The sequence below is a fragment of the Carettochelys insculpta genome, chromosome 1 (genome assembly GCF_033958435.1).
Source record: "Carettochelys insculpta isolate YL-2023 chromosome 1, ASM3395843v1, whole genome shotgun sequence".
Classification (NCBI taxonomy): Eukaryota; Metazoa; Chordata; order Testudines; family Carettochelyidae; genus Carettochelys; species Carettochelys insculpta.
This window is the reverse complement of record NC_134137.1, coordinates 208,044,791-208,116,879: the sequence shown is the minus strand read 5'-3', so window position 1 is coordinate 208,116,879 and position 72,089 is coordinate 208,044,791.

Genomic DNA, 72,089 nt, shown 5'->3' with positions numbered 1-72,089 from the left:
TTCACGCGCTGCTCTGTATGGATTCCTTATTTCTTCCTCACCTAGCATTGCCACATCTCTTCTTTTCTTAAACTATGTCTTACACTCTTTTTTTGAGTTTTATCTCGCTGTTTGTGATCACTTGACTGTGGTCCAAGTCTATATCCTTTCCTTGGAAAGTTTGGCACTGCTGTACTGATGTTACCCATCTTTTTATCAAAATCATATTTATCATGTTCTTGGACTTCCTGTCATTCAATCACCCATGTCCACTTCCTACAGTCCTTTTGTTGGAATCTCATGTTGCAGGTCACCATCTCATGCTCTGTAGCAAATTCTGGTAGTTTCTCACCTCGTTCGTTTTTTTCTCCATATCCAAACCTTCCCATGACTCACTCCCAACCTTCATTATTTGTTCCAACCTTCATGTTCCAATTTTGTCCAATGATCAACACATCTTTCTTTGGTATCTCCTCTAGTGTCTTTGTCAAGTCTTTATGGAATAGCTCAATCTATTCCTCCTTATTGTTTGACATGGATGCCTACACTTGAATGACTTAGAGGTTGAATAGTTTTGCTTCAAATCTCGCTACCATCGTTCTTGCACTCACCATTTTGTGTCCTAATAATGCTCCTCTAGCTCTTTTGCTAAGAAGGAATCTGACTGCTGCCTAATGCTTCATTTCATTCCCTGACCAAATGATTTCACAACCACACATCTCTACTGATGCTATCTAACACATCTCTGCCAGTCCAAGTATATCACATCACTATCTCTCCATCTCCTTTTGAAGCAGCTCTCATTTTCCAGTCACCCACAGTGTTCAGATGTTCCATGTTCCAAATGATAACATGTGTGTTAGTTGTAATTTTCTTTCGGTAGCCAACTTATCAACATAACTCTGATCGCTTGATTGGTGTAGCAGACCTTGTTTACCCAGGTAATATCCGATCACGCATCTTTTATCATTTAGTCATAAGGGCATCAGATTTCATTCCTAGGCTGCATCTACACATGCACGCTACTTCGAAGTAGCGGTGCCAACTTCGAAATAGCGCCCGTCACGGCTACATAGCTGCGTCTACACGTGCACGCTACTTCGAAGTAGCGGCAGTAACTTCGAAATAGCGCCCGTCACGTCTACACGTGTTGGGCGCTATTTCGAAGTTGAAATCGACGTTAGGCGGCGAAACGTCGAAGTCGCTAACCCCATGAGGGGATGGGAATAGCGCCCTACTTCGACGTTCAACATCGAAGTAGGGACGTGTAGACGATCCGCGTCCCGCAACATCGAAATAGCGGGGTCCTCCATGGCGGCCATCAGCTGGGGGGTTGAGAGATACTCTCTCTCCAGCCCTTGCGGGGCTCTGTGGTCACCGTGGGCAGCAGCCCTTAGCCCAGGGCTTCTGGCTGCTGCTGCTGCAGCTGGGGGTCCGTGCTGCATATACAGGGTCTGCAACTAGTTGTTGGCTCTGTGTATCTTGCACTGTTTAATGAAAGTGTGTCTGGGAGGGGCCCTTTAAGGGAGCGACTTGCTGTTGAGTCCGCCCCGTGACCCTGTCTGCAGCTGTGCCTGGCTCCCTTATTTCGATGTGTGCTACTTTGGCATGTAGACGTTCCCTCGCTGTGCCTATTTCGATGTTGGGCTGAGCAACGTCGAAGTTGAACATCGACGTTGCCAGCCCTGGAGGACGTGTAGACGTTATTCATCGAAATAGACTATTTTGATGTCACTACATCGAAATAAGCTATTTCGATGTAGCGTGCACGTGTAGACGTAGCCCTATTGTTGTGTCACGGCCAGCGCATCGTCACTCATCTGACCAACCCTTTTCATTTGTCCAGGCTTGGAACTGGCATGGAAACCCCAGAGGTTTCATGGTAGAGTTACAGAACAATCAGTGGAGTGAAACTCCGTTCTGTACATAACCTCCACTGTGACAGCCTTTGACAGCATTGATAGAGACACTTTGTGGTAACTGCTGCAACACCACGGCATCCCGTCCAAAATTATTAACTTGATTCATTCAAGGTATGAACCCCCAACATGCCAAGTTGTTCACAATGGTGTCTTGACAGAATCCTTCAGCATGTTCTTGGTCACAATGCACTAGATTATGAGCAGGACGACAGATGACCATCAAGAAGGCATTCAATGGACACTTTTCAAACAGCTAGGTGACACTGAGTTTGCTGATTATGTTGCCCTCCTTTCACACCAACATGAAAGCATGTAAGAAAAGGTCATGATACTAGACAAAACTGCCTCACTGGCTGGACAGAGAATTAACAAGGGAAAGATGAAGACAATGAAGATCAACCAGTTCAGCACCACCTTCATCACACTGGGAGGGGATGACCAGGAAGATGTGGAACAGTTTATTTACGTGAGGAGTATTATGGGCATAGATGGAGAAACCGATCGATGCCAGGATAGGGAAAGCAACAGCTGCATTCAAGAATCTCTATCCCATATGGAGTTCAAAAACAGTATCTGTGAAGACAAAACTGTGGATCTTCAGCACAAATGTGAAGAGTGTGCTGTTGTATGGCTGTGAGACCTGGCATACTAAAAAGTCTTCAAATCACAAGTTATAGACATTCTTAAACAGATGCCTGAGGTACATCCTTCATCACAAATGAAGAGCTATACAGAAAACACAAAAGAGGAAGACCTCAGACAATGTGGACAATGTCTATTGAGATTGAAGGACAACAACTGGGGTACTCCTGGAGCCACTTATAAGTTTTGTCCCAAGATAGGGTGAAGAAGAGGAGATTTGTAGATGATCTATGCTCCACGTGGAGTACAAGGTTAAGTAGTAGTTGTAGTATATTGTATCCTGCCAGTTAGCAAAAAGATGTGCCAAATGTAGTGTAAAGGCTCTATTTAATTGTAGATCAACAAGTTTTAATGGTTATAACAACTAATGAGAATGCCTCTGTTTTAGAAAATAAAGTACACATGGAAAATATTAAAATCAATTATTTAAATTGAGATTTTTGCCTTTTGTGATTTAAATCACAGTTTCACTGGCCTTGATTTAAATCAATCCATCCTGCAGTGAATTTTCCTCTGGCTTTCTTTTCTTTTCAGGCACTTAGAAACTCAACAGCCAACACTCATTAAGTGTAGCAAGTTACTTGGTACTCCTTCTCCCAGTCACTTCACACCTTCCAATTATAAACAGCACCAGTCCACATTTGCTCTAATCAAGGTCACACGGATAATGTCATCAGTGAGCTTAAATCACAAGTGGGTGTGATGCAAAAACAGGTAAGAAATCAAGTTTAATCAGTTGCTCTAGGTTTTAGGCAGAAATTTGTTGTTACCTGATCACATGCATAAGATTAAGTACGTAAGTAGTCCCATAGAAATATTGGGCCTAATTATGTGCTTAAAGTTTGCATGAGATATGTACCTCTCTGAAACAGGACTCTCAATCCTCATCATTGTCAGTTGACCAAATACCAGGAGGAAATAGCCGTTGTATCAACTGATAGAAAGTTTCACTCATTCAATCAAGGGCTTTCAATGAGTCCCTGTAACACAAGATAACTTCTTCAGTCAATAAAGCTACCTCATTGTTCCCAAATCGCTCCACAAAGCTCCCTGCCTCTGACACCTGCAAAGGCCTGCTATGTTGACCAACATTGCACTTTGTTTACTTGTACTTCCCTCTCTGTCAAGCTCTTATCTTATGCCCCTGGGAGAGATGGGGAAATGGATTTTTCATTCAGTGTTTGTACAGAGCCTAGCACAGTGGGCATAATTGCTCTTAGATGCTATGGCAATATGCATAATACAAATCTATTCAAACACTTTAAAACAAAGATTATTATTCTTATAAATGTACACATGTATATGTATACACTTTGTAGTTCCAGTAGCTGTAATTCCATCTAATCTTTGTAATTCATTTGTACCAGCTCACAGTGTGAGAATAATAAACCTGAAACACTGGAATCACTCTCCTTACACTTGTTTGGATTTGTTTACCGAGTCTGCTTTGTCTCATACCCAGAAGGAAAAATAAGCCACCAAGATGCAAAAGTTATCTTCTTTATTATGCCCCTACAGCAAAAGGTGTAACTTTATGACATTTTAGAAAATAAGAAGCGATGTGTGCAAAACAATCCTTTCCATAATGAGTTTTAATATAAATGCCTGAATAAGGGGAAAAAAATCCAATGTTTTAAAGGATTACTTAACTAGAACATACTGGAAAGTTACACACCACTGAAGAACAAGATCAGGCAGCTATGGAAAGTACCAGTACAAATGAAACTGGAATATTCATAAACGGGAGGTAAAATGCAGTAATTTTGTGTATCACATGGTTGTTTTTCCATTTTCTTTCAAACTAGCCATTATCCAGGAAATCATTCACAAAGCCATCACTTTCTTGTCCTTCAATTACCCCTTAAAACTGGCTTCTTCAGTGACATGTACAAGAAATTGGTCAACCAATAATGGCTAAACTGAGGGGGAGTGTAGCAGGATGCTGATGCAAGAGAACCTAATAAACCCCACCCCATCCCATCAGCCCCAATTTTAAGGGGTCCATGTAGGAATCATCGAATCACAGAGGTAAATGCGTGGTTGCGTAGGTAGTGTAGCAGGGAAGGATTTGGTTTCTTTGACCATGGGATTCTTCTTCGTGAATAGGGATTGCTGGGAAGAGATGGGATCCACCTCACAAAGAGAGGAAAGAGCATCTTTGCGGGCAGGCTTGCAAACCTAAGCTACGTCTACACGTGAAGCCTACTTCGAAGTAGCCTATTTCGATGTGGAGACATCGAAATAGGCTATTTCAAAGAATAACGTCTACACGTCCTCCACGGCTGGCAACGTCGATGTTCAACATCGACGTTGCGCAGCACCACATTGAAATAGGCGCTGCGAGGGAACGTCTACACGCCAAAGTAGCACACATCAAAATAGGGATGCCAGGCACAGCTGCAGACAGGGTCACAGGGTGGACTAGCGCTTCCGGGGCAACAGCTAGCTGCTCCCTTAAAGGGCCCCTCCCAGACACACTCAGCCTGCACAGCACGTGGTCTGAAGAGCCATAGGCACACAGACGTCGGGCGACGCAGACATGGACCCCTAGCAGCAGCAGCAGCAGCAGCAGCAGCAGCCAGAGGTACACCCAGCCCTCCCTGCAGGAGCAGGGCTCGCCCTGATCCATGCCATGCGGGAGGCAGCTGAGCACGTCCTTGCCACACTGGAGGAGGAGTGGCTTGCAGGGGAGCAGGACTCAACCCCCAACCGTGCAGCACCCCGACCCCCTCCGCCTCATATGCCGCTGCCTGTGGAGCTACCCCACCAGCACCGACTGGTGGGAGTGGCTGGTGCTTGAGGAGTGCGATGACGACCGCTGGCTCAGGAACTTTAGGATGAGCCGGCAGACATTTATGGAGCTGTGCCAGTGGCTCACCCCCACACTCAGGCACCAGGACACCGCCATGCGGCGTGCCCTCCCAGTGGAGAAATGGGTCGGCATCGCTGTCTGGAAGCTGGCCACTCCAGACAGCTACCGATCTGTGGGACAGCAGTTTGGCGTCGGCAAGGCCACCGTCGGGGCTGTCCTCATGGAGGTAAGAGGACCCATGTGGGGGGGCAGGGCAGGGGGGCCCGGGCAGGGCAGGGCCACGCACACCCTGCTCACCCCTCATTGGTGCTCTCCCATGTGCTTTCCCTGCAGGTCGTGCGTGCCATCAACGCCATGCTCCTTACAGGCTCATGAGGCTGGGGGACCCAGATGCCACCATCGTGGACTTTGCCACGCTGGGCTTCCCCAGTTGCTTCGGGGCTCTGGATGGGACTCACATCCCCATCCACGCCCCACATCACAGTGGAGGACGCTACAAAAACAGGAAGGGCTACCACTCAGTGGTCCTCCAGGCCTTGGTGGACAGCCAGGGCCGTTTCCAGGACGTTTATGTGAGCTGGCCTGGCAGCACCCATGACGCCTGAGTTTTCCGGAACTCGGGCCGGTGCCTCTGGCTGGAGGCGGGGACCTACATCCCCCAGTGGGAGATCCCTGTGGGAGACACCACCATGCCCCTCTGCGTCATCGCAGATGAGGCATACCCCGTTCGGCCCTGGCTCATGCACCCGTACACGGGCCATCTCTCTGCCAGCCAGGAGTGCTTCAACCAGCGCCTGAACCACACGCGCCAGGTGGTGGAGCGCTCATTTGGCCGCCTCAAAGGGCGCTGGAGGTGTCTCCTCACCCGCCTGGATGCGGGCCCCACCAACATCCCCCAAATTGTGGGTGCCTGCTGCGCCCTACACAATCTGTTGGCGAGCAAGGGAGAGGCCTTTTTTCAGGGCTGGGCTGTGGAGGCCGGCAGGGCCGACGTGCAGCCACCCGCTGCCCCAAGTCACCAGTTGGACCCCGAAGGGACCTGGGTCCGGGAGGCCCTGCGGGCCCACTTCAATGAGGCCACAGGGTGAATTCTGCCAGGCCCCCCACTGCCCACCCCCCTTCCTCCACAACACTCCCTGCCCCTACGCCCACACCACGGAGCACCCAACAGCACACCCCCCCCACACACTTTTCCTGGACAAATAAAAGCACGCACTTGTTGGTAAAATGAAACTGGTTTTCTCTGAACTGTTTTTTTAACTAATAACAACAAACTATATACTAGACCTTCTAACTAAACTATTATATAAGTGAATAATAAAAAAGTTTGCATATATTATATGTACAAAAAACAGCAAACCAGGGATTAGAAGGAAGGGGAGAACTATTTACATGGGGGGGGGGGACGGGGCAAACGGTGGGCACAAATAAATAAGTCCCAAAACTATATACGGGGGGGGCATGTCCTGGGCCCCACGCCCCTATAGTCCGGCACTGGGGGTGGGCGGCCGGGAGCCCCGCCTTGGCTGCAGCCCTGTCCCCAGGTCTCCCTCGGCGGTCCGGCCCTTGGTGGCAGGTGGCGGGGTGATGGTGGATGGTGCGGTGACAAGCAGAGCAGCGGGTGGCGCGGTGGGTGGAGCACTCAGGGCGGGCGCAGTGGCAGCTGGCGCGGCATGGGGGGCCAGGTAGTCCACGAGGCGGTTGAACGTATCCATGTAGGCCCCCCATGCATCTTGGCGCCAACCTAGCGCCCGCTCCTGGAGGTGGAGGCGGCGTTGCTCCACCCACAGAGGCTGCTCCACGACCTCCAGCTGCTGATGATGGATGGCCAGCAGCTGGGGGTCCGTCGCCGGCATGTGTTGTTGCTGGGTCCGCCGTCTTGCCTGCCGTGGGGCTGGTTGGTCCTCCGCCAAGGGGCTTGCCTGGACCGATGGCCCCGGAGGGGTTTCCGGGACCACTGAAGCCTCACCGGTGCTCTCCGGTCCTTCCGATGGTGCAGCTGCGGAACACAGGAGGGGGGGAAGAAGAGTGGAGACAGGCGTTAGTGTGGGCCCCGAGCCGTGGCACTTGTCCCCCCACCCCTGTGCTTCAGGTTCCCCATCCCTGTCCCCGGAATATGCTGCTGTGATGGGGTTCATGGGTCCCCCTGCACTGCACCCCGTCCCCTGGCGGGAGTGACTCTCACTTCACTCAGCAGGGTCTGACAGGAGAGGTTTCTTAGGCCACAGATGCCCAGTTTCTCCCAGGAGTGACAGTACAATAGTCAGAGACAGTCCTTCCAACCTGTCCTGGGGAGAAGACCCCAAGGGGTGCCCCTCTGGGATGTAGCTTTCCCCCTCCTCAGGCTGGCTGCCTTCCAGCTCTCCCTTCCCCTAGCCTCTACCCGCAGCCCCCCCCCCGATTCAAAGCCAGCTCGGCTCCTCCCTCCTCTTTGTTCACGGCAGAGGTGTCACCTGCCAGCTGTAGCCCCAGGATCATCCTTTGCCCCTGGGAGCTATTCAGCTTGTTGCTCATAGCTAGCCTGAGTCTCGCATTTGCACTCACCCCACTCCATCACATGCTGCTGTGGCTGCTGCTGCGGGGTGTCCCACCCCCTCCTCCTGGGGGACCCTAGAGGTTCCGCTCCCCCCTGCCCTGGGGATGGGTCATGGCACTGTCGTGCTGGGGTGGGGGGCAGGGACTGATGTACTCCTGTGAGGGACATGGCACTGCTGTCCTTGGGGCCATGGCCATCTGGGGATGTGGAGGGCCCTGGCCACATATCTATTACCCCTGCCCCTCAACCCCGGGGGTGTACACCGGGGGGTACATACCTGTAGGTCCACTCCCACGGTCCGGGGACACCCGGGGGGCGGATGCCCAGCTGCTGCTCTGGGATGGAAGGAGGATGTGCAGCCCCATCTCAGCGGAGGAGGAGTCCTCCCCCTCCTCCTCCTCCTCCTCCTGCTCCTGCTCCGGTGCCCCAGGGGTGGGCTCCTGGGGGGGGCCCCGGGGTGTGGGGCTTGCCTCCGGGGCAGACTCCAGCTCCGGGGCCTGCTGGGGCTCCTCAGCCGAGGTGTCAAGAGTGGCCGGAGGGGAGGAGGTGTGCCAGGGGCCCAGGATGGCCCTGAGCTCCCTGTAAAAGGGGTAAGTGACGGGGGCGGCCCCAGATTGGCCGGCTGCATCCCAGGCCCGGGCATAACCCTGCCACAGCTCTTTGACTTTACTCCGGACATGGTCCGGAGTGCGGGCAGGGTGACCCCGGGCAGCCAGGCCCTCGGCCAGCCGAGCAAACCCATTCGCGTTCCGCCTCTTGATCCCCATTACCTGGAGCACCTCCTCCTCGCTCCAGAGCCCCAGCAGGTCCCGAAGCTCGGCCACCATCCAGGAGGGGCCCCGCTGCCGCTTGCCGGCCTGGCTGCCAGCCTGGTTGCCCTGGCTCCCCTTGGAGCCCCCCAGTCCTCTGGGGGCACTGGGGGGGCTGCTGGGTGGCCATCGGTGCGCTGGGGTGTTCTTGGGGCTGCTGCAGAGCGTGCAGGCTGGCCTCGTGTTATTGCTGCTGCCTGCACGCTCTCTCAGCTTCCTGCGCAGAAAGGGAGGGAGAGGGGACCTTTAAGGGGCCGCTCCACGCGGCCACCATTGAGCTGAGGGGCTGTAGAGAGCGTCTCTCAACCCCTCAGATGATGTCCGCCATGGAGGACCCCGCAATTTCGATGTTGCGGGACGCACATTGACTACACGGTCCCTACTTCGACGTTGAATGTCGAAGTAGGGCGCTATTCCCATCTCCTGATGAGGATAGCGGCTTCAACGTCTCGCCGCCTAATGTCGATGTTAGCATCGAAATAGCGCCCAACACGTGTAGCTGTGATGGGCGCTATTTCGAAGTTAGTGCCGCTACTTCGAAGCAGCGTGCACGTGTAGACATGGCTCTAGTGAGGAGGGCTTTAAACTAGGTTCGTTGGGGGAAGGTGTTGCAAGCCCTGAGGTAAATGGGGAAGGAGGAGGGAACAATTGAGTGAGTTTCCTGGGTGAAGAGAAGCACGTGGGCCAAACGGCCCCTTCTCTAAGGTGCTTGTACACTAATGCCAGAAGCCTGGGGAACAAACAGGAAGAATTAGAGGCCCTGGCACAGTCGAAGAAATATGAGGTGTTTGGAATAACAGAGGTTTGGTGGGACAAGTCGCATAACTGGAGCACGGTCATGGAAGGTTATAAACTGTTGAGGAAGGACAGACAGGGTAGAAAAGAAGGAGGAGTTGCACTCTATGTGAGGGAGCAGTATGATTACTCAGAGCCCCAGTATGAGGAAGGAGAAAATCCAGTTGAGTGTCTTTGGGTTAAACTTAGAGGCAGAAGTAACAGAGATGATGTTGTAGTTGGTGTCTGCTATAGACCGCTAGATCAGGGAGATGAGATAGATGAGGCTTTTTTCAGGCAGCTAAGTGAAGCTTCCAAGTCACATGCCCTGGTTCTCATGAGAGACTTTAATCATCCAGACATTTGTTGGGAGACCAATACATCAGCACACAGACAATCCAGGAAGTTTTGGAGAATGTTGGAGATAACTTCTTGGTACAAGTGCTGAAGGAACCGACCAGGGGTTCTTTCACAAACAGGGAAGAACTAGTAAAAGGAGTAGAAGTGGGAGACTTCGTAGATTTCAGGATCCAGACAAAAGGAAGAAAGGTGAGAGTAACATAAAGACCCTTGATTTCAGGACAGCAGACTTTGGCTCCCTGAGAGAATGGATGAGCAGGATCCCTTGGGAAGCAAAGTTGAAATGGAAAAGAGTTGAAGAAAACTGGCGGTATTTTAAAGAAGTCTTATTGAAGGCACAGGAACAAACCATCTTGCTGCATAGTAAGAAATGCAAACCTGGTAGGCAACCAGCTTGGCTTAACGGGGAAATCCTTAGCTTAAATTAAAATAGGATGCATACAAGAAATGGAAATGGGGACAGTTGACTAAGGAGGAGTATAAACATATCCCTGGAGAATGCCAGGCAGTAATCAGGAAAGCAAAAGCACAATTGGAACTGCAACTGGCAAGGGATGTGAAGAGTAACAAGAAGGGTTTCTGTAGGCATGTTAACAATAAACAGGTTATAAGAGAAGGTGTGGGGCCATTACTGGATGAAGGAGGTAACCTAGTGAGGGATGATGCAGGAAAGGCTGAAGTACTCAATGTTTTTTTGCTTCAGTCTTCACAGACAAATTCAACTTCCAAATGATAGCCCGAGACAATGAATTATGGGAAGGTGGAGGGCAGCCATCTGTAGGGAAGGAACAAATTCTGAGCTATCTAGAAAAACTAGATGTGCACAAGTCCATGGGACTGAATTTAATGCACCCGAGGGTACTAAGGGAATTGGCAGAGGTCATTGCTGAACCTTTGGCCATTATCCTTGAAGACTCTTGCAAATCAGGAGAGATACCAGATGACAGGAAAAAGGCAAACATAGTACCCATCTTTAAAAAAGGAAAGAAGGACAAACCAGGGAACTATAGACCGGTCAGCCTTACCTCAATCCCTGGGAAAATAATGGAGGGAATCCTCAAGGAATCCATTTTGGAGAACTTGGAAGAGGGGAAAGTGATCAAAAGTAGCCAGCATGGGTTCACCAGGGGCAAATTCTGCCTCACCAATCTGATTAGCTTCAAGCTCTGTGGACATGGGGAAGTCAGTGGAGCTGTGTCTACACGTGCATGCTACTTCGAAGTAGCGGCACTAACTTCGAAATAGCGCCCGTCGCGGCTACACGCGTCGGGCGCTATTTCGAAGTTAACTTTGACGTTAGGCAGTGAGACGTCGAAGTCGCTAACCTCATGAGGGGATCGGAATAGCGCCCTACTTCGACGTTCAACGTCGAAGTAGGGACCGTGTAGACAATCCGCGTCCCGCAACATCGAAATTGCTGGGTCCTCCATGGCGGCCATCAGCTGGGGGGTTGAGAGATGCTCTCTCTCCAGCCCCTGCGGGGCTCTATGGTCACTGTGGGCAGCAGCCCTTAGCCCAGGGCTTCTGGCTGCTGCTGCTGCAGCTGGGGATCCATGCTGCAGGCACAGGGTCTGCAACCAGTTGTCAGCTCTGTGTATCTTGTGTTGTTTAGTGCAACTGTGTCTGGGAGGGGCCCTTTAAGGGAGCGGCTGGCTGTTGAGTCTGCCCTGTGACCCTGTCTGCAGCTGTGCCTGGCACCCTTATTTCAATGTGTGCTACTTTGGCGTGTAGACGTTCCTTCGCAGTGCCTATTTCGATGTGGTGCCGTGCAACGTCGAAGTTGAACATTGACGTTGCCAGCCCTGGAGGACGTGTAGACGTTATTCATCGAAATAGCCTATTTCGATGTTGGCTTCACGTGTAGACGTAGCCTGGATGTGATATAATTTGACTTCAGCAAGAGCTTTTGATACGGTCTCCCACAACATTCTTGTCCATAAGTTAAGGAAATATGGATTGGATCCTTGGACTATAAGATGGATGGCTTGAGGGTCAGGCCCAACAGATAGTGGTCAATGACTCAATATCTGGATGGCGGCCAGTTTCAAGCAGAGTGCCACAAGGCTCGGTTCTGGGGCCGGTGTTGTTCAACATCTTTATTAATGATCTGGATGAGGGACTGGATTGCATCCTCAGGACGTTTGCGAACGACACAAAACTAGTGGGAGAGGTAGATACATTGGAGGGTAGAGAGAGAATGCAGAGTGACCTGGATAAATTGGAGGACTGGGCCAAAAGAAATCTGATGTGGTTCAACAAGGAGAAGTGTAGAGTCCTGCACCTGGGGCAGACGAATCCCAAGCACTGTTACAGGCTAGAGACTGACTGGCTCAGCAGCAGTACGATGGAAAGGGGCCTACGGGTTATGGTGAAAGGCTGGATATGAGTAAACAGTGTGCCCTTGTAGCCAAGAAGGCTAATGGCATAATAGGGTGCATTAGGAGGAGCATTTTGAGCAGATCTAGAGAAGTAGTTATTCCCCTCTATTTAGCACTGGTGAGGCCACATCTGGAATATTGTGTCCAGTTTTGGGCACCCCCATATAGAAAGGATGTGGATTTGCTGGAGGAGGTTCAGTGGAGGGCAACAAAAATTATTAAGGAGCTGGAGCACAAGACCTATGAGGATAGGCTGAGGCATCTGTGCTTTTTTGGTTTACAGAAGAGAAGATTTAGGGGTGATTTAATAGCAGCCTTTAACTTCAGAAGAGGAGCACTAAAGAGGAGGGTGAAAGACTGTTCTCAGTGGTGTGAGATGGCAGAACAAGGAGTAATGGTCTGAAGTTGAAGAGGGAGAGGTGTAGGTCAGATATTAGGAAAAACTACTTCACTAGAGAGGTGGTGGACTCCATCCCTTGAGGTTTTTAAGTCCCAGCTGGACAAGGTCCTGGCTGTAATGACTTAGTGGGGGTTGATCCTGATTGAAGCAGGGGGCTGGACTAGATGACCTCCTGAGGTCCCTTCCAGCTCTATGATCTGTGATTCTGTGGGCTGATGAAAAAGGGTCTTATGCTGGCATGAGGATTGACAACACCTTCCAGCCAAACTAGCCAAGTTCTACAGAGGTTGGGGAGGTACCAGAAGTGGGGGCAGGAAGTGAGGGAGAGGTCAGTCAGGGAGGGAGCTGGAAGTCTCCTAGTTGAAGACTGACCCAGCCTATAAGAAGAGAAAACCTGTATATACTGTAGAGAGTTTTGCACTGGTGGTGGGGCATGCTAAGGTGAAGAAAACAACCCTGAGGCCTCTCTGAGCCTGCTTTGGTGGACACCTGGCACACAGAAAGTGGGGAGCTGTTGGTGCACCCCAACCTACATGGAAGTTTGTCTGGATCAACTGCCTGAGATACAGTTTGGCAGCCCAGAGATGAAGTGCACTCTGTGGAGGCTGAGTCAACCACAAGAGGAGATGTAGTCAATATGCTGTCGGCATTTCATCAGTCATCAAGAGGAGAGGCAGGCTGTACAGGCTTGATGGGCAAACAACGATGGATTTTGCAGGTCTCTCTTAAAGAACAGGTGGCAGAGCAGCAGCAGCAACTCCTTCAGAAACTGGTGAGCCCTGCAGAAGGAGAGATGGCACTTGCCCTCCAGGACTCAGCTAGTGCAAAATGGCACCTACTGCTGACACTGATGCTTTTCTGAGCACATGTGAGGCCGTGACTCTGGGTGCTGAGTGGGACTAGACAACCTGAGCTCTGCAACTAGCCCCATAACTTTCAGGGGAAAAACAAGCAGCGTATAAGACACTGACAGATGTTCAGGCTACAGAACATGATGCAGTGAAGGCAGCCATCTTGGACTGGGCCTTGGGCTATGTTGCAGTTGAGGCCCAATACCCAAAAACCAGGGCAAATTATGGATCGAGTGATTCTTGAGCAGTTTGTGCATGCCTCTCAGATAGCTTGTGGGTTTAGGTGCACTGACATCAGCCTGTCACAGTAGAAGCCGTAGCCAAATGACTGAGGAATATGCAGATAGAATTCCACTCTAGGGAGCATCAGACCCCAGCAGACCCAGACAGAGGGAAGAAATACCACCACCAACTCCCTGGGAAGCCAAGGAACAAACAATGTAAATACCACAAGGGAACCTCTGGCTGGCAGGGACACCTTATGCTGTGAGCAACTGGGGTATAAGATCCAGTGATGTGCTGCAGAGTTTTGTGGCTGGATGGAGGTTTGAGGGAAGCTAAAGACGCATTTTTAAGAATCAAAGAAATGTGTGTAATCTGATATCCATCGAAGTATTGATAAAGCACAATCCTTCAGAGCTAGAGATCTGTGACAGAAACTGCAAAGTGTCAAAATAAAAACCCAGCAGCTTCATCCATCATCAAAAACAGCCACCAACATCCCAAATATCAGACTCACATTTCCAAAATCCAAAGTAACTGTAAGCCTTACTGAATGCACGAAGTCACTGAATGTGAGCTTTTTACTGGAATGAGGGTCAGCGGGAAAGGCAGAAAGCCCCTCACAAAGGACATGAACTGCCAGACCCTTATTTTTCCCTCCAAATTAAGAGGAGTATCATATTGCTGCACTGTTTTATGAGAGAGACGATCTCTTTCAAGTAGGTAAGCCCCTAGCCAAAGGGCATGTGCCTGACACATGTGCGTATGTTTTCACATGAAGATAGAAATAATGAATGAAGAATGCAGAAATAAAAATGTAAGGACTTGCCCAATCTTGGTAAGCCCATTAGCTTTTCTGGCAGTAAATAAGAATTCTCCTCATGTTGTCCCCTCAGTACACCCATTCACCCTAAGGTGAAAGAATGACAAAATATCCCTGAACATTGAGACCCTGATTATAGCAATCAAAATGGGTGAACTCTTCCTATGTTGCCTGACTTGAAGCACTATGTATTTCTATTATACCACAGTTAGATTTGGTCATAAAATAGAATAGCTTATCTGTGAAAATTCAGCTAATTTCTCAACCATTTCTCAAAACAAATAATAATGCCAGCAGAGAGCATCAATAATGTACTCTGGGTAACTCCTTAATGTCGATATATTAATCTCCTGACCATTACACTTTACAATACAGTTTGACAAAGGTTTGGCATACTACAGTCCCTATGCCACTTGTTTTATAGTAGGATCTTCAGGTCCTATAAATCAACACAGTCTCATTGAAGCTAGTGGGGCAAAAACTATTCACCCCATCTCAGAATATGGCCCACTGCTTTTTAGAAATATGCATTTTCTATGACATTTTTATCTATTACTTTTTATAGACAGGATGATTTTTATACTGTGTGACACCGCATACTTGTTTCCTAGTTCCCCGGGCTTTTTTTTTTTTTTTATTTACTTCTATTCAAGAGACTCAAAGCAAATAAACACCCAAAAGATTTTTCTTATTTGAATTAAATGGCAATGTACGTATTTACTCTCTCCTATTCTTTGGAAAAGAGCATCCATGACACAATTCCAAAGCCCAACTATTCTAATCACGCTGTAAGCCTAGATAGTATTTTACCCTCTTTATTTACTCAGCTACCATTCACGCTATCGTCTGACTTCTATAAATGCCTATTGCTAATTGAGCAGATGCATTACTGATTCTTTCTCGGTCTCATACATTGTGATTTTAGAGTTCACTGTGCTTGTCTAAGTGAAACGAATCTATCATAGTATGAAAGTGCAGCGTAAGGGGAAAGCCCAATCTAGCACAGCTACTAAATATGCTTTAGCATGTGCTTAAAGCTAAGCACAGGAATAAGTCCCTTTAATTTAGGGTTGTATTTTGGAAATGACAGCTTGCTGAGGGAGGAGCCCTTCAGTGAATATTTTATATTTAATTTCTTACCTGTTCTGATTGAACCTTAGAAATAATTTGGGTAGACAAACGATCCCAGGTTTGCTGCTCCTGGCTCGGCCATCTTTAGGATTCCTTTTTGTTGTGCGGCTACAGCATACTTACATGGGCTTCAGACAGATGAGAAAGAACTGAGGGCAAGTTTGTTTTCAACAGATGACACCCAGTTTACATCTAAACTATGAGGTAAATTTGAATTTAAGGCAGTTAGCTCAATATTACCATGACGCTGTTGTCACTGTAAATTCCATTAGCTCAAATTAGAGAGTGTTAATATTGATACCACAATATTGTCAGAACTGGCTGGGTTTAGCATCAAGTTCAAATGTAAAAGTTTGAATAGAGGTCAGTGTGGAAACACCACACTTTTGAATCAGATTCATTAGCCTCCAGAGGTGCCACGTATGTATGCCACAATGCTCCACAGTACTCCATTCTGTCTGCTTCCACCTCTGCTGTTCTCCGGGTGCACAGGAATCAGGTACTAGGAGTCTGCAGATTTGGGTTCAGCACTAGGAAGCCCGTGGCTGTGGGGTTATATTTGTGTGAGAGGCTGAGAAACTTCTTTCTTTCTTTGCTATCAGCAGTGCCGTGGGGTCATGCTTGTAGGAGAGGCTGAGAAACTTCTATCTGTGCTCTCAGTTCAGCCCTGGTTCTGTCTCTACCTCTGTTAGCTGAGCACTTTCTTTTATTTTTCTCCTGCACTCTCACCAGGCCCTGCCCTGCCATGCCATGGAACAGCTAGGCTGTTGGGGAAGTTGAGCTTATATGAGAGGCTGAGAAACTTCTTTTCTGCGCTCTACAGTTGTGCAGACACCCCACCCCGCACAGGCACCATGCAGTCTGGGTCTTTCCTGTGCACAACAACATCACATGGCTAGCCCCTGACCCAATAAAAGGATGTGCCTGCTGTTCAGTGTGGACCATGCTGCTAGGCAGCACAATGTCCTGGCCTGTGCACAATGAGATCTCCAAGTGGGGGAAAGATTTTTGGGGACTTGCTGCTGCCAGGGGGGGAAGCCTTCCCTGGTGACTAAGATAATCAGAGACTTTCCACCCAGAGGACCTCTTGCAACTCAACTGTCTCTGCAGCCTCAGACACCCCCTCCCACCTCCAAAATATACATTCAGGAGCTTGGTGCTACTTGGGGGAAGTCTCCCCCAGAGGCTAAGGTTTTCATTGATGCGAGAACATTTCAACTGGCTCTGCAGCCACAGACCCCAGACCCCCATGGCCAAAAATATATTCGGGTGCTTGCTGCCCATTGGTGACACCTGCTGCTTTTTGCAAAATCTTTGACATTTCAAATATAAAATCTTTTTCCTAATCTTTCCTATCATCCTTCCTCATGATTCGGCCCCCCGAAAACACAGAGAACAGTGGGTGGAGGGCCAGCTGAGGAGACTACAGAAACTTTGCTGCCTATTGCAGACACCTGCTGATTTTTGTAAAATCTTTGATAATTCAAAACAAAAAGCAGCCGAGTAGCACTTTAAAGACTAGCAAAATAATTCATTAGGTGAGCTTTCGTGGGACAGACCCACGAGATTCAGTTACAGCTACAATTTTATGTGTCATAGAACTGGAAGAGACCTTGGGAGGTTATCAAGTCCAGTCTCCTGCACTCACAGCAGGACCTAGCACCACCCCATACAGATTTTTTTTTAAATCTATTGGCCCCTGATTCATACATGTCCCCCTCAAGGATTGAGCCCACAAACCAGGATTTAGCAGGCCAATGCTCAAACCACCGAGTTGTCCCTCCTCCCCAGCTATAAAAAGCAGTTCACCTACAAAATCAACCAGCATCCGATGAAGTGAGTCTGTGCTCACGAAAGCTCATGCTCAAAACTTTTCTGTTAGTCTACAAGGTGCCACAGGACCCTTCATTGCTGCTACAAAATCAAGACATTTCAGTTAATTAGGAGATCTTTGCTGATGCCACGTCCTAATTATTCTTCTGTCCTCCGGGAAAAAAAAGGCTGTTTGTTTTCCATGGGAGGAGAATGAGGGCAAAACAATGTGAGAAGATATCACATACTCACAACTGCTTGCGAGGCATTTTTTCCCATGCTGCACCTGTGAAAATACCCAGAATGCAATGGGGCTGAGGGAACAGTGGGATAGGTTCCCACAATGCACGGCTGCAATAGTCGATGTTTGGTGACTGAGTGTGGCAGCAATAAGTCGAATTTGTGGGGAACCTGTGGGAAGCTGACGATACTCAAATTCGAATTTATAAAGCCCAGCATTATAAAATCGATTTTAATAAATTCAAATTTATCTCATAGTGTAGGTGTGGCCATAGTCTGACTTCAAAGCTGTTGTACAAGAACACATCTCACAGCACCAGAGGATATGGAATGAATAATGTCCTGGCTTGCTTCTTCTACATTTGAAAGAACTGGTAGCCAATAACGGAGCTCCTAACTGAGCCAGAGCTCTCATCCCTTCATTTAAAATGGATTAATTGAGAGATAGTAGGAAATGGAGGCACAAAGCTGATTACTTGTTTCACTGATCAGGACCTTGACCTGGTCATGCACCAACTGCAGCCTAGTGAGGCGCCTGGGGTAGACATAATCCATCGTTAATTTGTCTTGCACTCTGGATCAACCATTGAAATCCAGAAGCTTTGGGTGCTGATTTATTGTGCCGAGTTATTATATCATCCCAAATGATCAGCGTAGAGGAAAAGTCATAGCTGGTCCTAAATCACAAGAATCATTAGGGCTTCCAGCCAATTTCTCTGCTGTGTGACATATAAATCGATGGAAACTGAGACTATGTGTTACTATGTATTTTGTCACTCAGGGATGCAAATAACCACGCACCAAGCAACATAAATTATATGGACCTAAGCGCTGCTATCATCATCTTCATTAATAACCATGGGATCAGCGCCCGTTGGTGTCTGATGCCTCTCTCACTATTTCCTTCCAACTTTCCTTGTCCGGTGCAGAGTGGCTTAGTTTCTGTAGACTAGCTCCGCACCAATCTAATACATCATCTACCCATTCTTTGTGGGGTCTGCCTCTCCTATTCAAACCATTCATTATGCCGAATACCAAGGTGTTGATTTTTTGTTATCATTCTGCAAATATGCCCAAATAGTTGTAGCTTCCGTTTTATAACCTTCTGCAGCAGGTTCTCTTTTGGCTGTATCTTCCTATATAATTCCTCTTTGGTGACCTTCTGCATCCATCCTATTCTCAGACTCTTTCTATACCAACCCCTTTTGAACACCAATATTCTTCTTTTCAAATCTTTCATTATCATCTATGTCTCACACACGTTTTCAAGATGCCCAGCTTCATTCTTAAGCTAATTGCTTTGCTTTTCCAGATCCTACCCATTGCCTTCAAACTCGCTCTTGCTTCCACTATTCTAGTTGCTATTTCCTTCTCTCAGTCTAGATCATACATTATGTTGCTCCCCAGATATGTGAAATTCTCTACATTTTCTAGTTCAATACCATCAGCATTGATCTTCCTTCCTATTAACTTATCTCCCAATACCATTTTTTCTTTGCTATAGATAGTGTTATGTTGGCAGGAGAGCTTCTTCTGCTGGTACAGCTACTGCCTCTCAAAAAGCCAGGAGTTATTTAACTCTCTCCTGTTGGCTAAGGCCAGGCAAAATATGTTCTGTGGGCTGGATCCAGCCGGACATGCTGCTGGATCCAGCTCATGATTTAGTAGGCACCTATACATCTCTGAGCACCTCCCTGGGCAGGGAAGAGGTGAGAGAGAGGCTGTGTGCATTGCCCCCTCCCCAGCCAATGGGAGCTGTCTATCTGCAGGGCAGACAGTGTGCAAAATCCTCCTCCTCACCCCAGGCTTGATGCACTCAGAGTAGCACATGGGTGTGCCAGCTGGCTGCTCTGAGCAGCATGCCGCGCTGTGGCAGGTAGGGAGTCTGCCTGAGACACCTGTGAGGTTGCTGGCCAGGAGCTACCTAGGTAAGAAGCTCCTGACCATAACCTACTCCTGGCACCCCAGCCCCTCTCTCTCCCAACCTCCTGCCCTCCCCTTCCCCACCACCACATCACTCATCTGTGTAACCCAATTCCTTTTCACCTCCACTCCTGCACCCATACCCCCTCTGAGACCATGCTCCCAAATTCCCTGCCCCAGGTCTGAACCCAAATCCAGGCATCACCCTCCTGCATCCCTGCCACAGGTCACAATTCCCTCCCATACTCTGAACTCCCGTCTGCACCCCTCTTCCAGGTCACAATCCTCTCTTGTATGCAAAGCCCCTTCCAGACTCTGCACCTCTAACCTCTGCTCCAGGTCACAACCCCTTCCTGCCTTAGGTCATATCCTAACCCACTGCATGGTTTCCTATACCCCTCCTCAGAATACTGTCCTGCACCCATACCCATTCCCTTGCCACCTAAGGTCACAAACCCCTCCTTCATCCAACCTTCCTCTCAGATCCCGCACCCTCTCATGTACCCCAATCCCTTAACCTGAGCTCCCATCAGCACCCAGCCTCCATCCTAGAATCTGCATCCCCTCCATCAATGTCATAGAAGAGTGCAGCCCTTGACCACTAACCAAATTCCCCACCTTCAAATATTATTTCCCACTGCTCGCTTAAAGTGTCTCCACCATAAGCATTACAGAAGTTCAGCTGCAGTTGTGCATCTAGAAGTGTTGTGGTGTAGATGTAGCCTAATCCCGAAGCAGATTAATGAGGAGTTTCAACCTCACATTTAGGCTAGATTTAGGAAAGGACAATGTACTTAAGATCATGTTCTTCATCTGACTCAAGATACAGAAGATGCATGTAAGGAAGGAAAGAATGTTGGTGGAGTTGTTGATTTGTTAGCAGCTTACCATGCTGTGCCACGTCCGTGTAACTGCCAACATTCTGCAAGTTATTCCCTGTAGACAGATGGCACAGTTCATCCAAGAAAGAGTAGCAACCAAACTTTTATCCTTTAAGTTGGGGAGAAAATCAGTAACCTTAAATGTCTCCTCAGAGGCTTTTCACAAGATATAATTCCTGTTTTGTACAATACATACACATACAGCCTTCTCGAAATGCAGGCAGAGAAGGTTATGTATGCAGATAACACCACTGCTGCTGACACTGCAAATGACTCCCGACAGGATTAAAGGGAATCCCAGCCAAGACTTGAATACTTTGACCACTTTTTTCCAGCAATGGAGACTAATTCTCAATGAAAGCAACTATTTTCCACTTAATAACTGTCTTGCCAATCATCCCATCTTGATCCATGGTTGAAGATGGACACTGGCATTCCAACCAGTTGTCAGGCTAGTGAATAAAATGTGATTGCTGTCTGTGTGTACTATTTTACACAGTTCTGTTAAGCCCACAGAGATATGCCATTATTGTTAAACTGACTTACAGAACTGTGCTAGATGAAACTAACCTATTACCAACTCCAGTTGTCCAGTTGCCCATTGTCAAACAGGACAATAACACGCTGAATCTATGTGAAGGTTGGATTTTAATCTGAGAAAAAATGCCACCTCTGCAGTTTTGCAACTGATTGATAAACTTAACAGTAACAAGTCATCGGGACCACATGGCACTTACCCAAGAATTCTGAAAGAACTCAAATGTGAAATTGCAGAACTGTTAACTGTGGTTTGTAATCTGTCCTTTAAATCAGTTTCTGTACCCAATGACTGGAACATAGCTAATGTAACACCAGTGTTTGAAAAGGGCTCTAGAGGAGATCCTGGCAATTACAGACCAGTTAATTGAAACCATAGTCAAGAATAAAATTGTCAGAAGAGCATACTTTTTTGGGCGAAAGTCAGCATGGTTCCTGTAAAGGGACATCATGTCTTACTAATCTATTAGAATTCTTTGAAGGGATTAAACAAACATGTGGATAAGGGGGATCCAGTAGATATAGTGTACTTGGATTTCCAGAAAGCATTTGACAAGGTCCCTCAGCAAAGGCTCTTACATAAATTAAATTGTCATGCGATAAGAGGGAAGATCCATTCATGGATTGAGAACTGGTCAAAAGGTGGGAAAAAGAGGGTAGGAATAAATGGACAGCTCAGTTATTTCAAAATAATAGCTATTTGAGAATAGCTAATTAGCATAACCATAGCCCCAGAGCGCTGAAGAATACAGCCTTACAACAGGAAGCATTGGTGGGAAAGGGAGCCTAATACACAAAGAAAAATACACTGTGGCACCTACCTCCATGTCCTTCCTTGACAGGCTCAACATGCTATTCTCTGGCTCAAGCAGCATTACTGAAGCCACAAATCAGTTTAGCCTGGCTTCTTCCTACTCTGACTTGAGTGCTGCATCACAGACAATAACTCACATGGGTGAAATGTGCCCAATCTGGCATCTGGAAGGCAGTTCACAAAGTCGTTTTCCTTGTTACAGAGGCCATCCTCTGGTTACTTAAGCAAGACATCGTGCTCTGATATCTGCATACGAGAGAGTTCTGTTGCTTTACCATTCATAACTACAGGAGACATCCAGGAGCAGATGACAAAGTTTCCATGGCCCTCTATGGTCATTATGAGCTGCTCAGGAAGGACTCACTTTTCACAAGTAAAGAGAACAATTTGAAATTCAAGTAAGTGTCAGCAAGGTCCTACAAAGAGTATCAGGCAGTTAGCCAGCCTTATATGCATTATTGCATTGCTTGATGTCATGAAGAATTTTTGCTTTGGTGGCTCACATTTATTTTCCCACCCCTTTCCCACACCACAAATAAGAGAAAACAACCTTTATATTTTTCCTTTATACATTTGAAATTTCTGTGGGTGAAAGGTTGGGAAAAATGAACTAAAACAAGAGGAAAAATTCAGCAGTTTTGTCTTCTACAGATCTTCTAAATACTTAGATTTTTAGCACTTGTGAAAGAAATTATTTAGTAGGGCATGACTTGGGAACAAACCAAAAGCCAAGCCAGATTTTCCTTCAAGAGAACAAAGATGTAAACACAAGTGTATGATGAGCTTTGGCCACATTATATTGAAAGCCTGGCCTGTGTGTTTAGTGACTTTAGAACTTGCAATTTCCTCAGGTTCTCAAACTAAGAAGCAGCTGAAATTATGGTTTATTGCACAGTAATATTTTTAACTGTGTGTTATTCTGCTGCTGTTAGAATGTTTTGCACGAAGCTTTAGACCTTGGATGACAGAAAAGATTTCTGCTTTACAGAATTTTTCTTTATGATCACTGATCTCAACAGCTTGCTCTTTTAATATCATTTGTGTCAGCACAGTTATTGGCATAGACAAACTACATGAAAAAGATGAGAAAGGTGTCATCTTTGTACATGTGAGATTGGATGACAAACTTCATGACCAGCATTCTGGGTATAGTGTAGAGATGGATTAGTGTTAAACATTTCTGAGATTACTTGGCGCCACATGAGCTAATCTTTGGGGATTTAACTGAGCCTGTCATCATTCAATCTGGTATCAATTGAGTTTAGTACTGTGATGCTTAAAGTGGTTGTGATGGTCAAAGGGTGTGCAGGTCCACGCCCATAGTTAGGTTTCCATATGTAACCACTAGTGGACCAATTTTCAGAAGTGCTAAAATTCCAGGTACAAAAAAGTCCATGAAAGTTGTGCATACTTACTGCCTCTGAAAAAACAGAACACATACATGTCTGTGAAAAATATACATTTGCGGTCGTAACTTTGGAGCAATTAGAACTGCAGTTAGCAAGGAATGTGAAAGGTAACAAGAAGGGGTTCTAAAGGCATGTTAACAATAAGGTGATCAGAGAAGGTGTGGGGCCATTACTGGAGGCAGAAGATAACCTAGTGACAGATGACGTAGGAAAAGCTGAAGCACTCTATACCATTATCTTTGAAAACTTGTGGACATCAAGAGAGATCCTGGATGACTGGAAAAAGGCAAATGTATTGAACTTCTTTAAAAAAAGGAAAGAAGGACAATCCAGGGAACTAAATACCACTCAGCCATACCTCAATCCCTGGAAAAATCATGGGGGTGGGGGGGACAGGATCCTTAAGAAATCCATTCTGGAGCACTTAGGAGAGGGGAAAGTAATCAAGAGTAGTCAACATGGATTCATCAAGGGCAAGTCATGCCTGACCAATCTGATTAACTTCTATGATGAGATAACTGGCTCTGTAGACATGGGGAAGTCAGTGGATTTGACATACCTTGACTCTGGCAAAGCTTTTAATACAGTCTCCCACAGCATTCTTGCCTATAAGTTAAGGAAGTATGAATTGGATCCATGGACTATAAGATGGATAGAAAGTTGCCTTGATGGACAGGCCCAACAGGTAGTGGTCAATGTCTGGTTGGTGGTCAGTTTCAAAAGGAGTGCCCTAAGGATAGGTTCTAGGGCTAGTACTGTTCAACATCTTTATTAATGATCTGGACGAGGGCATGGATTGCACCCTCAGCATATTTGCAGATGACACTAAAGTAGGGGGTCAGGTAAATGCACTGGAGGGTAGGGATAGGGTCCAGAGTGACCTAGACAAATTGGAAGATGGGGCCAAAAGAAATTTGATGACGTTTAACAAGGAGAAATGCAGAGTCCTGAATGTGGGACAAAAGAACCCCAAGTATTGTTACAGGCTGGGGACCAACTGGATAAGTAGCAGTATAGCAGAAAAGGACCAGTGGATGAGAGGCTGGATATGAGTCAACAGTGTGCCCTTGTAGCCAAGAAGGCTAAGGGCATACTGGGGTGCTTAGGAGAAGCATTTCCAGCAGATATAGAGAAGTTATTATTCCCTTCTACTCAGCACTGGTAAGGCTGCACCTGGGGTATTGTGTCCAGTTCTGGATCGCCCCCAGTATAGAAAGGATGGTTTTGGTTTCTGGAAGAAGGGGCTTTTGAAATCAAGGAGGTCCTTTTGAAAGGCCCCGTCTACATGACCAGCATGCGTTTCAAAAGTGGCACCTTCTAAATGTGCACGACCGCCATTATGCCAATGAGGCGCTGGATATTCATGGCAGCACTTCACTAACATCTGCCGAGGTGAATCATTAGCATCCCCCTTTTGAAAGCAGGGGCTAGTGTAGCTGCAGCCACTCAGAAAAGAAAGCTCTCAGACAACTATAACCTTTAGAAGGTAATGCTATAATTTTGAGCTTACCCATGGCAAGAGATACTTCTCTGTCATTTGTATGTAGTGACGCACGTCTCACAAAAACACATTCTTCTAACTTGCTTCAGAACTCAAGTTTTGTTAATGTGCATCATATTAAGAAGTCCATTTGCTGTAGTTTGTCAATCATTCTTTTCTCTCTCCCCTGTTGTTTTGACCTACAGCCAGATTCCACAAACACCAACTACCAAGCACAGTGCTTTGTACTGAGAACAGCACTCTGAAAGACAAAGGGACCACTCAAGTAGCATCAAACTGAGCAGCAAATGACTGATTAACTTGGTGCATTTATTGAACAGCCAGCTGTCAGCTATATGACTAGTGCATAGCTTCTATTCTGACATCTCTTTGAGCCTTTGAAACATTTACCTAGTCCAGTGATTAGCTAAAAGAGCTGATTAGACACAAAACACTAAAAGTCAGTACCTGACCGATTGTCCCCATAACCCGCGCCCCATCTCCCTCTTCACTTGAGTAAAAGGAAAATAGTCCCACATACCACATTCTAATTAGTGTTAGTACATGATATTTTAATAGGGACCACTGTAAACTAAATCTGAAGATCAATTAGTACATGGCTCATTCTTTGGCATGAGCCCGATAACAAGGGTAGCATAATGTCACATTGCCCTAGCTTTACAATTTCCCACTTTGTCCCCACATGACTGTGGGGCAGGAATAACTGTACTGGATCTGTGCTTGGCAAAGTGTATGTTGTCTCTGGTGTGTGGAAAGACAAGGCTACACCCTTTCCTTTTCCTGTTCTGTCCCCTTCCACCCGCCTGCATGAAGGGGCCCAACTCTGAGGGATCTGCATGCCTTACCATGCTGCCACACAGGTGATGCAGGTAGCAGGTCCCCTACTTTGGGCTTGCACCCCTTATACAACACCTGGTAACCCTTGTGTAATACTGCCACACTAGGCTGGACACAATTTATCCCACACTTTAAATTACAATCTGGTTATCTTCCTAAACACAGAAGGCCAATTGCTCCCAGATAGTAATGAGTAAATAAAAATATCTTGCATTGTGGCCACTTAGTTCAGTGTCCTGCACCCTTCCTCTATTGAACTTGTCAAGGTCAGCTAAAAACCAGCTCACTTTTCCCAGGAATATCAGATAGCATAATCCCTCTAAAGCCGTGTCTACACGTGCACGCTACTTCAAAGTAGCGGCACTAACATGTGTCGGGCGCTATTTCGAAGTTAACTTCGACGTTAGGCGGCGAGACGTCGAAGCCGCTATCCTCATCAGGGCTACGTCTACACATGAAGCCTACATCGAAGTAGCCTATTTTGATGTGGCGACATTGAAATAGGCTATTTCGATGAATAACGTCTACACGTCCTCCAGGGCTGGCAACGTCAATGTTCAACATCGACGTTTCTCAGCACCACATCGAAATAGGCGCTGCGAGGGAACGTCTACACGCCAAAGTAGCACACATCGAAATAAGGGTGCCAGGCACAGCCGCAGACAGGGTCACAGGGCGGACTCAACAGCAAGCCGCTCCCTTAAAGGGCCCCTCCCAGACACAGTTGCACAAAACAACACAAGATCCACAGAGCCGACAACTGGTTGCAGACCCTGTGCCTGCAGCATGGATCCCCAGCTGCAGCAGCAGCAGCCAGAAGCCCTGCGCTAAGGGCTGCTGCCCACGGTGACCATAGAGCCCCGCAGGGGCTGGAGAGAGAGCGTCTCTCAACCCCCCAGCTGATGGCTGCCATGGCGGACCCCGCTATTTCGAAGTTGCGGGACGCGCAACGACTACACGGTCCCTACTTCGACGTTGAACGTCGAAGTAGGGCGCTATTCCCATCCCCTCATGGGGTTAGCGGCTTTAACGTCTCACCGCCTAACGTTGATGTTAACATCGAAATAGCGCCCAACACGTGTAGCCGTGACGGGAGCTATTTCAAACTTAGTGCTGCTACTTCGAAGTAGCGTGCACGTGTAGACACAGCTCAGGAATAGCACCCTACTTCAACGTTCAACGTCGAAGTAGGGACCGTGTAGTCGTTGCGCGTCCCGCAACGTCGAAATTGCGGGGTCCTCCATGGCGGCCATCAGCTGAGGGGTTGAGAGACGCTGTCTCCAGTCCCTCAGCTCAATGGTGGCCACGTGGAGTGGCCCCTTAAAGGTCCCCTCCCCCTCCCTTCCTGTGCAGGAAGCTGAGGGAACGTGCAGGCGGCAGCCTAGACACGCGGCCAGCCTGCACGTCCCTCAGCCACCCAGAACAGGGCCAGCACCTGCCATGGCTGCCCGGCAGCCCCCCCAGCGCCCCCAGGGGAGCCCCCCCCCCAGGGGAGCCAGAGCAGCCAGCCCAGCCAGCCCGGCAGCCAGGCTGGGAAGCGGCAGTGGGGCCCCTCCTGGACAGAGGCCGAGCTGCAGGACCTGCTGGGGCTCTGGAGCGAGGAGGAGGTGCTCCAGGTAATGGAGAGCTCAGCTGTCCGAGGGCCTGGCCGCCCGGGGTCACCCTGCCTGCACTCTGAGCTGCGGCAGGGTTACGCCCGGGCCCGGGATGTGGCCAGCCGATCTGGGGCCACCCCCGTCACTTGCCCCTTTTACAGGGAGCTCAGGGACATCCTGGGCCCCCGGCACACCTCCTCCCCTCCGGCCACCCTTGATACCTTGGCTGACGAGCCCCAGCAGGCCCTGCAGCTGGAGTCTGTCCCGGATGTAAGCCCTGCACCAGGGGGCCCCCCCCGGAGCCCACCCCCGGGCCATCGCGGCAGGAGGAGGAGGAGGAGGAGGAGGGGGGCTCCTTCTCTGCAGAGTATGGGCTGCAGATCCTCCTCCCGCCCTCCCAGAGCAGCGGCTGGGTGTCCGCCCCCCAGGGATCTCCGGACCGTGGGAGTGGACCGACAGGTATGTATATCCCTCTGGTGTACACCCCCAGGGTTGAGGGGCGGGAGTAATAGATATGTGCCCAGGGCCCCCTACATGGCCACATGGCCATGGCCCCAAGGACAGCAGGGCCACGTCCCTCACAGCAGTGCATCAGCCCCTGCCCCCGCCCCCCCCCCGCACGACAGTGCCATGGCCCATCCCCGGGGCAGCGGGAAGCGGAACCTCGAGGGTCCCCCGGGAGGAGGGGGTGGGACACCCCGCAGCAGCAGCATGTGATGGAGTGGAGGGAGTGCAAAAGGGAGACTCAGGCTAGATATAAGCAACCAGCTGAATAGCTCCCAGGGGCAAAGGATGATCCTGGGGCTACAGCTGGCAGGTGACACCTCTGCCCTGAACAAAGAGGAGGGAGGAGCCGAGCTGGCTTTGAATCGGGGCGGGGGCCACAGGTAGAGGCTAGGAGAGGGAGAGCTGGAAGGCAGCCAGCCTGAGGAGGGGGAAAGCCACACCCCAGAGGGGCACCCCTTGGGGTCTTCTCCCCAGGATGGGTTGGAAGGACTGTCTCTGACTGCTGTGCTGTCACTCCTGAGAGAAACCGGGCATCTGTGGCCTAAGAATCCTCTCCTGTCAGACCTTGCGGAGTGAAGTGAGAGTCACTCCCGCAAGGGGACGGGGTGCAGTGCAGGGGGACCCCTGAACCCCATCCATCCCAGTAGCATCTCCCGGGGACGGGGATGGGGAACCTGCAGCACAGGGGTGGGGGGACAAGGATCACGGCTCGGGGCCCACACTAACGCCTGTCTCCATTCTTCTTCCCCCGCTCCTCCTGTGTTCCGCAGCTGCACCATCGGAAGGACCGGAAGAGAGCGCCGGCGAGGCATCAGTGGTCCTGGAATCCCCTCCGGGGCCATCGCTCCAGGCAAGCCCCTCGGCGGAGGACCGACCGGCCCCACGGCGGGCTAGACGGTGGACCCCGCAACAGCACCCGACGGCGATGGACCCCCAGCTGCTGGCCATCCATCGTCGGCAGCTGGAGGTCGCGGAGCAGCGCCTGTGGGTGGACCAACGCAGCCTGGACCTGCAGGAGTGGGCGCTGGCCTGGCACCAAGAGGCATGGGGGGCCTACATGGAGACATTCAACCGTCTTGTGGACTACCTGGCCCCCCATGCCGCGCCGGCTGCCGCAGCGGCTGCCCTGCCTGCTCCACCTGCCGCACCACCTGCTGCTCCGCACGTCGCCGTCCCATCCGCCGTCGCCCCACCATCCACCACCGAGGGCCGGACCGCCGAGGGACACCTGGGGCCAGCTGAGACTCGCCGGTCATATCTTCCGGTCTGCCCATCCCCCAGCCAGCCCCAGACAGGGCTGTGGCCGAGGCGGGGCTCCTGGCCACCCACCCCCAGTGCCGGACTATAGGGGCGTGGGGCCCAGGATGTGGCCCCCCCCTTGTATATAGTTTATAAGACTGTTGCGACATTTATTTGTGCCCCCCCTTTGCCCCGTCCCCCCAATGTAAATAGTTCTCCCCTTCCTTATAATCCCTGGATTTCTTTTTATTGAAGAACATATCCATTCTATGCAATCTTTTTTATTATTGTTTTATTTGTACAGAATACTTTTGTTAGAAGAAGTCTTGTATATAGTTTGTTCTTGTTTTAATTATAGTTAAAAAAAAAAGTTCTAAAAGAAAAACCAGTTTAAGTTCAGCCACACGTGCGTGCTGTCATTTGTCCAGGAAAAGTGTGGGGGGGCACAGTTGGGTGCTCCGTGGTGTGGGCGTAGGGACAGGGAGTGTTGTGGAGGAAGGGGTGGGCAGTGGGGGGCCTGGCAGAGTTCACCCTGCGGCTTCATCATCGAAGTGGGCCCGCAGGGCCTCCCGGACCCAGGTCCCTTCGGGGTCCACCTGGCGACTGGGGGCAGCGAGTGGCTGCAGGTCGGCCCTGCCGGCCTCCACAGCCCAGCCCTGATAAAAGGTCTCCCCCTTGCTCTCCACCAAATTGTGCAGGGCGCAGGAGGCACCCACAATCTGGGGGATGTTGGTGGGGCCCGCATCCAGGCGGGTGAGGAGACATCTCCAGCATCCTTTCAGGCAGCCAAATGAGCGCTCCACCACCTGGCGCGCGTGGTTCAGGCGCTGGTTGAAGTGCTCCTGACTGGCGGAGAGATGGCCCATGTACGGGTGCATGAGCCAGGGCCGGAGTGGGTACGCCGCATCTGCGATGATGCAGAGGGGCATGGTGGTGTCCCCCAGAGGGATCTCCCACTGGGTCCCCGCCTCCAGCCGGCGGCACAGGCCCGAGTTCCGGAAAACCCGGGTGTCGTGGGTGCTGCCAGGCCAGCCCACATAAATGTCCTGGAAATGGCCCCGGCTGTCCACCAAGGCCTGGAGGACCACAGAACGGTAGCCCTTGCGATTGATGTAGCGTCCTCCACTGTGATGCGGGCGCGGATGGGGATGTGAGTCCCATCAAGAGCCCTGAAGCAACTGGGAAGCCCAGGGTGGCAAAGGCTGCGATGGTGGCATCTGGGTCCCCCAGCCTCATGAGCCTGTGCAGGAGCATGGCGTTGATGGCACGCACAACCTGCAGGGAAAGCACATGGGAGACCACCAATGAGGCGTAAGCAGGGTGTGCGTGGCCCTGCCCTGCCCTGCCCTGCCCTCCTCTGCCCGGGCCCCCCTCCCCTGCCCTGCCCTGCCCTCCCCCCGTGGGTCCTCTTACCTCCATGAGGACAGCCCCGACGGTGGCCTTGCCGACACCAAACTGCTGTCCCACAGATCGGTAGCTGTCTGGAGTGGCCAGCTTCCAGACAGCGATGCCGACCCGTTTCTCCACTGGGAGGGCACGCTGCATGGCAGTGTCCTGGTGCCTGAGTGCGGGAGTGAGCCACTGGCACAGCTCCATAAATGTCTTCCGGCTCATCCTGAAGTTCCTGAGCCAGCAGTCGTCGTCCCACTCCTCAAGCACCAGCCGCTCCCACCAGTCGGTGATGGTGGGGTAGCTCCACAGGCGGCGGCGTGTGAGGCAGGGGGGGCGGGGTGCTGCAGGGTTGGGGGTTGAGCCCTGCTGCCCTGGGGGCAGCTCCTTCTCCGGTGTAGCAAGGAGGTGTTCAGCTGCCTCCCGCATGGCATGGATCAGGGCGAGCCCTGCTCCTGCCAGGAGGGCTGGGTGGACCTCTGGCTGCTGCTGCTGCTGCTGCTGCTTCTGGGGGTCCATGCCTGCGTCGCCTGGGGGTCTGTGTGCCTATGGCTCCTCAGACCGCGTGCTGTGCAGGCTGAGTGTGTCTGGGAGGGGCCCTTTAAGGGAGCGGCTAGCTGTTGCCCCGGAAGCGCTAGTCTGCCCTGTGACCCTGTCTGCAGCTGTGCCTGGCATCCCTATTTCGATGTGTGCTACTTTGGCGTGTAGACGTTCCCTCGCAGCGCCTATTTCGATGTGGTGCTTCGCAACCTAGAAGTTGAACGTCGACCTTGCCAGCCCTGGAGGACGTGTAGATGTTATTCATCGAAATAGCCTACCAAATCGAAATAAGCTACTTCGATGTAGGCTTCACGTGCAGATGTAGCTTAAATGTGCAATTTTGGGTTGTGCTTAACTTAAATTAACATGTTAAGCACAACTCAAAATCCTGCTCCTCACAGCCCTAGTTCTACCCCACCACCAGCCCTGCACAGCCCAATTCAATACCCGCTTCCCTGTTTCAACCCCCCCGTCCTCTGGCCCTGGTGCACCCCTCCACCTTGCATGGCCCTGGCTCACCACCTCCTGCACCTGGCTCCAGAGCAATTCCACCCCCTCCCCCTTGCAGCCCTAACGCACCCCAGGCTAACCTCCCCCACCCCTCTCTCATGGCCCCAACCCACCACCAGGCTCAACCGTCCCCAACTGCCCCCCGCAGCCCCAGGATTTACCTTTCAAAAGGAGCTTCAGGTGTTCCTGCTCTTTCACTGACCACAGAACGTGCATTCCACTGGGGGAAAAAGCCTCCCACCAACTTATGCAAAATTTGAGTTATGTGAGGGTTCATGGAAACACAACTCTCATGTAACTCAAGGGTCTACTATACTACAAGAGCGATTTATGTTGAATATTTAACCACCTGACTTATATAGATCTTGATTCAGTGATTTGCTGACAAGTTTCCTTTAATTCTCATCTTTAATCACTTAAAGTGTGTAACAGGCTAGGTAAATTTTGGGAAAGAAGGCAGGCCAGAATACATTAAAAAGTCTATAGGAATATAAACTGCAAGAACAAGCAAGATATATAAATAAGTATGTTAAATATGTAAGCCTGGAGCCGGAGTCCAGCATGAGAAAATTCTGGGGAATGAATAGTAGAATAGGAACGGGAAAGCAACTGAAAGTGAATGACTGAAAGGGGGTCTCTATCTGATCTGCCCTTGTGCAAGCTCCCATGTTGTGTTGTTGTTGTCATGAAACACCATTTTAACATAGTAGCTCCTGAATGCACAACAAATATTGTCATATATTGTTGACTTTCACTTCTCCAGTTTCTTCATGGACTTTCTGCATATAAATTCTGCCAAGGGATAATACTAAAAACGTGCACACGGGTATCTGCATACACAAAAATGCATATAACGAAAAGGTTAAGTTTAACCTACATCAAAACTGGAGATGGTGGAATTTGTTCAGGGGATAAGCTGAGAGTCAAGAAACCCATGTTCTACTCTGGTTTTGCTCTTGATTTTGGCAAGACACTCTATGAGTTGGTTTCCCATTTGGAAAATTGGGATAATATTTGCCTCGCTTGAGACATACCAGTGCAAAATACTCATATGGGAATATATTATATTGCTTCTTACAATTTTGGCTGCTGTTGTTGCACAAAGGATATCAGCCAGAACTCTCTTGGAGATACCACTGAATGGGGAAGCTGTCCTCCACCACTCCCTGAGCTGGTTTAGAATCAGCAGTTTGCTAGGTGCTATGCCACATCTCCCTGCTTGAGCGCTCTGGCAACTTCCTGCTGGCAGATGGCCCTGTGAAACAGTTACAAACCAGGATACATCGGAACATCACAGAGGCTGCACTCATGTACACCAAAGCAGGAAGAGTACTGGCTTCATAATGAGGCAAGGACAAATGGTTACTTTCATCTCCTCCCTGGCATCTCAACTGGTTACTGAACACAGTTCCTCAAAGACTTCTTCAGCAGCTTTCACGAAGTGGTAACACTAGGCCCACATTTATTTATGTAACTCCATAGCCTCTGCATGGATTACGACATTTTTGAAGTGAACTTTGCATTCCTGGGCTCCTCTGTCCATCTGCCTTGGGAGCATCTAATATGGCCCTTAGCAATTTTCTGTGATAAGAGTGATACTGTAAGTACTACAGTGAATGAGAGAATTGTTAATCCTTGCTTGCTTTAAAGTACTTTACCTGAGGTATTTAGAGAACAGAATCACCAATTTTAATAAAATTATAATAATAAAGTATATTAATCACAGTAATTCATTTATAGCAAGAATCACACATTTTAATAAAATTATTGAGTTTCAAATGATTTGTAACTTTCCACTAATTCAGTAGTGTCTAAAATGCCATCCTAATATTTCTTGCTTTGAGATACTGTACAAATCATAGAAACATAGAATCATAGAACAATAGAGCTGGAAGAGACCTAAAAAAGCCATCAAGTCCAGCCCCCTGCTCTAAGCAGGACCAAACCCCACAGATCAGCCCCACCAGGGCTTTGTTGAGGCGAGACTTGAACACCTCCAGGGACGGAGACTCCACTCTTTCCCTGGGTAGACCATTCCAACGCTTCACCACCATCCTAGTGAAAAAGTTTTTTCCTAATGTTCAACCCAAACCTTCCCAACCACAACTTTAGACCATTGTTCCGTGTTCTGCCATCCGTGATCACTGTGAACAGCCTCTCTCCAGCCTCTTTGCAGCCTCCCTTCGGTAAGTTGAAGGCTGTTATCAAGTCCCCCCTCAGTCTTCTCTTCTGCAGACTAAACAGTCCCAATTCCCTCAACCTTTCTTCATAAGTCATATGCTCCAGCCCCCTAATTTATATTTTTATAGAAACTTTGTCCCTACTTCAAATAAAAATAAAATACATCATTTGTTCCCATCTGTCTCATAGAACTGGAAGAGACCTTCAGATGTTATCAGGTCCAGTCCCCTGCCTTCTCAGCAGGACCAAACACCATTGCTGACTTTTTTTTTAATCTATTTGCCCCAAATCACTAAATGGCAATCCTCAAGGAGTCAGCTCACAACCTTGGGTTTAGCAGGCCAATGCTCAAACCACTGAGCTCTCTCTCCCCCTGTAGGCACTAGCCTTTGACAATAAAGATTTACAGTCGTGTCTCAATTGTTGCATGGTTTTAGCTGCAAACCACCCAGGAAAAGGGCATGAGGGTCATTGAGGACAGCTCAGTGAAAATCATGTGCTCAGTGCGTAACACCTATTAAAAAAGCTAAGCAAAATCATAGGCTATATAAAGAACTGGATGGAAAATCATACTGAAAATATGTTAACATCATTACACAGGTCAATGGTGCACCTGAACCTGGAATACTGTGTTCACTTCTAATCATACTATCTCCAAAAGAGATGTGGCAGTGGTCTTAAAGGTTTCATATAGGACTTTCAAACACATTAACCTTGGGTAAAAACAACATTATCAAGGGGCATGCTTTAAAGCCTTCTCCAATTGCACAGCTACAGAATGTGCCTCTTTTTAGTTAGTGAAATTAAAGACACCATTTAAAGATAACATATTTTACATCTTAATTAGAAAATCAGTGTTATGTATTCCCTACTCTATCAATTAACTAATGTCTCTATGCATTCCCATTTGGACTGCCTCCCCCCTTCATCTCCTAACACGCTAATCTCAGTCACAAGGCTGAAGAATCACAGGGCCATTACTTTCCTACACCAATCTATCAAAAGTTATATTTATAACTGATAGTAAAGATTACAAGTAGACTTTCTGAAACTACAAATTTTAATTATTGTCCATAGAAATATCTTGTCATCAGTTTTGGTGTGTAGAGTGGGGGCTGTTTACTGAGGTTTGCCAATAAAAATCCACTCATGCCTAGCCTACACATAAACTGGCAAATGCTCTCCTTTTCCAGGGGCATGAAATAGTTCTGCATGTTAATACCTCATTGTTGGGACACTGTTGTTCTGAAGGTGGAATAGTTAATTTAGGCACCATTCTGCCTTTAAGTACCAGTAGATATACAAGACAAAATGTACTAGAACTGCCAAAAAATCCAAAGATCCTTTTTCAAACAAATTAAAATCTTCAAACATATTTTCCTATAGAAATGTTGGAAGAAAAATCATTTCTTTCTGAAATTTTCTTACTTTTTTATTTCCTCCCCCCCAAAAAAATCTGAATTGACAAAGTATGAAAAAGTTATTGAAATGGCTGATGATATTTATTTGCCAAAGCCAGTTTCAGTAAATGATTATTTACCGTATACAAAAAACTGTTCTGATAAATTTTTGAATAATTTTGCCAGAGTTTAGAAAAAAATCGAATAATATAATGGTTTTTATATAAAAAAAGAAAATGTTGAAAACATCAAGGACAAAACTTGAAAAAATATATTGAAAAAGGCACGCATTCATAAAATACCCTTTCAGACATGTTACTTTTCTCTAAAATCTACACTGCCATATTAATGGGATAGCATGATTTCCCTTCTGCTGCACTGGAGGGAAAGGTGGATCATAGCCAAAAGGCTAAGAGATTAAGATTAAGACACTGTCAAATTACATTGTGTTTCTTGAAGAGGTGTGACAAGGAAGCCATGGTTGATATTCACATAAATGCTCCAAGATGGATCCAGATATTTGTGCGCTATAAGATTTACATAATATGGTCGCTGCCCCTTTTGCAAGCCAGTAAACACTCATCACATTCCAGGAAGTCAACATGAGGTGGGAATATGCTGATGTGATGATGGTTGCCCTCTTGCTTCCTTTCATGGGCATTTTCATATCCTGAAAGGTTGCTCTTATTAAATGAATTAGGAGCACTACGTTTTCACTTACCTTTTTAGGAAAAAATGATAATATAAATGAGTTCCATACAGATTCTTTTTAAATTCCCTCCCTCCCTGTAGAACAAGAAATAAAGTCCAAAACAATATGGCTGTGTCTAAATGAGAAGCATCTGTTTACAGAAGTGACTGTTGGAAGGGATTTCCTGGCAAAACGTCTGTTGACAGATTGCATCTACACATAAAAGCAGATCAAAAGAGGAATCTGCTCTATCAACAGGGCTGCCCAATGAATCAGAAGCCCTGTCTGTTGACAAAAGGGCCCCAGAGCATCTACACGGCGGTTTTTTTAGACAGGAAACTGTCAAGAAAGGCGTTATACCTGATCGCAGAGAGGTATAATTCTGCCAGTGGATGTGCTGAGTTTTGTCATCAGACTGCTGACAAAGCTCATTTTGCATGTAGCTGCTTCATGGGCTTTTCCAACAAAAGCCCAGTTTTGCCAGAAAAACCCTCTCATGTAGACATAGCCTGTAGACATAGCAGCAGAACAAGCAATCCACAACAAGTTTGCAGGGCAAAATGAGCAGCTGGCAGCTGCATTCTTTGTTATTCATTTGAAAGACAGGAAGAAATACATAATTACTGACAGTTTCCTGTCCTGTCCTTCCTTCTTTCTTTCCCTCCTTCCTCTCGAACAGAGCTCTGATGGAACCCATAATCCCCTCAGTTTTAAAACGTGGTTCATAAGAAAAGCCAAAAAGGGGACCAGATTCCCAGAGGGTGTAAATCAGCATAACATTATTGATTGTACCAAACTGAAGTCAACTTTATGGCAGCTCAGGATCTAGTTACCAATATTTCTAAGTCCTGATAATGAAGTGATGGAACATGTTCTGAAAAGGGAGAATGTATTACCATGCCATACTGTGCGCAAATTCCTCAAGGGGTCATCCTGAAAAATGGTAACTGAGCTATAGCAAGCACTCATGCAATTTATAAACACCCAGCACTATAAAGAAAATCTTTGTCTGGAATGAAACCTACAGCTGAATTTCTGTATCAGGGAATAATATTACTCTGCACTGGTTAGAACAGAAAACATTGTCTAAAGTTTACTGTTCCTCCCTGCATGCCCATTAGAGAAATGTCATTTCTGAGGGTAGGCTAAAGTAAAAGTAAAAGCTCAAGCTCTTCAGTTATTAATTATTATACTATAGAAGTGAATGAGTGTGAGATTAGAATACTAACAACTCTCAAATACAACCGTCTGACATAGATCATATCATTTTTAATATAAAATTGATGTTCTCTTTTTCTCATTCTTAGAGTAAGTAAATTGTTACATACCAGCTCTGTGTTTTTGGGGAACCAAAGCATGACCACTGGTCAGCCCTGTCTTCTTGGGGAGCCAGTGAGTGATGCTTATGACGGACAACCCCTACTCCACCTGGAGCCACTGTGGGAACCAAAAGATAAAACAGTGAAAGAGATAGGGATAGACACACCTCAATCCTACCAACAAGGGAGACTGGATTAAGGAAACACCCCTAGCCTCCTTTGCATTGAAGATAGAGCAGAGAGACATCTCCACTGGCATACAGAATGGGGAACACATTTCCCAAGCAGGAACCAAATTGAACTATGGGATACCAAAAGCAGAGAAGCACTGCCTGATGGGACATCTCTGTTCCAGATGCTAATGAACCCAGGCCTGCTCACACCCAGGTTAGTCATTATCAGACCAAGTCTAGCAATGGATCCTATCAATAGCCAAAATACTGAAACTGCCTGGTTGCTTTGTGAGCTCCTTCAAGGAACATCACCCATTGCCAGGCATGATCAGTCTCTATTGTCTTGCCTCTGTTTACACATAATCAAATCTGGTGTTCTTCTTGAACTATTGTCCTGTCCCTCCAAAAACACCTCCCCTTGCTCAAGAAACTGTTCTGATACCTGGATGTAAAACTCTTCATCAGTTCCATTGAGAGTTCATCATCTCCTGCCTGATCATGCTGGGGGCTCTTGCTTCTGGACCCCCAAGCTACAATCACCATCTGGGACCCCTACCAGTGCAAGCTTTATGCTGTCATGAGATCTCTCTCTCTCTCTCTCTCCTCGAGCATAGCCTCCTAACCCTGACTTATGTAATCACTTATATGGTTTTCCAGCCCTATCATTTATAATCAGTTTGTTTACTATTGTAACTGTTAAATATATATCCACTACCCAAAAATACATTACTTTCGTTGATAACTGGCTGCTTCTCTCTCTTTTTCTTCTCTCTTGCTCACTCTTCCTCAGGGGTGTTGTTTTGGCTTCCCCATGCACTCTGAAACAACTCTTCTTGTACCTATGCGAAATACCCCTGCAGTCCCTGAAAATCCTGTTTTTTGCCCATCAATTGGGTTACTAGTAGAACGATTGTGCTGTGAAAGTGAGGATTGGGGAGGGGGTGCAGAGCTGGGGTGGCATATAAGGGTGGCAACTGAAAGTGCTCTTTAACCCAGCCACTGAGTCCAGAGACATATAAGGGGTCAGCTTGTAAGTGCTGATTAACCAGTCCTCTCAGATGAGCTCTGGAAGTGTGTGTGTGTGTTTGTGTGTGTTTGCCTGAGTCCAGGGTGAGAAGAACCTGATCCTGTGGACCCTGGATCAGGCAAAATAACTCCACTGGAGGTAATTAACAAAAGGGAGAAGAGAAGCTCCTTAGGCACACTCGTAACACGTGCAGCACACAGACAGAATTATTTACCCCCGTGGCCCCCGTAAATCCAAATAAATGAGCATACACTGGATTAATGGGAAAATCTGGTAGCAAAATGGAAGGAAAGGAATGCAAAACAAGAGTGGTTTGCCAAAAATATTCAGGCCTGGGTGTAGGAGAGAAGTGAAAACGAGTCAGATTAACACTTCACAAACTATTTGAGTGCCAAAGGATCTCAAGAGTCTTCAAATCCTTAGAACGTGAAGAACAGTCACTTCATCAATCACAACAATGCATCCACCTCTGTGGGAAAAGGGAAGGTAACTGTCTGTAAGTAGCAAAAAACAAACAACAAAAAGCAGCAAAAGTGAGGAGCAAAAACACCTCTGATTATCGTTTTGTATCAACCTCTACGTTTTCAATTAAGAAGACAAAAAAAAAAAAGCAGATCCCCGCCTGAGAGTGTGGTATGCAATGTAAGTAGAAACATGTGGTAAGGGGCTTTACGTTGAACAAAGTCTAGGTTGTTCAATTTAAAAAGCATTTTGTCTTTATTTTTCTTGCAACTGTTTCAGACTTTGGTGTCTATAACTTGCATTTTCTTAAAACCTGTCTTCTTTTATATGTTGAACCTCTTGTCCTGCACCCTTGGAACGTGACCAGTGCTGGACAAGAGAATTTGCCAGATCCTGGGAGATCACTATCATCTATCCCCTTACCAACACTTCCGTTGCTTACCAAAATACTGGCTGTGTCTACACTACCTCCGTACTTCGAAGGGAGGATGGTAAGTAGGGTGATGGGAGTTTATTAGTGAAGTGCTGTGGTGCATATGCAGCACTTCACTAAGCAAATTTCCCCCCATGGCAACTTCGAAGTTTTAAACTTTGAAGTGCCGGCTCACATCTAGCCGTGGCTCACCCACCGGTACTTCAAAGTGCCTGGGGTACTTCAAAGTCCCTTTACGCCTCAAAATTTTGAGAAGTGAGGGATCATGAGATCCCTGCAGCCTAAAGTTAAGCAGTGTTTAGAAACAGGTGTCCAGCTAAAGTGTGTTACTGTGACAACATGGAAGGCAAAGATAATAATCATGAATAATGTGTTTGTTAAAATAATACTGCAGAGATAAAAAACTAACTTTTGGATTGTGTAGCTCTTGAGACGGAAGTTTGATTAACCAATGGTGTGAAAATGAATGGTAAATCAAACAGATTGAAGGAGTGGTTTTAGAAAGCTGATAGTGAACTACAGCGAGAAACTGGTGTTTGAGTCATTAACATAAGAGGGAATTCTCTTGATGCTATAAAAAGATAATAACATATGGATATCAATGGGAGAACACCATAACATTCTCATACGCAACAAGAAATATCGTAAAGTATGCCACTTTTGTTATAGATGAATGACAAAGGTAAAATAGTCATTTTTATTACCACACCAAGAGTGAAATGAATGGGGCTAGCTTGGACTCGAACAGTATGTCTACACAGCAGCATTAGTTAGAAATAAGCTATTCTGGAAGAGCTTTTCTGGAATAGTTTTTTTTTTCAAAATAACACCACTATACACAAAAGCTACTTCTACACAAGAGTGTGTGTTTGAAATGGCACCTTTCAAAGAAAAGGAATCGAAAGATGCCCTTTCTAAAGGGAGCGTCTACATATAGCCCAGAGCTCGTGCCGTCAATTCACACTGTCCAAAGGGCCACCCACCCTTTCAAAAGTGGCCATTCAGCCCTTCAAAAGAGAGCATCTACACTTAGACATTCTCTCTTTTGAAAGAAACGACCAGGAAATGCCACGGAAGGGGTCGCATGGAGGCAAAACCCTTCCAGGGTGGCAACCAGCTGCTCCTTTAAAGGGCCGCTTCCCAACACACTCGCCCTGCACAGCATGAGGCCTGCAGAGCTGCCACAAGCCCTGCAGACACAGTGTCCACAGGGACAACCATGGATCAGCAGCAGCAGCTGGAATCCCGCCTATCTGCCACCAGCAAAGTGGTCGCCCTGCTGGCTACAAAGTGGTGGCCAACCTTCACCTCCTGTTGGACCCTCGGCTCCTCCAGCACCCCTCCTCCCCAGGTTCTCTGCCTCCTCTAGAGCTCAGAGTGGTGGGAAAACCTGGTCATGGGGGAGTGGGATGATGACCGATGGCTCCAGAATTTCCAGAAGAGGTGGCAGACCTTCCTCAAGCTCTGCCAGTGGCTGTCCCCCATGCTGAAACATCAGGATACACAGACGCAGTGCACCCTCCCCATAGAGAAAAAGGTCACAATAACTGTCTGGAAACTGGCCACTCCAGACAGCTACCACGCCGTGCGACACCAATTTGGTGTGGGCAAGGCCACAGTCAGGGCTGTTGAGATGGTGCCATGGGTGATTCCATCCAGTTGCCATCCCTTGCCTCTGGGAGGCTGTCTGGGATGACACACAATGTGAGGTTCTCTCAAGCCTTGGATGGCATAGCTGAGGAAACAGGAGGGAACAGAGGGACAGACCATGAGTCCTGCCCCCTGCCCCCTGCCCCCGGCCCATGCCCACTGTCCCCTCGTGGGCAGTGGGGTCCCTATCCCCTGTCCCTCGTATGACAGCAGGGTGGCTCTGGAGGCCTATGGTGGTGGGGGTTCCCCAGGCCTCTGTGAGAAACCCCCTTGTGCAGTCTAGCCCCGCCAACCTCCCTTCCCAGGGCAGGGCATGGCACTGTCTGTGGGAATGGGTGCTGAAAGGCACTGGCAGCCCTGCTGCCATCCCGAGGGCCACAGCCCAGCTGGGCCATGGTGGGCCAGGGTCTGCTGGGGATGTGGGGGGCCTTCAGGATGGTGTGGAACTCCCGCCTGTGATCCAGGGTCAGGTACGTACCTGAGGGTCAACCGCTGAGGTCGGGGGATGCCCAACTGGCTGATGCATAGCTGCAGGTGCAGGAGGGAGGTCTATTATGAGGCCCCCTCCTTGCTGGACCACTCCCTCACTGTGGCTGGCTCCAGTCCAGTTCTGACCCAGATGGTGTGGGGCTGGCTGATGTTCCCGGCTCCTTATCACCTCCAGGCTGGGGCTCCTCAGCTGAGGTGTCCAGGATGGCTGGTGGGGAAGAGGTGTCCTGGGGGCCCAGGAGGCTCCGGAGCTCCTGATAGTATGAGCATGAAGCCAGGGTGGCTCCCTGACCATTTGGCCAAGTCTCAAGCCAGGCTTAACCCTGCTTGCAACACATTCACCTTGTGCATGACTTGGTAAGAAGTGTGGGCAGAGTGACCCCAGGAGCTCAGGCCCTTGGCCAGCTGGGAAAAAGTGGCCACATTACTCCACTCCATGCCTATGTCCCAGAGCACCTCCTCCTCATACCATAGGACTAGCAGGTCCCAGAGCTCATGCTCAGTTTAGGAGAGGGCTCACTTCCCCCCCTCAGTGGGATGCCTGCAAGCCCTGGACATGCTCGGGGCGGGGGGGGGTCAGACTCCTGACCAGTGTGAGTGCTGGCCATGGTGCTCTGGGAGCTGCTCAGGGTGTCACTAAGGTGTGCAGGGGCAGCATGTGTAGCTGCTGCTGCTGCCTGCACACTCTCAGCTTCCTGCATTGGGGTTTGTGGGTCTATGCAGCTTTAAGGGCTGTAGCACACACAAACCATAGACTCCACAGGTTGTGGGCAGCATGTCTCTGCCTAACAGCTGATTGCTGCCATGGCGGACCCCACTGTTTCAAAAGACCAGGGCGTGGAGTGTTCACACACGTCCTCGTTCATAAAACGCTTTCTAAAGGTGTGGGGAGGGCTTCTTCCTATTTCATGATTGGAAGAGAGCTTTCGATTGCTGTGGCATGTCCCATCTATTTATTTTTGAAAGAGTGTGTGGCATGTGTAGATGGGTTTTTGAAATAATTGACTAGTGTAGATGCAGCTAAAGGCTGTGTCTACACCTGCATTCCTCTTCCGAAAGAGGCATGCAAACAAGAGAAATTGAAAATGCAAATGAGGTGTAGATTTACATATCTGGTGCCTCATTTGCATATTCTTTTCAAAATAAGAAAAGCAGCACAGACACAGATCTTTTGAAAGCAAACCCCATCTTTGAAAGAACCCTTCTTCCCACCGACACGGCTTTTTTTCTTTCAAAAGAAGCTGTTTTGAAAGAATATGCAAATGAGGCACCATATATATAAATCTGCACCTCATTTGCATTTTCAATTTCCCTCGTTTGCATGCCTCTTTCGAAAGAGGAATACTAGTTTAGATACAGCCCAAATTCATTTCAAAATACCTAAGCGCTATTTTGAAATAGAGTGTCCAGACACAATAGAGCCTTTGGATGCACTATGGCTTATTTTGAAATAGCCCCTAAACCCTGTCTACACACCTCCTATTTTGAAATACCTTCTTCAAAAGAGTCACTATTCCTTACATAGGCCGTGTCTACGCTAGCTCCTACCTTTTGGAAGGGGCATGGTAATAAGACACATCAGCAGATGCTAATGAGGTGCTGCCATGAATATAAAGCACCTCCTTAGCATAATACCAGCTGTGCACAGTTCAAAAGTGCTGCTCGTAAATCATGTGCTGCCCATATAGATGGGGGCCTTTCGAAAGCACCCCTGGGACTTTGAAAGCCCACACTTCCTAAAACCAAATAGGAAGAAGGGGCTTTCAAAGTCCAGGGGGTCCTTTTGAAAGGCCCCTGGCTAGATGGGAGGTTCACGATTCAAAACTGGCACTTTCAAAGTGCATGTGGCCAGCATCATGTTAATGATGCACTGCATATTCATGGAAGTACCTCATTAGCATATGCTGATGTAGCTCATTACCATGCCCCTTCCAAAAGGAAGGGGCTAGTGTAGATGTAGCCATAATGAGGTTTACCAATTTTGAAATAAGCTGTCTGCTATTTCAAATTTTTTTTTAAATCGCTTTTGGGTTGTGTAGACACTCACAAAGTTATTTCAAAATAATGGCTACAATTAAAGTCAGCTTAAATTTTTTCTAAATTTTCCCACACACGCTAATGAGAATTGAAGTGGTTTAGAAGTTAGATAGCTTTTCTCACTCTCTAGCTACGTCTACACAGGGATGCTACATTGAAATAAGCTATTTCGATGAATAGCATCTACACGTCCTCCAGGGCTGGTGCCATCAATGTTCAGCGTTGACGTTGGGCAGCACTACATCAAAGTAGGTGCTGCAGGGGAGCGTCTACACGCCAAAGCGGCCCACATCGAAATAAGGGTGTCAGGAACAGCTGCAGACAGGGTCACAGGGAGGACTAGCACTTCCGAGGCGACAGCCAGCCGCTCCCTTAAAGGGCCCCTCCCATACACACTCAGCCTGCACAGCACGCGGTCTGCAGAGCCACAGGCACACACACCCCGTCAAAACAGTATGGACCCCCAGCAACAGCAGTGCTCGCCCTTCTCAGTGCTATGCAGGAGGCAGCTGACCACCTTTTATTCGTGGAAGATGAGCTGCCCCCAGGGGAGGAGGAAGCAGCCCCAGACCTTGCTGCCCTCTGGCCCCCCCCACCCCCGTCGCACATGCCGCCGGCTGTGGAGCTACCGCACGAACACAGACTGGTGGGAGTGGCTGGTGCTCGGAGAGTGGGACAACGACCGCTGGCTCCAGAATTTCCTCATGAGCCGGCAGACATTCCTGGAGCTCTGCCAGTGGCTCACCCCTGCCTTATGGCACCAGGACACCTCCATGAGACGTGCCCTCATTGCAGAGAAACAGGTCAGCATCGCTGTCTGGAAGCTGGCCACTCCAGACAGCTACCGATCCGTAGGGCAGCAGTTCGGCATGGGCAAGGCCACCGTCAGGGCTGTCCTCATGGAGGTAACAGGACCCAGGGGGGGAGCCCTGGAGGGGGAGCCCGGGGGTGGAGGGCCAGGCACACCCTGCACACCCCTCACTGGTGCTCTCTCATGTCCTTCCCCTGCAGGTTGTCCGTGCAATCAATGCCCTGCTGCTCCACAGGCTCGTGCGGCTTGGGGACCCGGATCCTGCCATAGCGGGGTTTGCCAGCCTGGGCTTCCCAAATTGCTTTGGGGCTCTGGATGGGACCCATATCCCCATCTGTGCCCCGGAGCACAGTGGAGGACGCTTCCTGAACAGGAAAGGCTACCATTCTGTGGTCCTCCAGGCCCTTGGTGGACAGCCGGGGCCGCTTCCTAGACATTTATGTTGTGTGGCCTGGCAGCACCCACGACGCCCAGGTGTTCAGAAATTCGGGCTTGTGCCGCCAGCTGGAGGCAGGGACCTACATCCCCCAGCAGGAGATCCCTGTGGGGGACACCACCATGCCCCTCTGCAGATGCGGCATACCCCTCCGGCCCTGGCTCATGCACCCTTACACGGGCCATCTGTCAGCCAGCCAGGAGCGCTTCAACCAGCGCCTGAACCACGTGCGCCAGATGGTGGAGCGCTCATTTGACCACCTCAAAGGGCGCTGGAGGTGTCTCCTCACCCGCCTGGATGTGGGCCCCACCAGCATCCCCCAGATTGTGGGTGTGCAGCACCCTACACAACCTCATGGAGAGCAAGGGGGAGGCCTTCTTTCAGGGCTGGGCTGTGGAGGCCGGCAAGGCCGATGTGCAGCCACCCGCTGCCCCCAGTCGCCAGGTTGTCCCTGAAGGGACCCGGGTCCAGGAGGCCCTGCAGGCCCAGTTCGACAAGGCCACGGGGTGAACGCTGGCAGGCCCCCCACTGACCCCACCCCCCATCCTCCACAACACTCCCTGCCCCTACGCCCACACCACAGAGCACCCAAGAGCACCCCCCCACACACTTTTCTTGTAAAAATAAAAGCAGACAGTTGTTTGTCAAATCAAACATCTTTTGAACTCTTATTATAACGGAAATTCTAACTTATATATGTATATATTATAAAAACAGGGATAACATGAAAGGGGAAGACAAGGAAGGGCAGAACCATTTACATGGGGGGGTAATGATCAGCATTGGATAATGGGGGTCACAAATACAAACTATTTACAGCAAAAAAATAACTTAAAAGTGGCGGGGATATATACAAAGGGGGGGCATTTCCTGGGCCCCAAGCCCCTACAGTCCAGTGCTGGGGGTGGGCGGCTGGGATCCCCGCCTCGGCCACAGCCCTGGCCAGGGCTGGCTGGGGGCCGGGTGGACCGGAAGATACGGCTGGCAAGTGTCAGCTGGCCCCAGGTCCCCCTCGGCGGAATGGCCCTCGGTGGCGGGTGGCGGTGCGACGGCGGCCGGCGTGGAGGCCGGCGCAGTGGGTGGCGCAGCGGGTGGAACAGGCAGGGTGGGCGCAGTGGCAGCTGGCGTGGCATGGGGGCCAGGTAGTCTGCAATGCAGTTGAAAGTCTGCATGTAGGCCCCCCATGCCTCCTGGAGCCAGGCCAGCGCCCGCTCCTGCAGGTGGAGGCGGCGTTGCTCCACCCGCAGCTGCTGCTCGGCGACCTCCATCTGCTGGCGGTGGAGGGCCAGCAGCTGGGGGTCCGTCGCCGGCAGCTGCTGGTGCTGGGTCTGCCGTCTTGCTCGCTGTGGGGACGGTCGGTCCTCTGCCAAGGGGCTGGCCTGGAGTGATGGCCCGGAGGGCTTTCCGGGACCACTGATGCCTCGCCAGCGTTCTCCAGTCCTTCCGATGGTGCAGCTGTGGAACACAGGAGGGGGGGAAGAAGAGTGGAGACAGCTGTTAGTGTTGGCCCCGAGCCGTGGCCCTTGTCCCCCCACCCCTCTGCTGCAGGAGATGCTGCTGTGATGGGGTTCAGGGGTCCCCCTGCACTGCACTCCATCCACTGGCAGGAGTGACTATCACTCAGCAGGTATGACAGGAGAGGTTTATTAGGCAACAGATGCCCAGTTTCTCACAGAAGCGACAGTACAGCAGTCAGAGACGGTCCTTCCAACCCGTCCTGGGGAGAAGACCCCGAGGGGTGCCCCTCTGGGGTGTAGCTTTCCCCCTCCTCAGGCTGTCTGCCTTCTAGCTCTCTCTTCCCCTAGCCTCTAACTGCCGCCCCCAATTCAAACCCAGCTCGGCTCCTCCCTCCTCTTTGATCAGGGCAGAGGTGTAACCTGCCAGTTGTAGCCCCAGGATCATCCTTAGCCACTGGGAGCTATTCAGCTTGTTTCTCATATGTAGCCTGAGTCTCGCATTTGCACTCCCCCCACTCCATCACATGCTGCTGCTGCTGCTGCTGCTGCTGGGTGTCCCACCCCCACCCCCCAGGGGACCCTAGAGGTTCCGCTCCCACCAGCCCCGGGGATGGGGCATGGCACTATCGTGCTGGGGGGGGCAGGAGTTGATGGACTCTTCTGAGGGACATGCCACTGCTGTCCTTGGGGCCATGGTCATCTGGGCATGTGGTGGGCCCTGGTCATATCTATTACCCCCGCCCCTCAACCCCAGGGGTGTGCACCGGGGGGGTACATACCTGACGATCCACTCCCATGCTCGGGGGACACCCGGGGGGCGGACGCCCGGCTGGAGTTCCGGGACGGCATCATTATTTGGAGCCCGATGTCGCTGGAGGAGGAGTCCCCCTCCTCCTCCTCCTCCTCCTCCTGCTCCGGTGCCCCGGGGCTGGGCTCCTGGGGGTCCCCCGGGGTGCGGGGCTTGCCTCTGGGGCGGACTCCGCCTCCGGGGTCTGCTGGGGCTCCTCAGCCAAGGTGTCAAGAGTGGCCGGAGGGGAGGAGGTGTGCCGGGGGCCCGGGATGTCCCTGAGCTCCCTGTAAAAGGGGCAAGTGACGGGGGCGGCCCCAGATCGGCTGGCCGCATCCCGGGCCCGGGCATAACCTTGCTGCAGCTCCTTCACTTTACTCTGGGCATGATCTGGAGTGCGGGCAGGGTGACCCTGGGCAGCCAGGCCCTCGGCCAGCCGAGCGAACACATCCGCGTTCCGCCTCTTTCTCCCCATTACCTGGAGCACCTCTTCCTCGCTCCAGAACCCCAGCAGGTCCCGAAGCTCGGCCTCCATCCAGGAGGGGCCCCGCTGCTGCTTCGCCGCCTGGATCCTGGGCTGGGAGCCCTGGCTCCCCTTGGGGGGTTCCCCTGGGGGTGCTGGGGGGCCTGCAGGGTGGCCATCGCAGCTGGGTGGATGTCTCTAGCTGGCTGAGGGACGTGCAGGCTCGCCGCGTGTCTGGGCTGCTGCCTGCACATTCTCTAAGCTTCCTGCACAGCAAGGGAGGGGGTGGGGACCTTTAAGGGGCCGCTCCACGCGGCCACCATTGAGCTCAGGGGCTGGAGAGAGCATCTCTCGACCCCTCAGCTGATGGCCACCATGGAGGACCCCGCAATTTCGACGTTGTGGGATGCACAACGACTACATGTTCCCTACTTCGACGTTGAACGTTGAAGTAGGGCACTATTCCTATCCCCTCATGGGGTTAGCGGCTTCGACGTCTCACCGCCTAACGTCGATGTTAACTTCGAAATAGTGCCCAAGCCGTGATGGGCGCTATTTCGAAGTTGGTGCCACTACTTCGAAGTAGCTGGCATGTGTAGAGGCGGCTCCAGAGAGCTGTTCCAGGGCTGCCAGCCACATGGTCCTTTAAAGGGCCCCACCCAAACAGCCCTTCTCTGCACAAGCTGCAGAGGCCTGCCATGTTGCTCACAGCAAGATGGAGCCAGATACCTGTCCTGACTGCCCAAATGAGCAGGGATGGACCCTCAGCAGCTGCAAACCAGCAGGGCTGCCCTGACCCAGATGCTGGCTGTCCTCCTGACCACCTTCCTTGGTCTCCTGTGGAGATGGAAACCCAGGCCCGGTGGTCCGACCTCACACTGCTCCTGTCGTGATCCCCTTGGGCTTTCCTGTGAGTCTGGAACCTTGCCAGCAGAACTGACTGGTGGGACAGGTTAGTCATGAGTGAGTGGGACAATGAGCACTGGCTGCAGAATCTCCAGACGAAGAAGGAGACCCTTCTGGAGATTTGCACCTGACTCACCCCATGCTCCAATGGCAGGACACCTGGATGTGGCCAGCCATATCTGTGGAGAAGCAATGGCCAACGTTATATGGAAACTGTCCATCCTGGACAGCTACCAGTCCATCGGGCAGCAGTTTGAGGTGGGCACATCCACCACTGGGGCCATTGTCCTAGAGGTAAACCCTGCTCCAGGCCCTGGCCTAGCTAAAGCGGGGAGGGAGGAGGCTGGCAGGCTCAGGGGACACTTGGGGTTGGGGGTGAGGGCCTGGACTGGTGGATGGGTGGGCAGAGCCCCAGGGGACCAACATACACACCCGCTGCTGGAGGGGTGCCCCAGAGGGTGGGGAGGGCCCCATAAGGAGGGAGCAGGGGTCTGGAGAAGAGGGCTGGGGCACCCCTGTGTATGCCCATGAGTGTGCTTGCTCTCTGTCCCCTGAAGGAATGGGAGCCATCAGCGATGTGCTGGTGTGGAGGCTGGTGCGCACTGGGGACCTGGACACAGTCATCAAGGGCTTCACCAAGCTTGGATTCCCCCACTGCTTTGGGACGATCGACAGGATGCATATTCTCATCAGGGCCCTGGACCACAGTGGCGGCCACTACATGAACCACAAGGGGTACCTCTCCATCAGCCCTCCACACACCCCCAACTAGCGGCTCAACCACGATGGGGTCCACATCTGGGAGGCGCTTCAGGAGGTGTTCACCCGAGGGAGTACTGACCCCCCCAAGCCTCCCCCACTGGACTCCCCAACCCCTACCTTTCCCCACAATAACCAGGGACACAAAGGTTGCAAACTTCCATGAAAGCTCATCACTGAATAAATCATTCTGTTCGTCTTTAAAGCGCTACATTTCTTCTGCTTTGTTTTGTTGGAGTACAGACTAACACGGCTGCCTCTCTGTTACTATTGAACTGTAAAAACTCTAAACTGTAAAAACTGTATATAAACCAAAATGTAGAACCATAGGAAACCATGGTAAATCGTAGTAGTTAGGAACCAATAAACGTACATGTGTAAACCAAACCTGCGTAACTATATACATGGGGGTCAGGGAATGAGGGCATAACATCTTGGATAGGGATTGGGTCAGGGATGGAAGGGGCCCTACTTAACGGATGGAGTTGAGAGCTGCGAGCTCTGATACCTGCAGGTGCCCCTCCTGCCCTGGTTGCATGGTCCCCATCAGAGTATTGCTGGGGCTGGGAACACCAGGAGGTAGGGGAGGTCAGCCGAAGTCTCAGCCTCAGCCTCAGTGGGAGAATCGGGGTGGGAGATTTGTGGGGTGCAGGGCCCTCCATGGGGCCCTCCATGGCCATGAGTCAGGCCCCAAGGCTCCTCAGATCAGCTGTGGACAGGCCTGGGGGCAGTAGCGCGGCTAGGGCCTCAGGCTCATCAGCGAAGAACATAAGAGCATAAAAATGGCCATTACTTGATTAGACTAAAGGTTCATCTAGCCCAGCATCCCGTCTGCCAATATCGGCCAGTGCCAGGAGCCCCAGAGGGAGTAGACTGAAGACAACGATCACGTGACTTGTCTCCTGACATCTATCTCCAGCTTCTGACAAACATTCCTACCCGCTGGCTAATAGCCTTTTATGCACCTAATCTCCATGAATTTATCTAGCTCTTCTTTGAACTCTCATAGTCCGCACCTTCACAGCCTCCTCTGGCAAGGAGTTCCACAGGTTGACTGTGCGATGTGTGAAAAAGAACTTTCTTTTATTAGTTTTTGACCTGCTTCCCTTTAATTTCATTGGGTGTCCTCTAGCTCTTGTATTATGGGAACAAGTAAATAACTTTTCTCTATTCACCCTCTCCACACCGCTCATGATTTTATATACCTCCATCATATGTCCCCTCAGTCACCTCTTTTCTAAACTGAAAATTTCCAGTCTCTAACCTCTCCTCAGATGGGACCTGTTCCAAACCCCTAATCAGTTTAGTTGCCCTTTTCTGAACCTTTTCTAATGCCAAAATATCATTATGAGGTGAGGATACCACATCTGTAGGAGCATTCAAGATGTGGGCGTACCATAGTTTTATAAAGGGGCAGTAAATTATTCTTTGTCTTATTTTCTATCCCTTTTTTAATACTTCCTATTTGCTTTTTTGCGTGCCACTGCACACTGCATGGATGTTTTCAGAGAACTATCCACGATAACCCCAAGATCTCCTTCCTGCTTAGTTGTAGATAAATTAGTCACCATCATATTGAATGGTGACTTGTTTTTTTTCCCAGTGTTCTTTACTTTACACTTACCCACTTTAAATTTCATTTGCAATTTTGTTGCCCAATTACTCAGTTTGGTGAGATCTTTTTGAAGTTCTTCACAGTCTGCTTCTGTCTTGACTATTTTGAACAGTTTAGTATAGTCTGCATACTTTACCACCTCACTACTTACCCTTTTCTTTAGATCATTCATGAATAACTTAAATAGGATTGGTCCTAGGACTGACCATTGGAGAACACCACTCATTACTCTCATGCAGTCTGAAAATTTACCATTTATTCCTACCATTTGTTTCCTGTCTTTTAACCAGTTCTCAGTCTATGACAGGATCTTCCATCTTATCCCATGACAACCTAATGTACACAAGAGCCTTTGGTGAGGGACTTTGTCAAAGGCCGCCCCTCGGATGGTGCTGCTGTAAGATGAGGGTGAGGGGAAGGAAGGGGGTTCATAGGCACATCCGGACACGCCCTCAGCCCCCAGCCCCTTCCCTTTGGTAGCTACCCCCACCCTGGACCAAAAGGATGGGTGTGTCCTGGGTATGGCCCCCGTGTGGTCTTCTGTGCTCTGTAATGCATAAATAGTTATTATCTCTATTCAGGTCAAAGTAAAAGTGTCAGATTTCAAAATGAATTCTAATTCAGATGTCTCCCTCTGCAATTCTGTGGGAAAATTCTTTTAAAGAAAAATGGCTGTTTTTAAACCCATAATTGAATGTCCAGGGAGGTTAAAGTGCTCCCCGATGGGCTCATGTGTGAATTGGAATTCATTTACAAATTTGACACTTTTAACCTTGGCCTGAATGGAGATCTTCACTACAGGTTGAAACTCTCTGGTTTGGCGCTCTGTGGTCCAGCAAAATTGGTGCTGTGGCAGGACCACTGATATTGCTGGACCATAGAGTGCCTGGACCAGAAAGCCCCAGCTGTGCCTAGCCAGTCTGGCTGGCAGGAAGCACAGAGCCCAGCCAGTGGGCTGGTGGCAGGGAGTCCCACCAGGGGTAGAAAGCACAGCCTACAGCCACACTGCAAGGAGCCTGGCCAGGGATGGGGAGCCCCGCCTGCTGTCCCATGGTGGTGAGGAGACCTGCTGGCTGCCCTGTAGTGACAGGGAGCCCATCTCAGGGTGGGGTGTCTATTTTGCAGCCTCCCCTGCAATGGGGATCCAGGCTGGTGGCTGCCCCAGCAGTTCCACAGAGAGGAGCCTGACTGGGGATGGGGAATGCTGTGGAGAGCCTAGCCAGGCAGGGAACCCAGTTGGCAGGCCAGGAGTGGAGCTGCTCCTCCCCTCATCAGCCCCATGGTGGGGAAGCCCCCCCAGGAATGAGCGTCCCAGGTACTCTGGTGGCAGGGAGTAGGCAGTGACCAGACCCGCCAGCAGGCAGCTCTCTAGGCAAGCCCAGATTCATGACCTCCCCTGGTCTGGAAAGTTCCCTCATTCAGGACAGTGCAGGTCCCTAAAGTGCCAGATCTGGGACGTACAACCCATATCGTATGCTTTACCAGGGCAATCCCCCCACCTCTGACATTCACAGGAATGAGACACATCTGATTCAATTTGCTCCATTAACTGGTCTTACTAATGACAGGTAAACCTTTTTTTTTTCTTTCTTCCACCATGCCCCCTCCACTTCGTCCCTGCTATATAAACCATAAGTTTTGTTTTTCCTCTTTATTTTTCATCTGAAGAAGTGGGTTTTAGCCACAGAACCTCATGATATAATAAATTTGTTAGTCTCAAATGTTCCACTTCACGGCTTGTTGTTTGTGAAGCAACAAGCTAACATGGCTGTGCTTCTGACACTATTGATGGTAGTGCCATCTGAGAAACACACTGGAAATTGGGATAAGACCAGCATGTCATTTAATATTTTCCACCAAATAAACCATTTAGCATTACATTTGCTATTCAATCATACTGTTTGCTGAGAACCACCTTTAAAATACTGCTTCAACCCAGAAACCTAGAGGTCTCTTAAACTACTGAATGCATTCTTGTCCAGCAGGAGATTTACAATTGAGGAAGGTAATTTTGGACATGGATTTAAGGATAATTAAGAAATCAGAGCTAATTTGACTCAATTTGAAATAGCAATATTAAAAATTTATGGGGTGTCATCACTGTGCAGTCTGTAGTGAAGATATGAAAAGTAAAATCCATTCCCTTGTAAGTGAATCTTGGCAATAGAATAGAATGTAACATAATTAGAGGTATACCTCTCCTAGAACTGAAAGGGACCTTGGGAGGTCATCTAGTCCACTTCTCTGCTCTCTGGGCAGGACAAAGCACCACCCTGACATCTATCTGCCCAATCCCTAAATGGCCTCCTTAAGGATTCAACTCTCAACCTGGGGTTGGGTAGGCCCGTACACAAACCACTGAGGTATCTCTCCCCCCAACAGCCTAAACTAAAGAATAGAAGAAACTTTTTTTTAAGTAGCCTATCTTTTCCCCCTCAGAGATAACCCCCTACATCTTGTAGACCTGAAAATCTTCATTCTAAGAGTAACCCACACACCTGCTGTGTGTGAATCTAAGCAAGCAGTCCTGTATAATCTTGGGCTATGTCTACATGGCAGTGCTATTCCAAAATAAGATGTTCTAAAATGGCTTTTTGAAATAACACAACCACACACAAAATGCATTTCAAAATAGCACCCAGCTATTTCAAAATAAAATTTCTGTGTCTATGCCACTATTTCAAAATAGTGTGATTGGAACCCATTTCAGCTTATTTCAAAATAGTGCTATTCCATATATTAATAGTGTCTGTTTCGAAATAGCAATTTCAAAATATGCATCATTCCTACTAGCACAAGGTGTACTAGCATCAAAATAGTGCACCCACTATTTCGATTTTCTTTCAAAATAGTTTGTGCATCATGTAGATGCTGCCAAAGGTGTTTAATAACTGCTGTTATTTTGAAATAACTTGGCCATGTAGACACAACCTTACAGACTATTTTATTTATTAGGCAATGAGCTTTCATGGGTAAGACTCACTTCATCAGATTTACACAAAAGTTTTGAGCATGAGCTTTCCTGAGCACAGACTCACTTCATCAGATGCTGGTCTTGGAAATCTGCAGGGCCAGGTATAAATAAGCCAGAGCAAGGGTGGAGATAACAAGGTTAGCTCAGTCAGCAACGGTGAGGCTTACTAGCAGCAGTTGATCTGGAGGTGTGAACACCAAGGGACGGGAAGCTGCTTCTGTATTTAGCCAGCCATTTGCAGTCTTTGTTTAAGCCAGAGCTGAGGGCATCGAATTTGCAGATGAATTGTAGCTCAGAAATTTCTCTTTGGAGTCTGGTCCTGAAATTTCTTTGCCGTAGGAGAGCTACTTTTAAGTCTGCTACTGTGTGGCCTGGGAGATTGAAGTGCTCTCCTACGGGTTTTTGTATATTGCCATTTCTGATATCTGATTTGTGTGCATTTATTTCCAAGACCAGCATCTGATGAAGTGAGTCTGTGCTCACGAAAGCTCATGCTCAAAACTTTTCTGTTAGTCTGTAAGGTGCCACAGGACCCTTCGTTGCTGTTACAGATCCAGACTAACATGGCTACCCCTCCGATACTTCATCAGATTTGGAGCAGAAAGGGAGTCTTACCCATGAAAGCTCATTGCTTACTAAGTAAAATTGTTAGTCCTTAAGGTGCTAGAGAACTGCATGCTATCTTTTGTGAACGTACAGGCTAACACACCTCTGAAACTACTGGGTGCGGTTCACTGTCCCATATAGTGGCAACTACACCACTTACAGACAGGAAGAATAAATCTTCTTTACAGCCTTAGATGAGTGGTAGTTGGACTTTAGCTGAAACTGTAGAGGGTCTCGCCCTAACCTCCAAAGGTCCCAGTTTTGAGTTTTCCTGTTGACAATTATGTAAGCAGCTCCTTCTGAGTCAAAAAGTAGTGATGTTAGGTTTGTTAAGATCATTTATTCTAGAACACTCTTTTTAAAAATATCATTAAAAGGGTCTTGCATACTTACAGCTACTGTCAATTCATTCTGATTTTTGACTCTGGTTTCAGTGAGTTGGAATTGTGATTCCATACTTCCAAACTGCAATGAGGGGTTTGGAGAAGAGCACCTCCTTGCCACGCACAGCAACTAGCACAACATACAGGGTACAATAAACATCTCTATAAAAAAGTGTTTTAGTAACTTACAGACTCTCCCCAGAGGCAAGGGGAGGAATTGGAGCTATACCCAGTTGAGGATCTGGCAATATGTTTGTTCTGCCTTGAGGAGCTGGAAGAGCAAAGAGGTGCCCCATCAAAGTGCAGGTGTCTAAAGACACTAAGGCTATGTCTATACTAGGTGGTTTTGTTGGCAAACCATCCATATTGTCAACAAAACCAGCAAAGCATCCAGATTCCTAAGGTGTTCTGTCAATAGTAAGTCAACAGAATCCAGCACTTTTGTCAACAGCTGTTGACAGAACGCTAGTGCAGATGTTCTAGGAGCCCTTCTGTTGACAGAGAGGTCTGCTGGGACAACAGGCAGCCCTGTTTGCTGTGCTTCTGGTTGGCTGCTTTGCTGATAGAGAGGCTGGGCAATACAGCCACTCTCAGCTGACAGGGTGGCTGGCTCCTGCGATCCGCTTGGCAGTTTGGTCGCCATCTGTCGACAAAAGTTTTATTGGAAGATATCTTCCAACAGAAACTTCTGTTGACAAATCCCTATAGTCTGGACATAACCTCAGTTTGCTCAGCACTTGGTGGGGCAAGAATAAGAATTTCTCTCCCAGCACAGTCAATTTGTTGCAGAACCACGGCTCCTTCCTCAAATCCCTGGGATCAGTGGCAACATTTGTAATAACTCTACTTGTGTGTGAAGTGGGGAGAGCTTGGCTTCTGTATGAGGTTAGGACAAGCAACTCCTTTCCTTCTAAAGTACCAGCAGAATTGGAAGCTAAACTGAATCCTTATTTCCTACAAGGACTGTATATATGCTTCCTGAATTATGTCTTGTTACATGTCTAGTGGTGCAGGGCAATTTTCATTCCTTCCTCCTGATACTACTTGGAATATCTCCTTCAAAGCAAAAGAAAATGTGCTTACACTTAAATTAAAGCTGACTGACACTGAAATATTTCAGACAGCTGACAATCTGGACACCTATGAGCACAAGCATCTGGCTAGTTCAGAGCATTGTGTAGATGATGATTGATTATGATTTATGTTATCATAGCATCTATAAACCTCACTTTTGGACCAAGATCCTATTGTGCTGGCTAGCAACTTTACCAATAGAGGACAAAAGACAGCTCCCATCCCAGAGAGCTTAAAGCCTAAGCAGAAGACAGGAGACAATAGATGGATAACGATATACTGGCAGGGGAGTACATGGAGAGAGTGAGACAAAGCAAAACTTCCGTTTCTCTTCATTTTTGTTTGGTTTTTCAAACTGATGCTGCTGACTGGGCTCTGGCTTTCTATGTGACTGTATGCAAAGTGGTAAACAAAATATGTATGATCTCAGAGGCTGGAGAAACAGGGTGTTTGAAGTGCTGTTTTTGTAGCACAAAAATGAGAATGTCAGAAACAATAAAGCTGTGACAATAAACAGAGTTTCATAAAATATGGTAGCTTTCATTTGCTTCTATTTTTTTTGTTTTGTTTGGTTTGGGGCTTTTTTGTTTTGTTTTGTTTGTTTTTTGGCATGAGGCAGTGAGGATAGAATTGCATCTGATATTAATGGAATGACAGAATATTATTATTTTCCTGCAAAGCATTACATTTTCTCTGAGGATCCAAGGACAAGACTGAAACTTGCACTATCCAGGGCTCCACTAGACAATTTCCCCCACTGTGCTGGGTTCCAGGTTTTGATTTGGTTGAGTTAGTGGCCTTCATTTCAAGCACGTGGTGTTCTCTGTGGACATGATGTTTTCTGTTTCACATGTATGCCAATTAATATTTTACTAGCCTAATTCTCATTCAAATTCAAATTCCTTTACATTGCTCTGACAGTATTGTAGGTCTGACTGTAAATGACAATCAGTTTCTATATACATGGGTGTTTTATTAATGATTTCAGTGAAGTCAGTATTTCACCCACAATTCATATTTGCAGGTAAAACTATAGTAAAATAAACCTCACAAATTATGAAATGTAAAATCCGTGTTAGCTGCCATGACAAAATCAAACATCTTTAAAAGAATTTGGGAAGCAGGTCTATCAGTCCTAGAAGTTATTTTTCCCATGAGCAGAAGAGAGGTCAGGTTTACTAGAGACGCTGGAGTCTATTCCAGGGCTGCTGGTGATTTTAGCCCCAGCTCACCCTTGTTCTTGATGTGAGAGAGCCAGGGGAAAACAAGATGCAGCACTGAGAAAAGGCTATTTCTGGGTGGAAAGCTGCTGTCTACCGTAAAAGGGAAACACTTAGGCTATGTCTACACTACGAGACAAATTCAAATTTATGAAATCTGTAACACTGGGTTTTATAAATTCAGATTTGAGTATTTTCACCTCCCCACAAATTCCCCACAAATTTGACTTAGTGCTGCCACACTAAATTGCCAAAGATAGACTGTTGCAGCAGTGCATTGTGGGCACTTATCCCACAGTTCCCTCAGCACCATAGCATTCTAAGATTTTGCACTGGTGCAGTGTGGGAAAAAATGCCCTGCAAGTGATTGTGGGTATGTGATGTCATCTTCGCACATTGCATTGCCCTCATTCCCCTCCCATGGAAAGCAAATGGCCATTTTTTCAGAAGAAAAGAAGGAAAAGTAGGGAATACTAGGCAAAAAGAAAAAGAAATAGGCTGGTTTCAGAAGGTGACCAACCCACGTCAACTGGTTGCTCACCTGCTTTTCTCCTGTAGAAAAAACACCTTTAGGTACGACTTTTGCTTGATCAGCCAACTGGTGCACCTCATCATTTTAGAAATATGGGATGACCCGCAGTGGCTGCAGAACTTCCATATGGGCAAGGCCACTTTCATGGAACTTTCTGACTGGCTGGCTCTTTGCTGTCTGGGGAAGGACTGGCACCCAGAAGCTAGCAAAAGGCAATGTGACTTGCCAACCTATGTATAAATGCAGGGGGCTGAAAGAGTTAATATAGTAGGCATATTGAGAGCCATTAAACGGAAACTGTAAACCCAGTGTATTATGGAAACCACTGCAACAAAAGGGGTACGCTCCTAATTCCAGCACCATTGTATATGCAAATTTTACCTGGGCTCACTTTCACTTATATATGAGACTTCTGTGCCACTGGTTATCAATGGCAAGAGACCTTGCAGGAGCAGAGCTCCCCAAAGAACTCACATGACTTCAAAATTCTTATTTTACTACGCTACAGACCTAAATAACACGGACTAGGTCTACACTTGCCTACAACTTCGAAGGGGGTATGTTAATCAGGGTGATGGGAGATTACTAATGAAGTGCTGTGGTGAATATGCAGCACTTCATTAGGCTAATTCTCCCCCATAGCAACTCTGAAGCTTCAAACTTCGAAGTGCCGGCTGTGACAAGGTAAGGCTGGGAGGGAGTGGGAACAAGAGGGAAAAGGAGGGCTGGCAAACAAATAGAGTGCGAGCAGCTGGGGAGGAAGCTGCCATGGGTCAACTGGGGCGAGCTGGTCCCACTTAATCCTGCTTTTAAAAGAACCCTTTCCCCAGTAGACATGGGGTGGGAGGGAGGAGAGCAATACAAGGGGTGATAGAGGAGCGGAGAAAAGAAAGTGAGAGGAGAAAAGCAAAAGGAGCTTTTCTAGAGGCACCAGAGGAGGAGGGGAGTGCTCAGCTGCGAGGGGCTAAGGCCACTGCCCAGGAGTCCTTGAGGTTTGGTGTAAGGCCAAGCCAATTGACCACACAGGAGGAGCAAATCCAGGAGAGGGAATGTACTGCTGCTGCTGCTGCCACTACCTGGAGGAGGTCCGGGCGGAGGAATCATCTGGGGAAGTGACCCAGGGAAGAGCTGTGGTGTTCATGATGGCTACGTCTACACGTGCAGCCAACATCGAAATAGTCTATTTCGATGAATAACATCTACACGTCCTCCAGGGCCGGCAACGTCGATGTTCAACTTCGACGTTGCTCAGCCCAACATCGAAATAGGCGCAGCGAGGGAACGTCTACACGTCAAAGAATCACACATCGAAATAGGGATGCCAGGCACAGCTGCAGACAGGGTCAACGGGCGGACTAGCGCTTCTGGGGCAACAGCTAGCCGCTTCCTTAAAGGGCCCCTCCCACATACACTCAGCCTGCACAGCACGCGGTCTGAGGAGCCATATAGGCACACAGACCCCGAGTGCCGCAGTCATGGACCCCCAGCAGCAGCAGCAGCAGCAGCTAGAGGTCCACCCAGCCCTCCCGGCAGGAGCAGGGCTTGCCCTGGCTCATGCCATGTTGGGGGCAACTGAGCACCTTCTTGCCCCAGGGGAGGAGATGCCCCCAGGGCAGCGGGGCTCAGCCCCTACCCCTGCAGCACCCCGGCCCCCCCCCCGCCTCACACGCCAGCGGCCATGGAGCTACCCCACCAGCACCGACTGGTGGGAGCGGCTGGTGCTTGGGGAGTGGGACAATGACCACTGGCTCAGGAACTTCAGGATGACCCGCCAGACATTCCTGGAGCTGTGCCAGTGGCTCACCCCCGCACTCAGGCACCGGGACACTGCCATGCGGCGTGCCCTCCCTGTGGAGAAACGGGTCGGCATCGCTGTCTGGAAGCTGGCCACTCCGGACAGTTACCGATCCGTGGGGCAGCAGTTTGGTGTCGGAAAGGCCACCGTTGGGGCTGTCTTCATGGAGGTAAGAGAACCCACAGGGGGAGGCCAGGCTAGGGCAGGGGGCCCAGAGCAGGCCAGGGTAGGGCAGGGCAGGGCAGGGGGGCCAGGGCAGGCCAGGGCAGGGCAGGGCCACGCACACCCTGCTCACCCCTCATTGGGGCTGTCCCATGTGCTTTCTCTGCAGGTCGTGCGTGCCATCAACACCATGCTCCTGCACAGGCTCGTGAGGCTGGGGGACCCACATGCCACTGTCGCCGCCTTTGCCACCCTGGGCTTCCCCAACCGCTTCGGCGCTCTGGATGGGACTCACATCCCCATCCGCGCCCCAGACCACAGTGGAGGCCGATACCTCAATCGGAAGGGCTACCATTCAGTCGTCCTGCAGGCCTTGGTGGACAGCCGGGGACGGTTCCAGGACATTTACGTGGGCTGGCCTGGCAGCACCCACAATGCCCGGGTTTTCCGGAACTCGGGCCTGTGCCACCGGCTGGATGCGGGGACCTACATCCCCCAGCGGGAGATCCCTCTGGGGGACACCACCATGCCCTTCTGCATCATCGCGGATGCGGCCTACCCCCTCCGGCCGTGGCTCATGCGCCCCTACACGGGCCACCTCTCCGCCAGCCAGGAGCGCTTCAACGAGTGCCTGAACCGTGCGCGCCAGGTGGTGGAGCGCTCATTTGGCCGCCTCAATGGACGCTGGCGATGTCTCCTGACCCGCCTGGATGCCAGCCCCAACAACATCCCCCAGATTGTGGGTGCCTGCTGCACCCTGCACAACCTCGTGGAGAGCAAGGGGGAGAGCTTTCTTCAGGGCTGGGCCGCTGAGGCCAGCAGGGCACACGTGCAGCCACCTGCTGCCCCTAGTCGGCAGGTGGACCCAGAGGGGATCCGGGTCCGGGAGGCCCTGCAGGCCCACTTCTAGCAACAGGCCGCGGGGTGAACTCTGCCCAGGCCCCCTACTGCCCGCCCCTTCCTCCCCCACACTCCTGCCCCAACGCCCACACCATGGAGCACCCCACCGCCCCCCCCCCCCACTTGTCCAGGAGAAATGACAGCACGAACTTGTGGGTGAACGTAAATGTTTTTTTTGTCTTAACGAATTTTTTTTTTTTTTTGTAAATAAATAAATATGTGAAACAGAAACCAAACAGGAGGGACAAACATTCAACAAAAGCAAGATGTGCACAAATAAAACAATATACAACAACAAAGCAGAGAACTGTGCGCCATCAACAAAAAAGAAAAGCAGGGAGGAGAACGGGGAGAACTATTTACAGGGGGGGATGGGGCAAACAGGGGCAGTAATATAAAGCAGTCCCCAAAGTCTGTCCAACAAGGGGGGGGGCCACGTCCCAGGCCCCTCGCCCCTACAGCCCAGCACTGGGCGTGCCCGGCTGGGAGCTGCGCCGGGCCTGCAGTCTGGTCCGCGGCTGGGTGGGAGCGGGCTCCACCGGAAGGTAGCGGCTCCGGCGAGTCTCGGGTGGCTCCAGGGGTCCCTCGGCGTGGTGGCCCTCGCGGGGAGGTGGTGGGGCGACGGCGGACGGCCCGGCGACGGCTGGAGCAGCTGGTGGTGGGGCTGCAGGAGCGGGCATGGAGGGCGGTGGCTCAGCCGGTGCAGCATGGGGGGCCAGGTAGTCAACCAGCCGGTTGATGGTCTCCATATAGGCCCCCCATGCCTCCCTGCGCCAGGCCAGCACCTGCTCCTGCAGCCGGAGGTGCTGCTCCGACACCTCCAGCTGCCGGCGGAGGATGGCCAGCAGCTGGGGGTCCGTGGCCGCCGCCAGTAGCAGGCGCGGGGTCCGCCGTCTGGCCCTCCGCGGGGCCGGTCGTTCCTCGGCCGAGGGGCTGCCCTGGAGCGAGGGTCCCGGAGGGCTCTCCGGGACAACTGAGGCCTCACCGGCGCTCTCTTCCAGTCCTTCGGATGGTGCAGGTGCAGGTGCAGCACACAGGAGAGGAGGGGGGGAAAGAAGAATGGAGACAGGCGTTAGTGTGGTCCCCGAGCCGTGGCCTTTGTCCCCCCCGCCCTGTGCTGCAGGTTCCCCATCCCCGTCCCCGGGAGATGCTGCTGTGATGGATGGGGTTCAGGGGTCCCCCTGCCCTGCACCCCGTCCCCTGGTGGGAGCGACTCTCACTTCACCCCGCAGGGTCTGAGAGCAGGAGAGCTTTCTTAGCCCACAGATGGCCAGTTTCTGGCAGGAGTGACAGCACCAGCTGTCGGAAGAGACAGTCCTTCCAACCCGTAGTGGGGAGAAGACCCCAAGGGGGGCCCCTCTGGGATGCAGCTTTCCCCCTCCTCTGGCTGGCTGCCTACCAGCACTCCCTTCCCCTAGCCTCTACCTGTGGCCCCCGCCCTCGCCCCCCAATTCCAAGCCAGCTCGGCTCCTCCCTCCTGTTTGCTCAGGGCAGAGGTGTCACCTGCCAGCTGTAGCGCCAGGATCCTCCTTTGCCCCTGGGAGCTCCTCGGCTCTGGTGGCTCATATGTAGCCTGAGTCTCCCTTTGGCACTCCCCCCACTCCATCACATGCTGCTGCTGTGGGGTGTCCCACCCCCTCCGCCCGGGGGCCCCTCGAGGTTCCGCTCCCCCCTGCCCTGGGGATGGGGCATGGCACTGCAGGGTGGCGGGGGGCAGGGGCTGATGGCTGCAGTGCTGTGAGGGCCATGGCCCTGGTGTCCTTGGGGCCATGGCCATGTGAGCATGTGGGGGGCCCTGGACACATCTCTGTTCCCCCCGCCCCTCAAGCCCCGGGGTGTCCACCAGAGAGGGGTACCTACCTGTGGGTCCGCTCCCACGGTCCGGAGATCCCCGGGGGTCGGAGGCCCTGCTGCTGCTCCGGGATGGCAGGAGGAGGATCTGCAGGCTGGATTCTGCGGAGGAGGAGCCCCCCTCCTCCTACTCCTCCTCCTCCTCCTCCTGCCGCGATGTCCCGGGGATGGCCTCCGGGGGGGGCCCCCGGGGTGCGGGGCTTGCCTCCGGGGCGAAGTCCATCTGCAGGGCCTGCTGGGGCTCGTCAGCCGAGGTGTCAAGGGTGGCCAGAGGGGAGGAGGTGTGCCGGGAGCCCAGGATGTCCCTGAGCTCCCTGTAAAAGGGGCAAGTGACGGGGGCGGCCCCAGATCGGCTGGCCACATCCCGGGCCCGGGCGTAACCCTGCTGCAGCTCCTTGACCTTACTGTGGACGTGGTCAGGAGTGCGGGCAGGGTGACCCCGGGCAGCCTGGCCGTCGGCCAGCCGAGCGAACGCATCTGCGTTCCGCCTCTTGCTCCCCATTACCTGGAGCACCTCCTCCTTGCTCCAGAGCCCCAGCAGGTCCCGCATCTCGGCCTCCGTCCAAGAGGGGCCCCGCTGCCGCTTCCCAGACTGCGTGGCCCTCTGGCTGCCCTGGCTGCTCTGGCTGCCCTTGAGCGGGGTCCCCTGGGGGCGCTGGGGGGGCTGCTGGGCAGCCATGGCTGGTGTCAGGGGCTGAGGGCTGTGCAGGCTCGCCGCGGGTGCAGGAAGGAGCCTGCACGTTGCCTCAGCCTCCTGCAGTCAGGGCGGGGGAGGGGACCTTTAAGGGGCCGCTCCACGCGGCCACCAGTGAGCTGAGGGGCTGGAGAGAGCGTCTCTCAACCCCACAGCTGATGGCCGCCATGGAGGACCCGGCAATTTCGATGTTGCGGGACGCGGATCGTCTACACTGTCCCTACTTCGACGTTGAACGTCGAAGTAGGGCGCTATTCCTATCTCCTCATGAGGTTAGTGACTTCGACGTCTCGCCACCTAACGTCGAAGTTAACTTCGAAATAGCGCCTGACGCGTGTAGACGTGACGGGCGGTATTTCGAAGTTGGTGCCGCTACTTCGAAGTAGCGTGCACGTGTAGACGCAGCCGATGAGGGGAGCCCTTCCCCACCACTAGCAGCCACACAGAGTCCATGGGCTGGAACCTGGAGAGAGTGGGTGGGGCCCAGGTTCCGCCCAGACCACCATCTCCACCACCATCTCAAGAAGGACAACAGTATCCTGGCTGTGGGGTTAGTAGCCTTGCCACACGGCATTTGTGTAGCTGCAGTCACTTTGAAGTGCCCACACTACTTCCCTTTTAAGGAGTAAAGGCATACTGGCACTTTGAAGTTTGAAGCTTCGAAGTTGCCATAGGGGAGAATTAGCCTAATGGAGTGCTGGATATTCACTGTAGCACTTCATTAGTAATTTCCCATCGCCCTGATTAACATGCCCCCTTTGAAGTTGGGGGCAAGTGTAGACAAGCCCATGCATATGTTACAGACAGGATTAAAGGTGCCAGCAAGGATGTTCATGCACAGAACACAAAGAAATTTAAGTAAAAGTACATTATTTCAGATTGCTTTCAAATTTCAGGATTAGAGAATACTCTTTGCTTATTTGCTAGATGTCGTCCTTTCTAAGAAGTGGAGTGACTCAGTTCTGCATGGTGACTAGGCAAATAACTAAGTGTCTTGGCATGTGCACAAAACATACATTACTCAAGCTTTGGTGGAAGCTATCATGAGATATCCAACCCTGTCATTTTTGAAATGTCACTGAAATGCCTTCTTTTACACTCTGAGCTACCTCACTACTGAACAAACCAAATTCTCAAAATCTGTTAACTATTTGGGTTGGGGTGAAGGAGACATGATGGTTAACACAACTGCTGCTGCCAAAAGAGATCACTGCAGTTTAATGAATATGTGTGAGTTTTCTGGGAGGGAGTAAGGGGATTGTTGTTCTATTGCTTCTATTGTCTCTCCACAATTTCTGCCTGTGCACATCGGTGGAAGCATTCTATATATCTGGACCTAGATATAGTCTGGACCTATATATAGAATGCTTCCGCCGATGCACACAGGCAGAAATTGTTGACAGACAGCATCGTTTGCCTCACAACCTCAGTCGTGCAGAACGCAGTGCCATACACAGCCTCAGAAACAACCCTGACATTATAATCAAAGAGGCAGATAAAGGAGGAGCTACTGTCATCATGAACAGGGCTGACTACCAGAAGGAGGCTTCCAGACAACTCTCCAATACCAAATTTTACAGGCTACTTTCGTCAGATCCCACCGAGGAATACACTAAGAAACTACACCATCTGCTCAGGACACTCCCTACACAAGCACAAGAACAGATTTATACCAACACACCTCTAGAGCCCCGTCCGGGGCTATTCTACCTACAACCCAAGATCCACAAACCTGGAAATCCTGGACGCCCCATCATCTTGGGCATTGGCACTCTCACTGAAGGACTGTCTGGTTATGTGGCCTCTGTCCTCAGACCCTATGCCACCAGCACTCCCAGCTATCTCCGAGACACCACTGACTTCCTGAGAAAACTGCAATACATAGATGACCTACCAGAAAACACTATCCTAGCCACCATGGATGTAGAGGCTCTCTATACCAAAGATGGGATAAATGCCGTCCAGAACAGTATCCCTGATGATGCTACTGCACATCTGATGGCTGAGCTCTGTAACTTTATCCTGACACACAACTATTTCAGATCTGGCGATGATATATACCTTCAAATCATCGGCACAGCTATGGGTACCTGCATGGCCCCTCAATATGCCAATATTTTCATGGCTGACCTGGAACAGCGCTTCCTTAGTTCTCATCCACTAACACCCCGTCTCTACTTACGCTACATTGATGACATCTTCATCATCTGGACCCATGGGAAGGAGACTCTGGAGGAATTCCACCAGGACTTCAACAACTTTCACCCCAACATCAACCTCAGCCTGGAACAGTCCACACAGGAGATCCACTTCCTGGACACCATGGTGCTAATACACAATGGCCACATCAATACCACCCTGTACCGTAAACCTACTGACTGCTTCGCCTACCTTCATGCCTCCAGCTTCCATCCCAGACACACCACACGATCCATTGTCTACAGCCAAGCATTAAGATATAACCGCATTTGCTCCAACCCCTCCGACAGAGACAAACACCTACAGGATCTCTACCAAGCATTCTTGAAACTTCAATACCCACCTGAGGAAGTGAAAAAACAGATCAACAGAGCCAGACATGTGCCATGAAGCCTCTTACTACAGGACAAGCCCAAGAGAGAAACCAACAGAACACCACTAGCCATCACCTACAGTCCTCAGCTGAAACCTCTGCAGCGCATCATCAGGGATGTACAACCCATCCTGGACAATGATCACCCACTTTCACAGGCCCTGGGAGGCAGACCAGTCCTTGCCCACAGACAACCTGCCAACCTGAAGCAAATCTTAACCAGCAACTATACACCGCACCACAGTCACTCTAACTCAGGGACCCATCCATGCAACAAACCTCGTTGCCAGCTCTGCCCACATATCTACACCAGCAACACCATTACAGTACCTAACCAGATCAGCCACACCATTGTGGGTTCATTCAGCTGCACATCTACCAATATAATTTATGCCATCATGTGCCAGCAATGCCCCTCTGCTATATACATCAGACAAACTGGACAGTCTCTACGTAAAAGGATAAACGCACACAAATCAGATGTCAGAAATGGCAATATACAAAAACCCATAGGAGAGCACTTCAATCTCCCAGGCCACACAGTAGCAGACTTAAAAGTAGCTCTCCTACAGCAAAGAAATTTCAGGACCAGACTCCAAAGAGAAATTTCTGAGCTACAATTCATCTGCAAATTTGACACCCTCAGCTCAGGCTTAAACAAAGACTGTGAATGGCTGGTTAAATACAAAAAGCAGCTTCCCCTCCCTTGGTGTTCACACCTCCAGATTAACTGCTGGTAGTAAGCCTCACCGCTGCTGACTGAGCTAACCTTGTTATCCCCACCCTTGCTCTGGCTTATTTATACCTGGCCCTGCAGATTTCCAAGACCAGCATCTGATGAAGTGAGTCTGTGCTCACGAAAGCTCGTGCTCAAAACTTTTCTGTTAGTCTATAAGGTGCCACAGGACCCTCCGTTGCTGTTACAGATCCAGACTAAAATGGCTACCCCTCCGATACATAGATCTATTTAGAGAAGTTTGGCACAAATTCATTTTCACAGATACTCTCCAGTCAGTTTGAAGTTGGGATATATATCTATATATCTATATATATATATAGATATATATATATACACCATAGATGTAAAAGTCTAGTCCAAAGGCTAAGCACTTTGTAGAAAAGAAATCTACTAAAATAAATGCTGAAATGCTTTATGCACATAGAGACATAAAATGGATGAGGACAGCATGGCCAATTCAGTGGGGCTGACGTAAGAAATAAATATATTATATTATATAGATAGATAGATAGATAGATAGATATAGATATATATAGATATAAAAGATGTCAGCAAATTGAGTGATTGGGCAGCAAAATGGCAAATGAAATTTAATGGGGGTAAGTGTAAGGCAATGCACATTGGGAAAAATAACCCCAATTATACATTCAATACGATGGAGGCAAATTTAGCTACAACAGATCAGGAAAGGGATCTTGGAATTATAGGGGATAGTTTTCTCTGAAAACATCCACACAGTGTGCTGTGGCAGTAAGTAAAGCAAATAGGATGTTAGGAATAATTAAAAAAGGGATAGAAAATAAGATGAAGAATATCTTACTTCCCGTATATAAAACTACGATAAGCCCACATCTTGAGTACTGTGTGCAGATGTGGTCGCCTCACCTCATAAAATATATATTGGAATTAGAAAAGGTTCAGAAAAGGGCAACTAGAATGATTAAGGGTTTGGAACGGGTCCCATATGAGGAGAGGCTAGAGAAACTGGGACTTTTCAGTCTAGAAAAGAGGAGACTGAGGGGTGATATGATAGAGGTATATAAAATCATGAATGGTGTGGAGAAGGTGAATACAGAAAAGTAAGTTACGTGTTCCCACAATATAAGAACTAGAGGACACCAAATGAAATTAATGGGTAGCAGGTTCAAAACTAATAAAAGAAAGTTTTTCTTCACAGAGCGCACAGTCAACCTGTGTAACTCCTTACCAGAGGGCACTGTGAAGGCCAGGACTCTAACAGAGTTTAAAAAAGAGCTTGATAAATATTTGGAGGTTAGTTCCATAGATGGCTATTAGCAAGGGGTAAAGTATGGTGCCCTAGCCTTTTCTCGAAGGCGGGAGATGGATGGCAGGAGACAAATCACTTGATCATTGTCTTCAGTTCACCTCCTCTGGTGCACCTGGCATTGGCTACTGTCGGCAGACAGGATACTGGGCTAGATGGACTTTTGGTATGACCCAGTACGGCCGTTCTTATGTTCTTATGTTATATATATTTCTTACTTCAGCCCCATTGAATTGGCCATGCTCTCCTCATTCATTTTATGTGTCTATGTGCATAAAGCATTCCAGCATTTACTTTAGTAGATTTCTTTTCTACAAAGTGCTTAACCTTTGGACTAGACTTTTACATCTGTGGTTTTGCATGCATTTTTGTAAGATGCTGAGATGTAGTGCAACAGGAATGTTATGAAAGCCTAGATTGTGTCTATGGCTTGCAGTTTCGCAAATAGAGGGAACTTCCGTCTCCATTTCACTTTTACAGGCCATATAAAAGCTACCTAGAGTCACAGACGCCTTGCTCATGGAAAATGGATAAGCTGCCATCAGGCTGCTGCCTCCTGAGGGAACTCACTGAGGAGAAGCAAGGAAGGACACAGCAGAGCTAGCTGGATATGCAACAAGGTGGACTAAGCTGTCACCTCTTGAAAGATGATAGAAGTTACCCCTCCACCCTGTTTCACTCACAAATCGATAACTATCTTCCATTTCTCTCCCTAGGGTTCATGTCTCTGCACCTGCCTCCAAGCTGCGCCATAAGGGCTTAATCTATCCTTGACTAAGTAAATGAGAGAGAAAGAGAGTGTGAGAGAGAGAGACAGAGAGAGGTTGCATTTGTTCTTAATGTTCCTTCCCTTAACATAACTTTCTTAATGCTTCCAGCCTATGTACAGTAAGTACCCAATGCTGACATCCCTGCTCAATTTGTGTAGCCCTTTTTTGGTGAGCAAAATTATTTATGTAAATGAGACTTTTTTCAGAATAGGGCCAGGTTTGTAATGTAAATGAGGGCAGTAAACTTGGGATATTGGTTAGCAGATGTGTCTCAAAAATAATTAATATTTCTATTTCTGAACTTCTACCATGCATGTAAAAATTGCAGTAATGTTCAAATATCAGCACAATAATACTCTGGTGACCAAATCTGGTGCAAGACTAAATTTCATGCTTTCCTGAACCACAAATAATTGACAGGACTATCAGGTCATGGGCTTAATTTCCCTGTTAAATTGGCAGTCAACTGATCTACGTATTCACAATTTAAAATATATCAAAATTCCTTTGTTAAAAATTTGATTATTATTTCACATTTATCAAAAATAACTAAATGAAGCAAATTGAAATTGCAAACTGAAACTTTTATTGTGCATTATATTTTCATATGCATTACATTTGAATACTTTTCCATGATAAAATTGTACTAGCTGATATGTGTGTTTTCCCATTGTTCACTCTTGAGCAGACTTAATGACATTACAAAAAGAAATTAACAGTATTCTATCAGCCTAAATACTGCTTTTACTCACTGCAAACTGCTGTATTCATGTTTCAATGTTGTAATACTCTATTTTGTTTATGAATGGACAGATTTAATATTATCTAGCCCAATACTTTAAACATGGATGCATAAAGTTGGGCACTCAACTACATATCAAGAATTGCGTAATACCCACAAGCAAAGGTTCTGCAATTTGTGGTGCAAAGTTTGCTACCACACCTCTTGCCTTGGAGTGATCTCCATCATATACAGGGTTTACTCTTTAGTTCAATAGCTCTAGGCACCCGTACTATGTAAAACACTCCTGCCCACAACTCTGACGTGTGTGTGGTGACAGGGGAGAGGACAACTACAAGACCTATGCAACTCTGAAAATTAGGCCACACATTTGTGTATCTGAAAGGACCTCAGGTGTTGACTTGCTAATCTCAAAGTTGAAAATGTTTGGGCAAAGAACCTTTTCTTTAAAAATCTATAAACTCCTTTCAAATATAGTTTATTTAAGCCCCAAAAAATCCCTGAGCCCACCTCTGACTCACTTGCAAAACAACTGAACATGTATTTAAGTTCCATTGGCTTAAGTAGAATGAGCAGGTTCATAAGCATTTTTCTGAACTGGACCTGACTAGCTTCATTAATAAGCAAACACAGACTGAAACTCGCCCTGGTGCTTATATGAGTGAAGAGAGGAAATAAGGAGCTGTCTTTGCACATACAAGGGCTGGAAAGAGCTGCAGTCCCTCACTACTGCTCCAGGGGCACATGGTGTTCCAAAAGACGGGTAGGAAGGGCAAGAAGATAGGAAGAATTTTGCTCTGACCCTCAACCATGATAGTTAGGGCCCTGACCAAGAGAACACTAAATACATATTTCCACGTTGATTTTAATGGGATTTGGATCGGGGCTCAGGGGAGCTGGCTAGCTCTGCAGGGGATAGTATTCTGCACCTCTTAGAAAAGTATACCACCATGGCTACGTCTACACGTGAAGCCAACATCGAAATAGCTTATTTCGATGTAGCAACATCGAAATAGGCTATTTCGATGAATAACGTCTACACGTCCTCCAGGGCTGGCAACGTCGATGTTCAACTTCGACGTTGCGCGGCACCACATCGAAATAGGCGCTGCGAGGGTACGTCTACACGCCAAAGTAGCACACATCGAAATAAGGATGCCAGGCACAGCTGCAGACAGGGTCACAGGGCGGACTCAACAGCAAGCCGCTCCCTTAAAGGGCCCCTCCCAGACACAGTTGCACTAAACAACACAAGATACACAGAGCCGACAACTGGTTGCAGACCCTTTGCATGCAGCATGGATCCCCAGCTGCTGCAGCAGCAGCCAGAAACCCTGGGCTAAGGGCTGCTGCCCACGGTAACCATAGAGCCCCGCAGGGGCTGGAGAGAGAGCATCTTTCAACCCCCCAGCTGATGGCCACCATGGAGGACCCGGCAATTTCGACATTGCGGGACGTGGATCATCTACACGGTCCCTACTTCGACGTTGAACGTCGAAGTAGGGCGCTATTCCGATCCCCTCATGAGGTTAGCGACTTCGACGTCTCGCCGCCTAACGTCGAAGTTAACTTCGAAATAGCGCCCGAAGCGTGTAGCCGCGACGGGCGCTATGTCGAAGTTAGTGCCGCTACTTCGACGTAGCGTGCACGTGTAGACACAGCTCATGTGTCTACACGCTGTATTGTTCCAGAAGGCCTTGTACCTCCCTATAGACAGATGCCTGCAGGTGTTATGCCTGTGCTATGCAACTATGCACCGTGCTAAGGCAGAAAAGTTCCGAGCTGACTTATGGTAAACACAAGTCCACTAATGAAAAACAGCAAATCAGTTTATTTTCTTTTATTCAACTACAACCTCAGAGTAGGAACTTGTTTATTTTCAGTTATTGGAAAAACAATTGGCAAACATTAGACAGGTGTGTGATTTCAATCTCCCTCTAGACTTTACTTTTTCAGTATGGACACAAGTATTGTCAGGTGTATTTGTCCCCATAGCTTTGAGATGAATTGATATTTCCATTGAAATAGAACCACCATTCTCAAAGCTCTTAATCTTGTTCTTTCACCAAGTGTTAAGCATACTCCTACTTGCCTTAGGCCATCTTTAGATCAAAGATGAGAACTTGATAAACTATAGATTTTTTTTTTTTTGTGATCTGGCAAGGCTGGTATGCAAATTTTCCCTCCCCATAGGCAGTTTATGTCCTTATCTCTCATGCTATATCAACAGGATTTAAAGCCAAAAGTAAAAAGCATACACACCACTTTACTGGCAATATCCCTAAATGACAGCTTTGATTTAATGCACCTGCCAATAGTAAAATATCTCTCTTATATAGATTAGTTTAGTATCTCAAGAAAAAAAAGCTTACATAGATATATCTAGCACGTTCACCGTGGATGCATTGTGTCTTCGGCATATTTCTAATGCTGAAATTTGATGTGTAGTAACTTGGTCACTGAGCACTCTGAACTCAGTTAGGAAGATGTTTTACAACTGATTACATTTTCATGGGCTACAACATTGTAAATTGTTATTCCACCATAAAACATTTAAAATAAAGTGAATAAGGCTTACAGAAAGTTGGTTCTTGCATATCTATTTAGCTATATGTAAAGCACCCATTCAAATATCAGAAATAAAAGGAAAGACTACCTGCAACAATTTCATGTGGAATAACAGAAGGTTAATACTGTTCAATTCTCATGTCAGCTACTTATAAATTCATGGAAAACTGCCATAGTAAATAGTTGTTATTGCTGCTACACTGAAGAATTAAACAATGATCAAGAGAATGGCTTTTGAGATGGAAACAGTCTGCATAATATAGTCCCTCAGTGACAGATTTCATTCAACTGCCTGTTCTATCCTATGCCAAAGAAAATGACTTTATGAAATAAAACAGAATTGGTCATTACTTTTAGATAGGCACATAAGTACTAAGAGCTGAAATTAATAACAGAGCAAGTCAAAATTACTTCCTGTTTTTAGCATTTCTAATGGCTTATCCTGCTGTACTAATGGCTGTTTATATTTCTTCTATCAAACTGCCGATTAATATGTTTAAAGGTGAGTAGGAATGCTGAATAAACTCCCCAAGTCAGGGGCTACATAGCCCCCTTAGATCTGCACATTTTCACTTATTCATGGTAAAAGCAGGTATGTTACTGCTTTGATAATTAACACCTAGTTTTTGTACCACATTTTTCATCACTAGATTGCAGAGCACAGCATTTTACAGTTTTTAATACAGTCTTTGCTGAGGAATGTATGATCTATGAATGAACCACATGAATGGAACTATTCATAGGGAAGATATT